At 46.3% G+C, this 71,927-nt stretch overlaps 4 protein-coding genes across 7 annotated transcripts in view; 3 read left to right on the top strand and 1 right to left on the bottom strand.

The window, feature by feature from the left end:
- Positions 1-22,576: 22,576 nt before the first annotated feature.
- On the top strand, positions 22,577-24,619 carry LOC133893526 (probable receptor-like protein kinase At1g49730). 4 transcript variants are annotated; one of them, XM_062334558.1, is made up of 7 exons: positions 22,577-22,773; positions 23,091-23,355; positions 23,448-23,524; positions 23,593-23,660; positions 23,789-23,878; positions 23,959-24,031; positions 24,145-24,619. In XM_062334558.1, the coding sequence occupies exons 1-7, from the start codon at positions 22,728-22,730 to the stop codon at positions 24,459-24,461; spliced, it is 936 nt and encodes a 311-aa protein (XP_062190542.1). In that variant the 5' UTR covers positions 22,577-22,727; the 3' UTR covers positions 24,462-24,619. The 4 variants fall into 4 exon arrangements, with proteins under 4 accessions (XP_062190542.1, XP_062190544.1, XP_062190541.1 ...); XM_062334560.1 differs by having other exon boundaries at positions 23,448-23,500; XM_062334557.1 differs by having other exon boundaries at positions 22,607-23,355.
- Positions 24,620-25,122: 503 nt separating this feature from the next.
- LOC133893527 (RING-H2 finger protein ATL70-like) lies at positions 25,123-26,135 on the bottom strand. The gene has a single exon (XM_062334561.1). The coding sequence runs from the start codon at positions 25,930-25,932 to the stop codon at positions 25,417-25,419; it is 516 nt and encodes a 171-aa protein (XP_062190545.1). The 5' UTR covers positions 25,933-26,135; the 3' UTR covers positions 25,123-25,416.
- A 24,796-nt stretch (positions 26,136-50,931) lies between these two features.
- LOC133893397 (glycosyltransferase BC10-like) lies at positions 50,932-53,336 on the top strand. Its single transcript, XM_062334406.1, has 2 exons — positions 50,932-52,322; positions 52,954-53,336. The coding sequence occupies exon 1, from the start codon at positions 51,187-51,189 to the stop codon at positions 52,279-52,281; it is 1,095 nt and encodes a 364-aa protein (XP_062190390.1). The 5' UTR covers positions 50,932-51,186; the 3' UTR covers positions 52,282-52,322; positions 52,954-53,336.
- Positions 53,337-66,788: 13,452 nt separating this feature from the next.
- LOC133892268 (nuclear transcription factor Y subunit A-10-like) overlaps positions 66,789-71,927 on the top strand; it is a 6,489-nt gene continuing 1,350 nt past the window's right edge. Inside the window, exons 1-2 of the mRNA XM_062332955.1 lie at positions 66,789-66,866; positions 67,203-67,290. Coding sequence (XP_062188939.1) covers positions 66,858-66,866; positions 67,203-67,290 — 97 coding nt within the window. The 5' untranslated portion in view covers positions 66,789-66,857. The remainder of the gene's footprint in view (positions 66,867-67,202; positions 67,291-71,927) is intronic.

Raw genomic sequence — 71,927 nt, forward strand, 5'->3', positions numbered from 1 at the left:
CAAAAAGGGCTTTGAAATAGGCAAAGCCGACTCTACTCTCTTTACTAAGAATGTTGATAATGATTTATTTGTTTGCCAAATATATGTCGATGACATTATATTTGGTTCTACTAATCAACAATTTTGTGAAGATTTTAGTAGGATCATGACAAGGAGGTTTGAGATGTCCATGATGGGAGAATTGAAGTTCTTTCTCGGATTTTAAATCAAGCAACTCAAGGAAGGAACATTCATTTGTCAAACCAAGTACATCAAAGATATGCTCAAGAAATTTGACATGGAGAATGCCAAACCAATCAAAACGCCCATGCAAGCTAATGGACATCTTGATCTCAATGGAGAAGGCAAAAGTGTGGATCAAAAGGTATATCGTTCCATGATTGGATCTTTGCTTTACTTATGTGCATCTAGGCCCGATATCATGCTTAGTGTGTGCATGTGTGCAAGATTTCAAGCCGCTCCCAAAGAGTGCCATTTAATGGCCGTTAAGAGAAATCTTCGATATTTAGTTCATACTCCATACCTTGGGCTTTGGTATCCAAAAGGGTCATCCTTCGACCTTATCGGCTATTCGGACTCCGATTATGCCGGTTGTAAGGTGGATAGAAAAAGCACTTCAGGAACTTGCCAATTCTTGGGTAGGTCCTTAGTGTCATGGTCATCCAAGAAACAAAACTCCGTAGCTCTATCCACTGCCGAAGCTGAATATGTTGCCGCGGGAGCATGTTGTGCTCAACTCCTATGGATGAAGCAAACTCTAAGACACTATGGCCACAAAACTCCCAAAATTCCACTTTTATGTGATAATGAGAGTGCCATCAAAATAGCCAACAATCCCGTACAACACTCAAGAACCAAGCACATAGATATTAGACACCATTTCTTGAGAGATCATGCAACAAAAGGGGATATTGACATTCGCCATGTGAGAACCGAAAAACAATTAGCCGATATCCTCACTAAACCACTAGATGAGCAAAGGTTTTGCGAGTTGAGAAGTGAATTAAATATCCTAGATTCTCGGAACGTGGCTTGAACTGTTGCATACACTTGATTGTTGTAGATTTATAGCTTTTCTAGTTAAGAGTTTGCGAAAACTGCATTTTGAGTGTTTTTCTCAAAATTATTTGGATTTTTTGATCTCTCGATCATAATTTGTAACTTGTGATCATAGTTATGTAATGATGCTTGATTGGCTGATCACATTTGACAAATTAATCCTCTTGTCCAACATCTTCCTTCCAGAAAATCTTTTTCCCAATTCTTCAGCTCTAAATCTTGCTGTGACAGTTCCAGGTCCCGGAATGTCTGGTGTTCACCGGAGTATCTGGACCTGACACTGTTCACAGCCTCAGCTGTATTCCGTTCTGTTTCCAGTTACCGGATAGTCCGGTATTCACCGGAGTCTCCGGTACAAGTGTCAGGACCGGAGTCTCCGGTCTCCATCGGAGTATCCGGTAAAAGTGTCAGGACCGGACTCTCCGGTCTACACCGGAGTTTCCGGTGTCTCCAGAATTCTATATATTCCCCCAGCCCGAACAGTTATCTTCTCCCATCTATACTCTTGTCCTCTCTCCAAACAACCTTCTCTCCGGCGATTTTGAGAGGAACCCAAGAATCTTCAAGTCTTGCTACATTTCTCTCTTGGATTAAAGGTCGGAATCTCCGGAGATCCCTATTCTCAAAAATCCCCGGAGGATTTGAGCTCAAAGGTACCGTTTTCAACAATCTTCCCGATCTCTCAATGCTCTCGTCTAGAGTTGTTTTCCTTTGGTAGAATAGTTCCTAGTACCCTCTAGAACCCATTCCCAAACTTGTTTCATCTCTAGTTGGCCATATCTTCCAAACCCTAGATGGTTAGGTTTTCTGTCGGGGCCGACTGGAGTATCCGGTGTACACCGGATACTCCGGTATCAGCCTGAAATTTCAGCTTTTCCTGTCCAATCCTTTTTTCCTCAAAATTCTTTGTTCATTCCATTTCTTCTAGGTGTTCTTGCAATGGCTGAAGACCGTTTTGAGAAGGGTCGCACTTTCGAGAGGAAGAAGAAACAAAGAAGTGACCCCCGTGCTCAAGAATCAAGTGCTCCTACCCAATCAGAAGATAGTGGAAGCGGCCATGCTAGCGGTGAAAGAGTCCGCAAAATAGCCGCAAGTGGTGGTATTCACATTGAGGAAGGCAGAGTTGCTGGAAGTTGTGACAGGGACCTTGTGACCATCTGCCGAACCAAATCTCAAGCTATGCGAGGTCGAGAGTCTGCAAGGGGAAAGGGGCCAGCCAAAGTAACTGCAGGAAGAGGTCGAGGAAGAATGCCCTCTACTGAAGAAAGAGGCAAAGGTGTTGCACAAGATAACTCATCTGAATTCGAGGATAATGAAGAAGAACAAGCCGATGAAGTCATTGGACCCTTAAAGCTTCACAGACCCCGGAGAAAGATATTATGGCTTTCAGATATGATTGGTGCGAGGAGGTTATTGCACAATTCTATGCCACAGTGTGGTTTGAGGGATGTGAAAATCCCATTATGCACTGGATGACAGAGGGAGTCAAATACAGGATCAGTTTCAGAGGCTTCGCTCACTACTTCCATCTAGATGCCAGAGATACTTCCAAGGATCAAATTCACAATGAGAATCAACTGACATTGGAAGAAATTGGGTTCATGTATCTAAATCATGGACGAGTTGAGTTCGGAAAACTCATAGGGATGAGGCCTTTCTATCGATGTTTGAACTCCCTATTCCGGCTCACCTTGGCGCCCAAGAGTGGAGATGCAACAGCAGTTCAAAGTATCTCCAGAAATCTCCTTGCAGCCATGTCAAATGATCATGCTCCTTTCAGCGTGGCTCACTTTCTTTGGGAGGAAATTGTTTTTACATCCAAGTCGCCCATAAAAAGTTATGGATATGCCCCTTATCTCATGTTTATCATTGAAAGGATATCCAAGAAGACTTTTGTAAAGGAGATTAAGCATGAACCATACAGAATGAGGCCTTTGAACATTCGAGCTCCCTCCCCATCTCCATCACCTCCTCGTGCTCCTCCTAGCTCAAGACCATTTGCCTCGAGACGCGCTCCTCCTCGAGGGTCTTCTTTCATCAAGAGTGCTCTCAAAGCAATTTTCAAGATTTGCACCCACAATGCCACTCAAATCAAGGATCAAGGTGCTCGCTTAAAAAAAATGGAGAATCGTCAGAAACAAATGTACACATGCATGAATCTCCAACCTCCTTGCTCTCCTATTGAGTCAGATGAAGCGGAGAGTGCACCTTTTGAGGTTGAGAACCCTTGGGCATGGTATGATGAAGCTCAAGCAGCAGCCGAGAGTTCTCAACAACAAGCTCAAGACGATTCCTCTGACGGCAACGAAGGAAGTGAAGACGAGGAAGAAGATGATGAGGAAGATGGTAGCAGCGAGTAGGCTCTCTTTTTTTGGTGCTTGATGCCAAAGGGGGAGAGATAGTTATCCTTTCTCTTAGTTTCCTTAGTTTTGGTCTCCTTTAATCTCTTTCGCCGTTGGACAATTGGATTCTTGTTTGTGATGAACCTTGTGTTATTTAAATTCATAAGACCTTTTATGTTAGTATGATGATTGTTGTACTTTCATTAGTTTTGTGTGCTCTATGTCTTATCATAAATTTTTGCATCCAACGGATTCTAGGATATAGGGGGAGCTCTGGTGGATTCAAATTCCTAAATAAATGCATTGTTGTTTAACTTCGCTTAAAACAATGCACACATTTAGGGGGAGCTTACCATATCTTCTAGAATTCAAAACCTTTTTCATATATCCTTGTGTATCCTTTAATCGGGTTGTCATCAATCACCAAAAAGGGGGAGATTGAAAGTGCATCTAGGCCCCCTAAGTGGGTTTTGGCTTATTGATGACAAAACGATTAAAGAACTAACATGCTTTGTGAGTATTGAACAGGTATGAGCATTAGTTGTGAAGGTAAATGACGTTTGACGCCCGTCGAAACAATTGAAGAATCAACGAAGGATACAAGATAGGGCTTAAATTCTTTTTACTTTTGAAATTGAGTCTAGGATAGATTTTTTCTTAGATGGATGAATTCATTTGCTTGATTAGTGTCTCAATGCTCAAGAGATCCTTTAGAATCACCCAATTGAGAGACACATTCACTCACGGACACGAAACTCTTTCTGAAAAATCTTCAGAGTCCGGAGTCTCCGGTGTTCACCGGATACTCTGGTACTCAGCGTTCAGCCGGTGTCTCCGAGCTAGCCTCCGGCAGAGAGTCTCGGTTACGGTTTAATCTTTTCAAGAAAAATACCGGAGTCTCCGCTGTTCACCGGATACTCCGGTAAAATGTTTTGTGTGCAGTCGGAGTCTCCGAGGTAGACTCCGGCAGAGGCTCTCGGTTAGCTTTTAATCTTTTTGATAAAAAGTAGTAAAGACCGGAGTCTCCGGTGTTCACCGGATACTCCGGTACCTGGAGATGCCGGAGGATCCGGCTAGTCTCCGGACTTAGTCTGTTTTGGAAAATCTGTCAGGACCGGAGACTCCGGTGTTCACCGGAGACTCCGGTAATTAAACAGAACTGTAACGGCTAGTTCTGACACGTTCGTGACCGTTCTGACGCCGTTTTTGGAAATAGGACCAGAGACTCCGGTGTACACCGGATACTCCGGTAAGCTCTGACAAAAACAGTAACGGCTAGTCTGTGAGAGAGGGCTATAAATGCCCCATCTCTCCATAGCATTTAGAGCTTGCTGTGGCTGGTTTCCTTGAGACCTCTTGAGCACTTTAAGAGCATTCAAAGCCTCTCCAATCATCCCTAGAGCCAAATTTGCACAAATTTGAGAGTGTGTGTTTGGAGAGGGTTCAAGCCACTTGAGCATTGATTTCTTCATCGAGCATTCACTGCGATCATCTCCTTTGAAGCTTTGGGTTTCTAGAAGGAAAGGAGTCGCCCGAAGAGCAACCAAAACTTGTGGTGTGCCTCGGAAAGTTTGTAAGCATCTTCATATTGAGTAAGAATTTCTAGCTTGATCTTTGTGGTCGCTAGAAGAGGATAGGGTTGGAGAAGACCCGGCTCTTTGTGAGCTCCTCAACAGAGACGTAGGCACTTCTTTGTGAGGTGGCCGAACTCCGGGATATATTCTCGTGTTCTTACTTATGAAACTTACTTGATCGTGTGCATTTGGTAATTTATCATTTAAATTGCTATAGTATCAATCTTGCTAGTTTTAATTGTTATTCTAGCTTAGTAATATCTACTTGACCTAGTGCAACTCTTAGAATCTAACTGTGGCCTTTAGTTCAAATTTATTCTGAAATTTCCTGTCAGGCCGGAGACTCCGGACTAGACCGAATACTCCGGACCATACCGGAGTATCCGGACTTCACCGGAGTATCCGAGAGTTTAATCCGCTGTTTTTAGTTTTAATTTTCAGAAAAGCATATTCACCCCCCCTCTAGGCACTTTCAATGAGATTAGGGACTCCCCTCCCTTGGGGACAATGGCGCTGGGCCCAGCAGGGCCGCCGCCGATGTCGCAAGCGGGCCGCCTAACCCTCAGCAAGCGGCAGACGCCCCTGTCACGAGGTCTACATCCGGACAGCGCCGGGCACCGTTACGACGCAGGCTCGCCTTCGGTGACGCCAGCACTGGGAGTGCGTTGCTTGCGGCACAAGCACTCCTCAGGCACCCGCCTATTCAGGCAGCGGGGGAAACCCCAGAAGGCCGTTGGCTGCAGGAGGTGGCCGCCCTGGTGGGCACAGCTCACCGGCAGGTGCTGGTCGAAAGCTCTCGTGCCACCTCCCACCACGGCGCAACCAAGGCCGGTCCATCCTCGGGTAGTGGCAGAACCGGCCGAGGGGCCTCCAGGCGGAGTGCCACCCCCTGGCCACAACAGGAGCTCAGGACCTTGGCTTACACCTCAATGAGCGGAGGGCCGTTGAGGATGCGCACGTCACCCTTGAGCGCCACCGGGAGTCCCGGCACGAGGCCAAGGCAGAGGACCAGGCTTCCTCTATGCCGGCCCGTGACCGCCGGGGTTCCCCGGTGTGCTGGCATTCGCCCCCTAAGGGCGCTGCTCGCGCCACGGGATACGGCACCGGCTGCCGCGTATTCACCAGCGAGCTCCGTCGGGTCAACTGGCCCACGAAGTTCCGGCCAGAGCTACCGGAGAAGTATGACGGGTCTATCGACCCCGTCGAGTTCCTCCAGATCAACACCACTGTCGTCCAAGCGGCGGGCGGCAGTGAAAAGGTTATCGCCAATTATTTTCATGTAGCCTTGAGGGGCTCTGCCCGCTCCTGGCTTATGAACTTACCCCCAGGATCCATCGGCTCCTGAGATGATCTATGCCACTAGTTTGTGGCCAATTTTTAGGGCACCTTCACGCGCCCCGGCCTGGAGTGCGACCTCCATGCCATGAAGCAGCAAGAGGGGGAGAAGCTAAGGCGCTTCATACAACATTTCAGTCAGGTCCGCAACACCATCCCGCGGATCACCCCCACGCCATTATAGTCGCATTCCGGCAGGGCGTCCACGACGAGCGGATGCTCGAAGAGCTAGGTACGCATGAGGTCGAGACCACCGTGGAGCTTTTCGCGTTGGCCGACAAGTGCTCGAAGGCGGCGGAGGCTCGGGCGTGGCATGTCCCACGCCCTGAGCAACCCGCTGCTGACAAGGCAGGTCCTTCCCGCTCTGACAGGTGGGAAAAGAAAAAGAGATGGAGGCACGACACTGCCCCTGTCGTGCTGGCGGAGGGCCTTGCCCGGGTGCCAGCACGCCGGGCCGCTGTCGACAGGAGGCCCGCTCCCACGAGGGCGCCTGCTCCCGCAAGGTCCGAACCAGGAAAGTGGTGCGAGATCCACCAAACTGACTTGCACGACCTCACAGAGTGCCGGTCGGTCAAAGGCCTCATCGAGCGGCGCTAGAAGGAGCGCGAGGAGCGCCGCAGGGGTGGCAACGACAGAGCCACCCCCGAGAACCAAGAGCTCGGGTTCCAAGAGCCCGAGCACACCGTCGCCTTCATCGATGGAGGCGCGTGCATGCCCTCCTCTCGTCGCTGCGTCAAAACCATGCGGCACGAGGTGTGCTCGGCGACCCCGGGCTCTGTGGCCGCAAGACCCCTGAAGTGGTCGGACACCCTGATCACCTTCAGTCTGGTAGACCACCCCACGAGTACTGCAGGGGTGGGGCGACTACCTCTCGTGGTGTCCCCCACCATCTACAATGTGAAGGTCAGTCGAGTGCTGATCGACGAGGGTGCAGGCCTAAACCTCCTATCCGAGGAGGCCTTCGAGAAGCTGCAGGTGCCATCAAGGCGCCTAAAGCCGTTCCTCCCCTTCTACAGGGTGACGCCGGGACACACTCTCCCCCTCGGATAGGTCGAGCTGCCCGTCACCTTTGGGAGTCGTAATAACTTCCGGACGGAGAACGTCATCTTCGATGTCGTGGAAGTCCCTCTCCCCTACAACGCCACCCTCGGGCGCCCGGCGGTCGCCCGGTTCATGGTGGTCACACACTACGCCTACCTCACGGTTAAGATGCCGGGCCCTGCAGGCCCCATCTCCGTACCCGCAGAGACCGGTAGTGCCGTCTCCTACGCCAAGCAGCTCTACTCGGCCTTGGTCTCTGCTCGGGCTGAGGTCGAAGGACACCCAGGGGGCCCGGGACCCTCTTCATCCAAACCCCGACTCGCCGCCGACGCCTCCATCCCTACGAAGGAGGCTGTAGTGGGCGAAGACTCATCCCAGGTCGTCCGGATCGGCGGTGACCTGAGCGACAAATAGGAAAGCGTGCTCGTCACCTTCCTCCGGGCTAACGTCGACGTGTTTATATGGCAGCCATCCGATATGCCTGGGATCCCTAGGGAGGTGATCGAGCACCACCTTGCTGTGCGGCCCGACGCACTGCCAGTGAGGCAGAAGGTTCGGCGGCAGGCGCCCGAGCGCCAGGACTTCATCCGGGAGCAAGTCAGCAAGCTCCTCGATGCCAACTTCATCCGAGAGGTCCTCCACCCAGAGTGGCTAGCAAACCCATTCATCATCCCGAAGGTCAACGGCAAGCTGCGGATGTGCATCGACTACACCGACCTAAACAAGGCTTGTCCAAAAGATCATTTTCCTTTACCCTGCATAGATCAAATTGTAGATTCCACTGCGGGATGCTATCTTTTTTGTTTTTTAGATGCAAATTCGGGTTATCATCAAATCTGCATGGCCAAACAGGACGAGGAAAAAACATCTTTTACTACCCCTGTGGGGACCTATTGCTATGTCTCGATGCCTTTTGGTTTGCATAACGCTGGATCGTCATTCCAGCGGGCCGTTCGCATGACCCTTGATTCGCAGGTTGGCCGCAACGTCGAAGCTTACGTCGACGATCTCGTGGTCAAGTCCCGAGACCGTGCCACCCTACTGGAAGACTTAGCCGTGACTTTCAATAATCTCCGCACTACCCGCCTGAAGCTCAACCCCGAGAAGTGTGTCTTCGGGGTACCCGCTGGCAAGCTCCTTAGTTTCTTGGTTTCCAGCCGAGGAATCGAGGCCAATCCGGAGAAGATCTGGGCCATCGAGCTGATGCATCCCCCGAATCGACTCAAGGAAGTCCAGCGTCTCGCTGGTTGCATGGTGGCCCAGGGGCGCTTCATCTCCAAGCTCGGGGAGCGAGGGCTCCTACTCTTCAAACTCCTGAAGAAGACCGGTCACTTTGACTGGACACCAGAGGCCGATCAGGCCTTCCAAGACTTGAAGAAGTATCTCACCTCACCACCCATACTGGTGGCCCCCTCCGAGGGCGAGCCTTTATTGCTCTACGTCTCAGCCACTCCTCAGGTCGTGAGCATGGTACTGGTGGTGGAGCGTGATGAGTGCTCGGGGCAAGGTGCTGGGTCCAAGCTCCCAGCCCCCCGAGCAGCCTACCGGTCTCAGGGCTCCTCCTGACCAGGGAGTCAAGCTCGAGAACTCGGCCGGCCTCGACCACTGCGCTGAGCTCGGGGGCTGTGACAAGCCCTCGGGCGAGACCACCGTCCGGGCCCGCCGTATGCAGCGACCGGTGTACTTCGTCAGTGAAGTCCTCCGAGACGTCAAGACAAGATACCCCCAAACCCAGAAGATGCTCTATGCAGTACTTGTCGCTTGCAGGAAGCTGCGCCACTACTTACATGCACATAAGGTCTCGGTGGTCACCACATACCCACTGGGGCCGATCCTTCGGAACCGAGAAGGCACTGGGCGTATCGTCAAGTAGGCGGTCGAGCTCGCAGAATTTGATCTGCACTTTGTCAGCCGCCAGACAATCAAAAGCCAGGCTCTATCTAACTTCGTGGCAGAGTGGATGTCGGTCCCCGAGATCGACAATGAAGAGATTTCCGCGTACCCCGGGCAAGATGGGCCTGGGTATTGGGTCATGCAGTTTGACAGCTCCCTCACGTTGAAAGGCGTGGGGGCTGGAGTGGTGCTCACCTCCCCAACGGGTGAAGTACTCCAGTACGTCGTGCAACTTCATTTTCGAGCAACCAACAACATGGAGGAATATGAGGGCCTCATCGCCGGCCTCCGAGCCGCGGTGGGTCTCGGGATCCGGCGCCTGCTGGTGAAGGGAGACTCCCAACTGGTGATCAACCAAGTATCCAAAGAATACCAGTGCGCGGATCCTCAGATGGCAGCGTACATGGCGAAAGTCAGGAGGCTGGAGAGGGATTTTGATGGCCTGGAGCTGCGGCACATACCTCGCTGCGACAACGCTCTGGCCGATGACCTCTCCCGCTTGGCCTCTGCCCGGGCGCTCGTCCTAGCCGGAGCCTTTGAAGAAAGGCTCACACGGCCATCCATCCTGCCTGCAGACTAGGATGAAGGGGAACCCTCAAGCCTAGTTGAGGGAACCCAGGCAGCACCCTCTGTGGGAGGTCCCGTCAGGGTGCCGCCGCCCGGTGAGTGTGCTGCGCTTGCCGGTGGTTCTCAAGATGCCTCATGGATCGACGAGATCCGAGGGTACTTGAAAGAAAATATCCTTCCCGGGGATGATGCCTCTGCGGAGAGGATTGCACGGCAGTCCAAACGCTATGCCATAGTAGATGGGGATCTCTACCGGCGCGGCACGGACGGTGTCCTCCTGAAATGCACCACCTGGGAAGAAGGCAGTGAGCTCCTCACTGAGATCCACGAGGGCGAGTGCGGTGGCTATGCATCGTTCCGCACGCTGGTCGGGAAGGCCTTTCGGCAAGGCTTCTACTGGCCTATAGCCCTCCAGGACGCTTCCGAGTTGGTTCGACGCTGCAGGGCGTGCCAGTTCCATGCAAAGTAGATTCACCAGCCAGCTCAGGCTCTTCATACCATCCCCCTGTCATGGCCCTTCGCGGTCTGGGGGCTGGATATCCTATGTCTGTTCCCCCGAGCAATCAGGGCTATGAGTACCTCTACGTCGCCATCGACAAGTTCACCAAGTGGCCAGAGGCGGTCCTAGCTGTCAAGGTTACCAAGAACACGGTAATCCAATTCATCCGCAGTATCACAAGTCGCTTCGGCATCCCGAATAGGATCATCACCGACAATGACACCCAGTTCACAAGTGCTCTGTTCGGGGACTACTACGAGGACCTCGGCATCAAGCTTTGCTTCGCCTTTGTCGCTCATCCTCGAAGCAATGGGCAGGCCGAGTGTGCAAATGCTGAGATACTGAAGGGTCTCAAAACCTGGACCTACGACGTGCTCGCAAAGCACGGGAAAGGGTGGATCAATGAGCTGCTTGCTGTGTTATGGGCCAACAGGACCACGCCAAGCCACGTCACTGGGGAGACTCCTTTCTTCCTCGTGTATAGCACCGAGGCGGTCCTCCCCTCCGAGCTCACTCTCGGCTCCCCTCGGGTGAATGCCTACTCCAAAGGCGAACAGGAACAGTGAAGACACGATGACGTCAAGTACTTGGAGGAGCGTCGGCGACGAGCCGCCGTCCGAGCAGCCAGATACCAGCAGAGCCTACGGCGCTATCATCAGCGCCACATCCGAGCCCGGTCACTCGAGGTTGGGGACCTAGTTCTCCGACACGCCCAAATGCGCGAAGGAAAGAATAAACTCTCCCCCGTGCGGGAGGGCCCCTTCGTCGTGACCAGCGCTCCGCGATAAGGCTCGTTTCGGCTGGCCACGGAGGACGGTCAGCCGCTCCCATACGCGTGGAACATTGAGCATCTGCGCAAATTTTATCCATAGGATGACATATTTGTGCTCGGGCCAACCAGGCCAGGTGCCTCCCCCCTGCCCAAGTTGGCCGGGGGCTGCCACCACACATGTAAGTTACCACTTCTGTACAAATTGTCAATATACACTCTTATTTCGAGTTTTCCCTCTAGAATCCATATGTTTAATCTGTTTGGTGAGATGCTCGATTTGTGCGAGAAAAACACTCTCTCATTTTTCCCGTTGATAAAAACAGATCTCGGTCGGTATGCACGCAGGCAGTAGCTGCTGACTTAAGTCTGTTGTGGTAGGCTGTGGTGTTCGGCTGCATGGTAGTACCCCGAGCACTACCGAGTCCCTGGGGTTCTCGGGTAATCCTACTGCTTGAGCAAAGAGTAGTCGGGACTGCCTAGACCCCAGGGGAGGGCTGTCGGTGCTCGGTCTGGTCAGTCCTACCTCGGGCGCCACCGAACTATTGGACCTCTGGGTTATGCCTATGTCTGTACACTTCGCCGATCCGGGTATTCGAGAGGTCTCGGGTCAAAAACGAGAGCAGTCTATAATGAGTACTGCACTAACAGAGTGCACCAAGCAAAGAACCTTTTCCTATTTCCTATGCTTACAGATCAATGATCAAGAACCAAGCAGCCCGACCGCAGGGCCTCAGTGCCCAGGGCGCTGCTCGAACTTATGGGGTCCTCGGGTAATCCTACTGCTCGAACATGAGTGGTCGGTACCGCCTAGCCCCTGGTTCTCTCACCGGTTTTCCAGTGCTCGGGTGTTCAAAGGATGTCCTGGGAGCTTAGGCGCTCTGTACGAGGGAACCCATGTTCCCGGGCACCCCGAGCTCGGGGCATCTACCCCTCCTGGATCGGTCGGCCGGAAGGTTGACAGCTGTCCGGTGAGTAACTAAAGTTATATGAATTTCCTTTCATACATACGCAATAAACTTTTGTTTCCGAGTTATCCTCGGGACCCTCGCATTCTAATCTATTCGGTGAGACGGTCTCTTCGTGCGCAAAACCCTGCCCACGTGTTCGCTTTTCCAGAACGACAAAAATAGACAGTAGTCTATGTACTGTACAGGCGGCGATGGCTGACCTAGATCCTTGATGGTGGCCGTGGTGCCCGGCCGGCTTGGCAGTACCCCGAGCACTACCGGGTCCCTGGGGTTCTCGGGTAATCCTACTGCTTGAGCAAAAAGTAGTCGGGACCGCCTAGACCCCAGGGGCGGGCTGTCGGTGCTCGGTCTGGTCAGTCCTACCCCGGACACCACCAAACCGTGGGGACTCTTGGTCACGTTTCTGCCCCCACGTGTCTCTGGTCTGCTTGTTTGGGAGGTCGCGGGGTGGAAAGTGTTCACTGGTCGTGGCGTGCACCGTGCCGGATAGACTTATCTGCCGAGCAGGGAAGTTCGTGTCTATGTCTCTTTGACTTAGCAGCTGCGGACTCGCGAGGGCTCAGGGGCTGGACGCTCGGGTGGTGCCACTACTCGTACGATGAGTGGCCAAGGCAACCTAACTTCTGAGGGGAAGAGGGTCGGGCTTGGGCTCGGTCCGGCCAGTGCCTCTCGGGACATCAAGCAAAAAGCAAGCAATATAAAGACAAACACAGTGGAGTTTCGATCCCAAAGAGAGTCTTCTATTATATTTAAAAGGAACTGTTATGGAGGGGATCACTCCCCTATTTACAACATTCCAAAAACAAAAAATCTAACTATCTACAGGCTCGGGCGGAGGCGAAGACACGTCGCCGCTCGGTTCCGGCTTCGGCTCGTGCACAAAACATGCCGCCACCTCGGCGGCGACGTCGCGGACGGCTTCTCGGGCGGCAGCTTCCTCTACCTCAACCACACCCTGCCGGACTGGCTCCAACAGGAAAGCAGGGTCTTGGCTGCGATAGTAGGAGAGAATGTGCTCGGCCACTCCTTGGGCCAGAGCACGCCCCTCCCGAGTCGCCAGCTCCTGCACGGCGTTTGGAAGGGCCTCGAGGTGCTAGGCGATCTCCTCGAACCCGAGGGCTATGTGGCCTGTTGTCTCCTTGTCCAGCGACTGCTCGCCCACGTGCACGCGTTCGTTCCCGGCCGCCTCCTTGGAGTTCCGTGCCTGCTGAAGGATGTCCCGCATCATCATCTTCACGTTATTCTGCTCGGCGATGACGGTCTCGAGCTCATCCTCTGCGTTCTTCAAACGGACCTCGAGGCTTGTGCCGTCGGCGGCGCTGGTAGGGACGCCCCTTGCGGTCTGGATCTCCCAGCGTTGGGCAGCCGCCTCAGTCTGAGCTCGCTGCAGCTGCTTTGCTCGGGCCTCGACGGCCTGCTCTCGGGCAGCCAGGTCGGCCTCCCGCTTGGCGACCAGCTCCTCCCGGGTGAGGAGAGCCGACGATGCCGAGGCAGCATCCGCCTCACGATCTGCTCCTCCCGGGCATCAAGGGCCACCGCCATTATTTCGACGTCGGTCTCGCGTACCGCGACCTCCTCCTTTCGGTGGAGGACTTCAGCGCGGCCACGCTCGAGCTCATCGTTCTGGCAGGCCAAGTCTGCCTGAGCAGACCGCACGACCTCCTCCCTTCTACCGGCCACCTCCTCTCGAGACACCAGCTGCCGCTCCAGAGCAAGTAGCTCTGCGGCACGCCTACGGGATGCCTGGTCGCGCTCGGTCGCGAGTCGCTCCATGCGGCTGGCCTTCTCCTGTGCGGTGACTGCCTCGTCACGTGCCTCCTCCAGTGCTTCCCGCTCCTCAGCCACCTCGCGCATGGATTTCTCGTAAGACGCACGGGCTGAGGCGATACAGGTCTCCAAAAGTTTCTGGGCCTCCTCCAGCCAGCCCCTCTCATCAACCAGGGCGACACGCTCCTTTTTGAGTTCCGCCCGCTCTGCCTCCACGGCCACTTTGAGCCACCCGATGACCTCCTGGACGCTTCCCAGCACCTCCGGGAGGGGTTCCGGGGCCTGGCCAGAAGGTGGCTGGGGGCTGGGTCCCCTGCGAGCCCTCTCTGCAGAGGCGCTCGAGGTCCCCAACGGCTGCCACACCGGCAACGCCCTCGTCGTGACCACCTCCCCTACGGCCACTCGCTCCTTCCTCAGAGGGCTCGGGGCAGGTTCGGTCGGCGCTTGCTGCTCGGGACCGGCTGGGGCCCTCGGCTCAGGGCTGGCCAGTGCCCTCAGCTCCGGGTCCGCTGGCGCGCTTGGCTCTGGAACAGGCGCACTCGACCCAGGAACAGGGGCTGGCCTCGGCTCCTCTGGTTGGCTCTGGCCTCCTGCGGGGTCCTTGGGCGGCCTGAAAACAAAAAAGGTTAGTAGCAAGCCAAAATCCGGGCAGATATGCTCGAGACAGAAAGGGAGCTTACGTGGTTTTCGGCCCGCGGTACCACCACTGAGACTCCGAAATCTGGGAATTAGGGCTCTGCGGCTTCGGTCCGGGCTCTGCCTTCCTCCTCTTCAAGCCATTGTGGGCCGGCCCCAGCGGCCGCCCCGGAGCCTGTCTCCGGCGGCTGGTCGGTCCGACCGCCAGCTGGGCCCTGGCCCTCAGGCTGCTGCGCCCTAGATTTGGCCTTCGTCCCGAACTCCGCTCCCGAGGATTGGCCGCCTCGGCCACCCTCCGTCGCGCCGCCCGCCGCCGGCCGTTGTCGCAGAGCTGACGGTGACGATGATGAAGATGGCTGAGGGACGTATGCCCGGGGACGCTTCCCCTTGTCTCCTCGGGTCGTCGGCCTGCTGCCCTCAGCAGCGGCGCCCCGCCCTCTGTCGTCATCCACCCCGGGGATTTGTATGGCCAGCGCCTCCTTGTCGAGGTCTCTGTCAGGGACGATGTGGGTCCTCGTCAGGTTGCCCGAGCCGGTGTATATCTAGGCAAAACAGGCTCGCTCTCGCAAAGGGGCCAGATGGCAACGCAGGTAGTCGGCGACAACCATCAGCGAAGTCAGCCCCGCCCGGCGCAGGTCATCGATGCGATTCAGCACCTGGCGCAGGCGCTCATCCTCCGCGGGGGCCGCCTCCCAGATCGGCCTGTGGGGTTCTGTCAGCGTTTGGGGCAGCCTGAGGTGGTCATAGGGGCTGACGTCGACGTAGACCCAGTCCTGGCACCAGTCCTCCCATTTGCCGCGCAGCACTTGCGAGATGTAGAGTTTGCCGAGCCCCTCCCACAGGCGGAAGTTGGAGCAGCCGACCACCTCCATCTCAGCGGACCCCTTCTTCTTCCCGGCCGCTCGAAGGACAAAGAAGTGCCAGAAGAGCACGACCAACGGTGGCACTCCCATGAACATCTCGCAGAAGTGCCCGAAGATCACCAGAATCACCACCGAGTTTGGACTCAGGTGGGCCAGCTGGATGCCGAATGTGCCCAGCACTTGGAGGAAGAACGTCGAAAATGGCGGCACCAGTCCAGCGACGACGAAGGACACGAAGATCACGATCCGCTCCGGCCGACGCGTGGAGGGCGGAAAGTTCACCGGCGTCACCACCGACGCCTCCCGTTGGCCGGCGGGCACCATCAGCTTACGGACCTTCTCTGCCCCCTCCTCGTTCATGATACGGGACTTCGGTAGGACGCTGTCGTAGCTCGACACGTCCCGGCGACTGCTTCCTGCCCTCAGCATTTTTTGGGGGTGAGGAGTGTGCTGGAAGAGTTGAGAAGAAGGGTGCGCTGTGGGCTGAAGGGCGAGAGCTCCGGGTGTGCAAGGAAGAAGAAGACAGGAGGTAGCAATCGCAAGAGTGGCGTGGGGGCAACGGTTCATTCCCCCTCTCCTTTTTATATCCTGGGGATTTCAAACGGCACTTTTCGCATTCCCCTCGATCCGTGTGGTTGCCAGGCGCACTACCCTTGATCCGCGCGGTTGCCACGCGTGCCTCCCGCCTCGTTATCACTCTCCTCGAAAGTCGGAAGGACACGCGTCCTTTCGGTTTCCCGCCTGGGCCGTACCAAAAGCCTGGGCCAGAAAGACTGCAAAGACAGCGAGATTCTAGCGCCTGAGAACAAGCCACGTGGCATCGATGCTGGGATCGGCCTCGAAAAAATAAGGGCCCCATCCGCAGTCTCTGGGCCATCGCCTGCCAATGGACCCAGGGGCTGCTGTCTGTGACATGGGAACCAGGGGTCCCCGATTCCCGAGGCCAGGACAACAGAATGCCACGTGGCACCTTCCCTCGGGGACTATTCCCCCGAGGTCCGAGAAGACCAAGTTCCGGGAGAGGGCGCTCGGGGCCATGAACTGTGGTCCCCGAGTACCCAAGTTCGTTAAGGGCTTGAGAAGTACACAGTTCCAGGAGAGGGTGCTCGGGGCCATGAATAGTGGTCCCCGAGTACCCGAGTTCCTCGAGGACCCGAGAAGTACACAGTTCCGGGAGAGGGCGCTCGGGGCCATAAACAGTGGTCCTCGAGTACCCGAGTTCCTCGAGGACCCGAGCAGACACAGTTCCAGGAGAGGGCGCTCGGGGCCATGAACACTGGCCCCCGAGTACTCGAGTTCCTCGAGGACCTGAGCAGACACAGTTCCTGGAGAGAGCACTAGGGGCTATGAACAGTAGTCCCCCGAGCACCCAGAGTTCCCCGAGGACCTGAGAAGCCCCTTGCCGGTGGACCCCACAAGGGCTCAACGGTGAGGTGTCAATTGGTGAGAGGCCTGATGCTGCATTTAAGAGGGCGCATGGCCTGTCACTTCCAACCACTCCCCCACGCCTGCTGTCAGTCCCTGCCATTGCCTGGCAGGGTGGCGTGGGGACATTTAATGCGATGGGTCCCATCGCGCGTCATCCGTCGTGCCTCGGGATGTCGTCGCAGGGTTCAAGGCATATCGCCTGCCGCCCTACTGTGTCAGGGTCGCTCTGACCGTGCGGGCACGCAGGGTTGCTCGGTGGCTGCCCGATGGGGCCCCTTGCTGCACCCGCTAAAAAGCGACATGATGACGACAGGACCGGACAGGGGCACATTTTCAACCCCCCCGTAACATCAAGCTACAACCCATGATGGTTGCTTTCCATTCATGGCGTCTTAGGACTCGCGCCCTCCTTTCTGGGCACGCCAAGCCTCCTCGATGGTATAAAAGGAGGGGATGCACCCCAACGATGAAAAAGAAGTTCTGGAGGACCAAGTCTTACAGACGAAGACAAGTTCAAGAAGCTCAACAGACGCAACAAGCTAACGAAGACAGTCCTCCTGGAGTTTTAGACTTAGACAAAAATCCTTGTAACAGAAGAGATTCACATAGAGGCATTCTCAGAGTATTTATAGCATACACACAGGAGTAAGGTATTACGCTCTGTGCGGCCTGAACCTGTCTAAAATCCCCTGAGCATTTATTTCCACTAGCATCCGACCATCCATCCCAACTGCATCCAACTCTCATTAATTCACGTATGAGGTAGATTCAGAATGATCCCCCCGACCGAATCTCAAAGGGGGTCCCTCCGGATCCCCGCTTGTGGAGTTCATCCTCCGACACCCTACATTACAATCAATGTGTTAAATGATTGCAGGGTAAGATCACATGGCTATTTTGGTAGATTAACTGGCTCCCTGAAGGATCGGTATTTAAACATAAGGTCACTCTAGGGATTTTGTGTTATACGCATATAAAGGTCGTGTCACAAAGCAAGTAAGCAAGTACACGCACACGCACGCTCCACCGAACACCATCACAAAATGTTGGCACCCGAAGCACCACTGAGGGAGCAGTACGAGCTGACAGAGAAACCTGGGCACCCGTGTCCTTCTCCTTCCACGAGGTGACCATGGCAGAGGCATCCTCCTTCTCCTCCTTGCAGCTATCATGGTGTTGGATCTCCTTGGCCCCAACCTTGAAGCCACAAAGGATGCGCTTGCTTCTCCAACGGACGCCACTTTGGCTAGAGATGGAAGTAGCAGAGGACCATCACTGAGGGGGACCTTCTGTGCTGCATACACCTTGGTCTACAACTCCAAGCACCCCTCGTGCCACTCGCCCGCTGCGCCATCAAGGATCTAGGGAGCCATCGGGTAGCCCTTGCAAGATTCCAAGCAGGAGCGTATTAGGGCGATGGAGAGAGAGAGAGAGAGAGAGAGAGAGAGAGAGAGAGAGAGAGAGAGAGAGAGAGAGAGAGAGAGGATAAGGACCAAACAAGGATAAGAACGCACCATGCAGGTCCTGCCTTGGGATTAGATTTTAGTTTCAACCCAGTCGGTGGTTGAAACCGACTGCATAATTCATTTTCCAATTGGGTGGCCATGTCAACCGACTAGAAAATACGCGTATTCGAGTAGGTTTGTAACACAAAACGATTGGAGTAGTGCGATTTCTCAATCGGTTTGTTTCTTCAACAGACTGGGAAAGTGAGTTCAAACATTAGCTAATAAAAAATGATGAAACAATTTTATTAATTATAATATAATTGCTAAAATAGATATAATTTGCAAAAAGTGGATAATCAATTGCACTGTAGATATTACAACTGGAGTGTAAAAACTACAATGTAGCATATATGTCAACATAGTGTAAAATAGGCATCTGTGCTTGCAATTTTTCAAATAGAGGTACTATTTCTGCAGTTATCCATTAAAATAATATTATTTCAAAAATATCCTTCTTTTATATTTGACGTGTTAGCACATATTTTGCACTTTCATCTCCAAAATTTTAGAGGCAGTGTTAAGATCCTTTATGTAACACATAGTCTCCAAAATTTGCTTACAACATAGCCCACCTATTGGGTGGGCCTGTATACATATAGCACATCTCTTGCACTTTCGTTCTCATTTCATATAAAAAGATTAACTCGGATGTGTTATGTTTAGAACACGAAGTCTTATAAGCTTGCTCTAACCTATTTAAAATACTAAGATGGTACTAAACTCGGCACAGCGGAACACTTGAGCTACACAAGCCAAAACCAGAAGCATTAATGAGACGGGGTATTACATTCTTCCCCCTTTAGGGCTAACACCCTCGGCAGCTTACCACATACACGACAGACAAATGCATGATCTCTCCTCGGTGCCACGACCATACCATGTCCCCTCAACGGGCCAACATGCATACACTCGTGCAGTGAGAGTTAGCTCTGATACCATATGTAAAACCCCTCCTCCAAAATTTTCTTACAGCCCAGCCCACCTGTGGGGCAGACCCGTATATGCATAGCACCTCTCTTACACTTTTATCCTCACTTCGTGTAAAAGAGTTAACTCTGAGGTGATATGTTTGGAACACAAAAGCTTATAGGCTGATCCCAACCTATTTAACTACTAAGATAATATTAAAGTCACCATACAAAACACTTGAGCTACACCGGTCAAAATCAAAAACACTAATAGGTAGGGGTATACACTTTATCAATTTAATTAATTATACTCTAATTGCTATAATTATTTAAATTTGGAAAAAGTAGCTAATTTTACAAAATGTATATAATTATTAATTATAACATGAACCTTAGAGGGAGTAACATGGAATTTTTCCTATACTAGCATATGCCTCTTTGTTGCCGAGCCACCGAGGGTGACAGCTTGACTAATGACAATGATGTCGGTGGCATCATTGTCATCTTCATCACCAGAGTCATCGGAGTTTGCACCGACCCCCTCCTCGTCTTTGTCCATAGCTGCAACCTCCTCCTCATCTTCATCCTCCTCATCCTCCCCCTCCTCCTCATCCACAAGGAGCATGTGCGATTGCCTCATCATTGGCAACCTTTTTTCGGCTATGAGTTCCTCATACAGTGCATGCGCAATAGCCTCGTCATTGATGGTGGCTGCGGACTCACCGTCGTCATTCTTGAAGAGGGCTACGAACTTGCCATCGTCGATGGAGGTCGAGGAGAAGGGGGAGTTTGGTGGGCTTGGCGGCGGTGGTTGCGGTGTTGGTGCGGCCATTATTTCATGGAAGGGGGCTGGCGGCGGTGGCTACGGTCTGGCGATGATGAAGGTGAAGAGATTTTTTTTTAATTTGGTTTGCTTTGTGTGAAGCAGTAAAATGATGTGGTGTGCGATTTTATATGGTGCGCAGGCAGAAGGCGAGGAATTCTGGCATGTGAGAAGAAGGGTCATGAGGCTTCAGTTGCTCTAAACCGCCACAAAGTGGGAAATGTTGGAGCAACGCAAAGTGGAACTGTGCGGAGGGTGACCTAACACAGTCGGTTCTAGAGACAAACCGATGGCAATAAACAATATATTATCGTCGGTTTTTGGAATCTAAGGCAATAAATGATACATCACAATCGATTCCATTCACAAACTGACTACGGTAAGATCCAACTATGTTGTGAAAACTAACTAGGACATTGTGGTGAGGCTGTGGATCAAAACGCCGATTATGATGAACCTTAACATAGTCGGTTTTTCAATATTGACTGCGTTCACTCTTTTTGAACTGCTGCACTCGACGTTTTTGCACTAGTGATGAGCAGTAGAAAAAATGATAACCAACTAACCTTAGCTAAAGTCTTGTTTGTGCAATGCAAAGGTATCAGGGGCTGGGATTTATTTCTTTGATTTTAGCGACATGAAAACCAAGAAAAAAGCTTTAAAAATATGACCACTCTGCCTCCTACGAGTAAAACTAGCTGCTACTTCACCGGCTAGGTTCTCCATGTTCTTCGCTTCTGTCCCTTCACCCAAATCTACTAATCCCTAGACCAACCAAGTTAACTTGGCTTAGCTATGGTCGTGAGGAGTTAAATCATCATGATCACAGGCACAACGAAATAGTATATCGCAAATATGTCTCTTTGCCTCACCTGATCTAATGTATATCTTATATTCTCTACTGTACATTTTTCGTAACATGAGATCTAATATATAATACATGACGAATAGACGATGACATGAAAAATATCTTTCAAGAGAAAAAAAAAAGGCCACCAACTGTTACTACCCTCGAGTTGCCTATCCACCGCGACCTTCCTTCTAGTTCGTCACACTCCGGTGACCCTCACCCCAAATCTTAATCCCTCGCCAAAGAAGCTTTGCTTGAGTTGAGGAAGAAGAAAGGAGCGACCGGAACACAAATTGCAAAAGCAAATTGGACCCCTCAAAAATGGGGTGTTGGTAGCTCAAGAAACACCGGACATAGTATAGACTTTCCGGTAAAAAAAGAAGATCAGTTTCCTTAGTAGTTAGGTATCCACCTCAACGAGTCTACTGAGACTTTAGACTTTTTCACCACGGTGGTAAAAGAAAAAGAACATTGGTACAACCCTCCTCACCATTACCATCGCATTAGCAGATGGGCTAGGTGGTATCCTGAAATTCAATCACAGCAGTATTGATCATCGCTACGTGCTAGGTCCGTGCCAGCATGTGATTATCTCATGTGACGACAGTACCTACTCCTGTCACATTACCTGTACATGAGACGTTTGAACGCACACACCGACGTCGGATTGCGTCGCGATCTCGTGGCACGTACGCGACACCCTATCTCACGCGCCAAGGACACGACGACGGGCAGCTGCCCTTCCCTAGCCTCTTCGAATCTTTTTGGTTTTTGATATGGTTTCGTATAATTAGATGGACTTGTAGTTTAGTGGCAAGACTCTATTGATGAAGGAAGGTAGTGGGAGTTTGATCATTCAGCACTTAAAATAGTCTTTAAAGTAGATCGCGCAGTGGAAAGACGTCTGTAAAAAAAAAAAAGGTTTCGTACAATTATATCGTATAAACGAATTAAAGAGAAATAGAGTTGGTATTTGTCAGATCAGATTACGGAGTTTGTATTTGTCGGATCAAACTGAGAAGTAAAGTTCACAAGCTAAGATGAACTGTATATTTATATCCGTCAAACTAAGTTATCATAGTAGATACAGATAAACAAACGATTTTTTTTTAATTTTACATATCCACTAAACTAAAATAGAAGATTCGAGGAACTAAACACGCCATCCGTCTCTTTTAATGAGCCGGCAAGGTATATGTGCCCAGAGTAAGCATAGAGCAACACTTTCTTTTCTTTTCTTTTTTTTATAAAAGGGGCAAAAGTCAAAAGAACAGCATTAGAAGGATCGGGCAGATCAGAGCCAGTAGACACCGTTCATTTTAAAAGGTTTAAAGTTACTTAAGCAACACAATGCATACATTTGCTAATCAATAGTACTACTAGTAATCCGATAAAACATCCTCCAAGTTTGGTTTGGAATCTAATTTCCGGTCTCCTCTCTGTGTCCATGATCAAGTGGCATCAGACAGTGCATGATTGTCGGAATCCCGTGTTAAATCGTGCAATTCTACAACTTTACCATCTAAATCGACTGGACTGATTTCACGGTTTTAGGATCTACGATTTTACGGGTCTAGTAGTTAAGATCCTAACTACAGGGATCTTAGGGCGCAGGACTTGGGATCCGATTCAGAACATGTTATTTTAGATTAAGATGAAGTGATTTAAGTTTTTATTTTTATATTAAAATAGAAATAAAATGGTTTCCTCAAACACACGCAATATAGTTTGCTCCATAAACAAGAGCAAAGAAGCAACCACAGTCCCAATCCACCATCCATTCATCAGTCAGTCCTCCAATCCTGTCGCCGTCGCATCTGCTGCCTGCCACTGCTCTGCAAGAAAACCCAGAGGCTATAGCTTCTGTCTCCTCCAATCCCGGCCGCCTCGGAGGATGGGCTGCCTCCGCCGGCGGCTCTGCCTCGGCGGCGCCGGCACGCGTATGCCATTCTCATCGCTCCACCTAGCTCACCTGCGCTCCGTTCCAGCTGACACTAGCTGTAGCAGTGTAGCTGTTGGTTCTTGGCTCGCTTCATAGCTGAATTAGCCTCGCGCTTCTGAGTTCAGATGGCTGGATTAGTTAGTGTGGCCTGCTTAATTTTCTTGGGGTTTTGGCGTCTATTCTGCCAACCAGTTGTTAGGAACTAAAGCACCGTTTGTTTCATCGAGCAGGCTGAATTTGGGTTGCAAACTCGCAGTTCATTTATGTCTCATGCACATGAGCGAAGTTTGCCGAAATTGTGGCCTTCCTTTTTAGGTACTCTGCCATTCTTGAGGAGATTCAAGCCCAAGGAGATCGAGGCTGCCACCAACGGGTTCACCACGGTCCTCGAGACCGGCCCCCGCGGCACGGCGTACAGGGCCCGCTTCGCCGGCGGCCTCGTCGCCACGGTCAGACGCGCCGGCTCCCGGGATGACCGGGAGGAGGAGGGCGCCTTCTACCGGGAGCTGCAGCAGCTGGGCCGCCTCAACCACCGGCACATCGTCAGGCTCCACGGCTTCTGCGAAGGCCACCGCAGCAGGTTCAGTTCTGACGCTCTGACTGCAGTGCTGAGTGCTACTATCCGTTTTGAATTGTGATGAGCTGAGTGCAGTTTGATCTTGGAAGTTTCAGGTTTCTGGTCTTTGATCACATGGAGAACCAGAGCTTGAAAGAATGCCTTCACGGTAGAAATGCACACTTCAGATTCAGTAAAATTCTTCAGAAATCTGCTTGTTTCGCTGGCAAAGTCGGTGTTTGCCCTGATGTTTCTTGGCAGATCCTCTCAGGACGCCGTTGGACTGGAGGACCAGATTGCAGGTTGCTATAGATGTTGCAGCTGCACTGGTAAAAGCTACACCACATCACACTTCAGAATTCAAATTGAGCTGCCTGGAAGGGAGAAGAGCTCGTCATACATCTAGTCATACTCCTGATAATAACTGATTCAGTTTCTGAACCTGAAATGACTTCAGGAATATCTCTACTACTTCTGCGATCCCCCGGTGTTCCATGTGTCTGTCAGCTCGAGCAACGTGTTAATGGACGCCAACTTCGTCGCGAAGGTGAGACAGACTACCACTGCACGATGCTACACATCTCAGCCACAATGGCAATGCACAATCTGACTCTGCACCCCTTCCAGTTATCAGATATCAGTGTGATCATCCACGATATGAAGCGCGCAACAACCGAACCTAATACCGCATCATTCCAAGGTTATCGCCGTGCAAACTACCAAACACCGAGCAGTCCCAATTCCCAGCTTGCATCCACCATCTTGTGTTGTCTGATCACTGAGACGCCATTGTCATATATGCGTGCTGTTCAGACCAGGTTGAGCAGAGGAGGACGGACCTGGTGTTCCAGTACGGCGTGCTGGTGCTGGAGCTGGTGACCGGGCAGTCGTCGGGCGGCGACGGCGAGCTCGTGCGGTGGGTGCAGGAGCCCGGGTTCGCCGGCTCCATGCACAGGATGGTGGACGCGGATCTTGGCAGCGCCTACGATGCCAGGGAGCTCCGGGACCTTGTGATCGTCGCGAGGCTCTGCACCAGGCACGGAAATGACGCCGTGGTCTCTATACCGCAGATTGTGAGGTACTTGCAGGGGAAGGTAGAACGGCTTGGATGTGAAATCAGGTGTGGATAATTTGTGTAGGTTGTTGAGTATTGCATCTCTCTGCATCATCCTTGTTCTTCTTTTTCCATTGCTTGTAGAAGGATATTTGAATTTCTTCTTCTTCTTCAGGAATATATTCAGATATTGTTCATGTCAATAGAGGAACTGAGGTGATAAATTTCAGTGAATGTTGAACTGAAAAGAGCATGTAGCTTCTGTTCTGAACTCAGTGGATAACACATTTCCAGATTTTGGCAATAGTTTATGTACCCTTTAGGGCATGAACAATGCTAGTTGCTTATAGCTAGATGTTTAAAGAAAGAGTGTTAAACACCTACATAAAAAATATAATTTCTAATGTTAACAAAGACTAAATATTCTTAAATATAATTAATTATCTTATTAACACTAATATAAATAGTGGTGCTTAAATAAGCACTTCACCTTCTGTCTAAGCACATGTGCTCTGCAATTGAGAAAAAAAACCTCTATAAACATCTCCTCTAAACACCCTATTATACATGCTCTTATATCCAATGCTAAGAGTTGCATGACAGAACTGAAATTTATATGACCTACAGGGCCTCAAGAACTCACGAAAATAAATCGTTTTGGTGCAATAAATTATACGGCAGAACGAAAAAGAATCTAATTTTCAGTAGTGAGCACCGATCAAACTTATCTGCACACTCACTCTTGTAATCTGAGATTAAAAAAAATCGTGTTTTGAGCAAATTTTACGCAAATTCATCAAACAATTTGTACAGAGAGGTGTAAAATGATCGAATTGCAAATTATTCAGAAACAAAACCTCTCGATTGACCTAAAATATACCCAAATTTTACACCCGGATAAAACAAATTTCCTAACTCCTAATTAAACTGATCGCTCCCTAATTACACCGTGTCATCTACAAAAGAAATGGATCACCGGAACATCACAAGAAACGAAGCAGAGAGCACCGAAGGCACGAGTGCAAGAACCCTCACGATGGCCTTGCGGACGCCAGCGGCGTGACATCGGCGAGCGGCGTCGGCACGGGGCTCGGCAGCGGCGACGTCCGGCAGACGGGGCACGTCGGGCGCTGCCGGAGCCACGGGTCGACGCACTCCCGGTGGAACGGGTGGCCGCAGTCCGGCAGCACCCGGAGCACATCGCTGTCCGCGTAATTCTCGAGGCAGACGGGGCAGCACGCCTGCGCCGCCTCCCGGCCCCTCGCAGCCTTCCTCGCCTCCGCGTACGCCACAGCCGGGAACGCCTCCAGCGTCGCCTCGTCGATGCCTTGCTCGACGTCGCGGCCGGGAAGCGGCGGCGCCGGTGCGGTGGCGGCGGCGGGCACGGGCATGAACGTGCGGGTGCAGAAGTAGACGGCGAGCGCGATGGTGGATACGATGAGGAGGACGCCGATGGAGACGCCGACGCCGTAGCCGAACCCGTTGATGCCGCTCGGCCCGAAGATACCGTACTGGCTGCCGCCGCCGTTCGCCGGTGGCGAGCTCATTGCTTTCTTGGCTCGATCAAGCTGCTGCTGCTGCTGCTGCCGCCGTCAACGCGAGCTCTGCATGCTCAGCTCAGGGAGGGGCCGCATGTGGCGATCAAATTACATGGCATGTTTAGGGAGAGGGAGAAAAAAAATCATGGCGTGTTTAGTTGGTCAATGCGTTAGTTCAGTTGTTTATATGTGTTTGATTGGTGTGGATTTGTTTGTATCTGCGAAGGTATCCAGGTGTACTTATGTTGCTGCTTAGCTCTAAATACCGAAAAGTAAATGTTTTTATGGTCATAATAGTAGAAAACCATTAATATACTCCCTCTAGTCATGATGTTTTGAATAACACACTGTCTTCGCTATATAGTTTTGATCAGTTTTATTAGAATATATTTATAAAATCTAATAAATTTGTGATATTGTGAAAATATTTTTCAAGATAAATCTACACATCTAGTTTTAATGTCAAAAAAATAAATATTTTGAAAGATATTGTTGATCAAAGTATTTAAAGTTTGATCGAATCTTGTCCAAAACATTATATTTTTATAGTCAAAGGGAGTTTTTTTAAGATGAACCAGTAGTATATTGTAGCATGGGATTTATAACTAAATTTATCTCTCCTATTCAAAAAGTATGTATGAGTTTCGCGCCCACTCTGAATCTCACGTCCATCCCCTGAATCCCTCACTCCCGACATGTGAATCGCCTTCTCTCTGTGTCCATCCAACAATTTTTGTCTACCCACGCCCTTTGTCTGCCTGACTTATTTTTCCCCTCCCATACCTGCGAAGTGCGAACCCCCTCCCTCCCCGCTCTGGGCCGTGGCTCCTGCAACCGCGTTGTCCCACGCATCGATTTGCCTCCGTCCTCCCCCACCCGCTGCTGCACTCTTGCATCCTCATCTGCTCTAAGCATAGTCGCCACCACAGCTGCCGCTCCTTCCTCTGATCGCCACCATCAAATCTTAGAATTCTGTGAGTCGTAGGTGGTCTTCCATGTCTACGGTAACCACGACGCCACCGTGTGCCAGATCGCACGTGAGATCGCGATCCTCCAGTCCCCATGATCCCATTTGTCTCCTTCAGTCCCCATGATCCCATTTGTCTCCTTCAGTCCTCTCGATCCCATTCGTCACCCTCTTCATGACTGCATCCAGATTAGTTCCTTCACCATCAGATCCATCCCACGAAACGACAGACGACATCGAGGAAGCCAGCATGGACGACCGTGCAGCCGAGGCCGACAACCGTAGAGCCTCTTTGAACTGTGAGGGGGTGACGGGCCTTGCAGCAGTTGTGATACATTTCAATATGTAGTTTGGATCCACTTTATCCTCCAACAGCCCTGATACCTGAGTTGTGCCGTGGTCTCTATAGAGCTAACTAGGAGCGAACTCTATGATGCTCTGTAATTAGTTGTTGGTCCTCACCGCTCGATCCTCTTTGGTGCAGCATCATCATCAGGAACTTTCGCCTTTTGATTATGGTTTCACGCTCACCGGATATTGGGTTCCTTCTCAATCCTCATGTCTCGTATTCCCTGTTGTTTTTGTTTGAAATAATAGCACTTTCAAATTTAGTTTAATTTAATTCAATTACTGATATAACATGAACATGAATAGATGCAGGTAACCAATTATCGATTAGCTCAGACGAGCCCCAATAAGATTCGAGTAGAATGGACTAGAATTCGACCAACCCCAATCAACCTCGACCACATACTTGAGAAGGATCTTGACTAGCTCACTCGAGAAATGTATTGACTAAAACACTCGAGTAGTATATCGACTAGTTCACTCGATTAAACACTCAAGTAGGATTGCAGTGTACGTACTCGATGGCGATGTGAGATGCAAAAGCCCCTGTGATGTCAATGCAGCAGGCGATGACGAGATGAAGTAGTCGAAGTTGATCTCGATGTAGCAGACAGCAACGACGGTGGAAATGTAGAAGAAGTAGCATGCGTTGATGTAGAGAAAGCAGGTCATGAGCAGTCGCGATGAGCGCTTTCCAAAAACCTTATGCACCATCTCCCGGTGTAGGATCCCGAGAGTGACGGGTTCCGAAGACCTGCTCTCCCATTCATCATTGCACGTCGGCATAGTGGGTTGGAGTAGTCGATGTGCGACGGCATAACAGAGAGAAATTGGCAAAACCCTAATTGAGAATATGCAACCCACGTCTCACTTTTGTGTGACGGCTAGCAGATATATATGGAGGGAGAGTTGTATGATTAAGACGCACCACGATCAAAATCGGTTATGCCACCACGATCAGAGTCTTGACCCACACGGTTTCCATATATTTATCTATTTGCCCACAAAGTAAACAAATAAAATCGTAAAAGGAGGCTGCATCTGCGCAAGGAACTGGACCCAATTTCGATGGACCATTCACGCAAGTGCCGCGTGCCCGCGCCCCCTGCCCCCACCCCGACGCGGCGCGACAAGCGAGCGTGCGCCTGTGTTCTTCTAGTACTCTCATCCACACATGCTAAGTTAGTGGAGGAGATAAACCATTTTAAGTTGGTTTCCATCCATATCCACTAGCAAAGTGGGACTAAAGATACACACCTCCCTCACATGATAGGACTTTTAAGATTTATTTGGAATTATACAAATACAATGGGCTAAGCCCATATATTCTAATAGTTTTGGCCCTTGCATCAGATGGAGTTAGGATCCTACCATGTGTTGTAAGCTAACCAAGATGGAAGCGCTTATTGCCTAGCACAACCTGAGGTTGATGTACATGCTCTTTTCAATCTAGCAGATGAAGATCTTTTTGTTTTCAATCGATCAATATCCTTCTTTTACCTGCTAAAAGATTAATATACGTTGCTATGCAGTTCATACTGTGAGACAAAGTTGAGTAGTGATAAATTATATACTCACAATATTGATGGTTTTACCCTGCAACTCTATTCCAACACACCTTCAGATTTTGATTTCAAACATGAAAGGGAACCTCTTGCTACACTCTCGGTTATGAGCATGCTCCTATCCATTTGCATCAGTCGTAGAGTCACAAATGTGGGATGGTTGGTATGATTTTGTTGGGCATGATTATCGATGGTCGTTGATTACATAAGATGGTTCCATTTACATTTGTGTTCATGTTGTTTGCAGGTTTTAAAATATTTGTTTGGTTAAGTATAGGTGCTCACACATATGTCTCTAGGTTGCTTATGCATATGAATTTACATAACTTTGTGACCTTCTCCTTGCTAATGGCTCAATGTATAATCCTTGGAGTTGGGTTATCTATATGTACCCTATATGGATTAAGTCTTATGAGTACCTTCGTACTCACGCTGCTCTTTCAGGTACGTCTGGTGAGGATGATCTTGTTTTTGGCTACTTCACGCCCATCGATATTGGTGGTGGGTATGAGTAGACAACTACTCTTGAGTGGCGAAGCTTTTAGGGTGGAGCTTAAGGGCATGTGGCTTCACTCTTTTTTTGCTGTCTATAGTTTTATTTTCGCTGTGTAGTTAATCTAATCTTTTGTATAAATTATTGTAAATGTTGGAACGCTTAAGAACTTGTAATATAATTTAATTACTCACTCATTCTTATGCTTTGATGTGATGCTATATATTGAAAATGCATGTGTTCCGATGTTAGGTACAAAACACGTGCCAGGACTACCTGGATGGTATTCCAGCTAATCATCGTGTTCGTGATTAAGTAAATGATCGTCCTGATGATTAATTGGAATACTATTTGGATGGTTCCTCACAGTAGTATATCGACTAGTTCACTCGATTAAACTCTTGAGCAGGATTGTAGTGTACGTACCTGATGGCGACATGAGATGCAGAAGCCCCGTGATGTCGATGCAATAGGTGATGACGAAGATAAAGTAATCAAAGTTGATCTTGATGTTGCAGACGGCGACGACGGTGGTAATGTAGATGAAGTAGCACACAATGATGTAGAGGAAGTAGATCGTGAGCAGTCGCGATGAGCGCTTCCCAAAAATCTTTATTCTCCCTCTCCCGGTGCAGGATCCCAAGAGCGATGGGTTCTAGAGACCTTCTCTCCCGTTCGTCGGTGCACGCCAGCGTATCGGGATGGAGTAGTCTACGTGCATTGGCGTAGTAGAGAGAAATTGGCAAAACCCTAATTGCGAATTTGCATCTCGTGTCTCACCTTTGTGCGGTGGCTAGCAAATATATAGAGAGGGAGAGTCGCGCGGTTGAAACGCATAACGCTCAGAATCAGTTACGCCGCCACGATCGGAGTTTTGACCAACACAATTTTCATATATTTGTCTATTTGTCCATGTAGCAAAAAGAATGAAACCGCAAATGGAGGCCGCATCTGTGCAAGGAATTGGATCCAATTTTGATGGACCATTCACGCAGGTGACGCGTGCCATGCACCCTCCGTCTCGGCCACGGCGTGGCATGGCGTGGCGTGGCAAACGAGCGCACGCATATGTTCTTTTAGTCCTCTCATCCACATATGCTAAGTGGGTGGAGAAGAGAAGCCTTTTTAAGTTGGTCTCTATCCACATCCACTAGCAAGGTGAGACTAAAGATACACACCTCCCTAACATGGTTAGATCTTTGAGATTTATTTAGAATTATACAAATATAATGGGCTAAGCCCATATATTCTAACAGTTTTGGCCCTTGCATCAGATGGAGTCAGGATCCTGCCATGTGTTGTAAGTTAACCAAGATGGAAGCGCTTATTGCCTAGCACAACCTGAGGTTAATGTACATGTTCTTTCAATCAGTAAATTAGTAGATGAAGATCTTTTTGTTTTCAATTGATCATCATCCTTCTTTTACCTGCTAAAAGATTAATATATGTTGCTATACATTCATACCGCGATACAAAGCTGAGCAGTGATACATTATATACTCACAATATTGATGGTTTTACCCCAAAGCTCTATTCCAACACACCTTCAGATTTTGATTTCAAACATGAATGGTAACCTCTTGCTAGGATCGTTTCTCTTAGTAATTTTTTTCATTTGAAAATGTTCAATTTTAAGTTTTAGTTCTGCAGTCTTGCCTAAGAATTTCACTCACTATCTAACTTCACAGAGCATCTTGCTGCAACTATTGATATTGTCTTCCCAGTGACCCATAAGAAATTTGGTGAAGATGGTGGCATTCAGGTTAGTATTTGTGAGTGAAAAATGCTTTACAAGAAAAAGAATGATTCATGCTTGTGGATTCTTAGTGTGACTCGGCATTGCAATAGCATTTAGTGTCGAGTGACTTTTAGTTGCCTTATAAGATTCCAAATTGTTGTTGATTTCTATTGACGATAAGACCATATTAAATATGTTGATACTTGCAGTGTAGAAGTTAAATCTCAGATCACCAATGTTTGCATACATGACTGCCAATTTAGTAAATATGACATCCATATGTTTGCAATCTCTTTAAAATATACATGAACTTTTAGAGAAAGAGTGTTCCATTTGTTGGGACGCCCTCTGAGGAATTTTGTCGTGCATTTGACAAGATATGAAATATGCTTCTTTCAAGATTTTTGTTGGCCTCATCCTTATATTTAGGAACTTATTAGGATAAAATTGTTCAGAGCTGGATCAAGCTGCATATCTGCCTACTTCACAATACACATTCTACATAACTACCTATTTTAAGCACAACAGTGAGGACGACGTGCCTCCCCCTTCTCCGCTCTCCTCTCCCACTTCGACGCCCTTGAGCCGTGTCCACCAGTGTCGCCTCCCCAAAGGTTTGTCTTACCCATTGGCCATTATCGCTCCTTTGCTCATACCCCTTTGCCCTAAGATCTGGTTGCTTACAAGATGTTCCATGAAATGTGCATCACTAATCAACAATTGGAAAAGCTGCACTCCAGGTCCAGCAGCAGTCACCATGATCCCAATATGCTCAAGAGCCTCAGCCATGTGGAGCTCTGCAAGTCGGTGAGTTATTGTGCTAATTGAGAGGAGGCCACCGAGCCATCACACATGGACGTAGCCGAGGCTGCCGCCGAGGTGGCCACCCTTGCTCGTGGATGCTGCCATCACTACTCTAGACATCCCCTCAACAGCCGGCCTATCGCGATCTCATTCCTTGCCTGTGATCTGCTCAATACAGTACGTGAATGCCATCAATGCCATGGGGGTATTTTGGTATGTAAGTGCGATCATGTAAAAATTTCCTGAAAAAAATTCCCTCATGATATTTGAGATTACATTTGAACACCTGCTGGCTTGTTTGCTTTTAGCGAGATAACCCTAATGTCACTATTTCTGCCATGACCTCATGGTTGTTGCTTGCTACGTGGGGGAAGATAACTTGCTACTAGAAATCAATCTGTTGTTTTTTATTAGCTGTAGCTATCGTGCTAGGTTTCCCTACAACATTAAGCTCTGAATTTACAGACAATTCCTATTAGGTTGTTGAAAAATCGAGATCCAACTCACCGTGCCTGCCGAAGGGATGTAGGGTTTGACCAGCAGCATGTACTCATTCAGTATAGGGTTGTGCCCATAAAGAGTATATGATAGTTTTGGGAAGGTCACCGGGAGAGACATTTGGGTTAACACATTTATTTATTTGGCTTTGTTACAACGCATAATCCCCTTTGGTGCAATGCACAAACCTAATTGGTTAATATGACATACAAACCTAATAAAGGGCCTTTTGGCAAAGTGCAAACACTGGTCAACTCACTTAGACGTAGGCAACGTTTAGCTCATCGCAGAGTCCGAGGCAGCACATACGTTGGCATCCTGGTTATGTTGATCTGTAAAAATGTGAATACTTTTTGTTTTTAAGCATACACCCTTTCGGATGGAGTTGAATTTGTTATTGATTTGTTGTTTCATGTTATTTTGTATTAGCTTCACTCAACACTCCTTTATCTCATAATATTTTTTTTGGCTCTGTTGCACCTAGGAACATTATCATCTCATCATGACATAGTACTATAAGGACTTGATAGATTTAACGAAAATGCCCTGTTGAAAATAACATACTTTGCCCGAGTGCCCGTGCGCCATTTATGCTTTATAGAACATGAATATTTTATTGTTTAAGATAGCCTTTCGTTGCATCTCGTCATGTGGCACTCAGTCAATACGTTATTGAAATTTTCAATTTCTGTTGCAACGCACAAGCATTTAGCTAGTAGTTCTACTATTTCACAAAACCTCACTTTTTTCAGAAAAAAACTACCCCTCTGACACATTGGCCCTCGCAGACACAGGAAAGGTGTGCCTTTGGACAATCAATGTGGCATTGTAGGTTTGGTCATCTTGTCTAGGGATGGCAACAGGTGGGTCAGGTGCGGGGAGGAAGAACCATACCCGACCTGAGACCCGATTCGGGCTACCCGACCCGCGCCCGCAAAGGGTGACAAACATAATATTATGCCCGTACTTGTGCCCGTTGGGTACCCAAAAATCCATGGGTTGCCCGTGGGTATTTACAGCAGGGACTAGGCTCAACGGGTTGGCTGTGGATGGCACCCAGGGTAGCGGTTGGCGCTCGGTGTGTAGGTTGGGGGTGATGGATGGTAGGGCCGAGGGTGGCACACGATGATGAAGCCTGACTAGGGACGACACTCGACTGGGAGATGGTGCGGAATGACGCTCTGTGATGGGGATGGCCAGGGGCGGTGGTTGGGGACGGCGGCAACTGGGGGTGGCCGGTGGTGGCGGTCGGGGACGACCGAAGGTGAGGTGTGGTTGAGCACAGCGCTACCGGCTGGAGGCATGCTGCAACGGTTGGTGAGGCGTGGGGCACTGCAGCTGGAGGCGTGGCACGGTTGTGCTACGACGGTGGCCATCCAGGGGTAGGACCGCAGGGCGTGGCCAGCTGGAGGCAGGGAGCGGCTGGCTCTGGTTTCTCCTGAGCAGCTATGCATATCTAAGCGAAGTGAAAAATGGTGGGGAGAGAGAGAGGGAGGGAGGGAAACGGACGATGGGAGAAGAAGATAAGGTTGGACTCGTACCATCGTACGTGGGGCAGAATCGAAAGATTTTGATGTGTAGGCGGGCGAATATAAGATTTTTAGTGGAATGAGGTATTTCGGGTCTGCACGTGGGTACTCGTGCCTGACCTACTCTCTTGTGAGTAATCGACCCGATATGCCTGTGGGCGAAAAACAATACACATACCCGTGCCCGTCGGACGTGGTACCCGTGGGTACCTGAACCCAAGGATAGAATTGACATCCCTAATCTTGTCAGTTAAGGTGAGAGATTTCCAAAAATTTAAGAAAAATGCAAATTAGTATGATATATAAGCAAACCTAGGTTATTACCACAAGGCCTGAAGGCCATAAAATGAGCAAAATCACTTGTCGTCGTTGAGGGAAGTAAGGACCCTAGGAGGTAGGGTGTCTTGGGTTTATAGTTATGATGTGGTAATTTACATTGGAAGGGGAGGACTATCGGATGTGGATCTTATAGTTTATTGAAATCCTATTTATTAATTTCTGGTCGACGGATTAATGAACAATTTTTCTTTTTCCATTCTCTTTTTAACAGGGCATATTATATTTTATGTAAGGATAGTGATTGCAACTATGGTTTTACCGAAAGAACCTGGAGAATAACGAAAACATACAAAATACATGCACCAATTCCCATCTCCAAGGTCGACACCAATTCTCGTCTCCGAGTTCGACCACTTCAGTGAACCGTCGAACTATACCTATGGTATCAATAAATAATTTAAAACATTCGGCTATTCTGTAGAACCGGCCCCTGAATTATCGGACGCAAGCATGAGTTCTGAATTTAATTGAGTGTGTTTTGTCGCTTGGTACACTAGCTTAAGGCTTGGAAGCGTTGCTTAATTATGGGAGGGCACCAAGTAAGTACGCACATAGCAGGCAAAGCAATGTTAACCTAACCGGAAGGTATTGCAATACATGTAGTTGTCGTTGCCTTCAAGTCACTAGAAATATGACACTCTGGACAGCTTTAGCCTCCTCAAACCCTCTTCATGTTGCACGAGTGAAGAAGAGAGAGGTAAGGTGGTGTAAGAGAAAAGATCAATGCTCCCTTTGTGATTTTATTATATCCGCCACTGGTTCTGGAGAACGCTCAATTATCCAAAGATGTCGTACTCAGAAACAAAAATATCTGAATATGTGAGGATATTTTTTCTTATGCGTTCGTAGCTAGACTGATCGTCCACAAGTCAACGTCGGCTCTGTCTCATACGTGACAGTAAGTTACGTGTATTCACAGCATATGCTGCGGTAAGTTGTAGTAGCTGAGTGCTAACCAATTAAAGGATTCCACATAACCAGCTATTCTTCAGAGTTTGCTCCACGGAGAAGAACACCGTCCATCCGTCATCCGTGTAAAAGTGAGCCAGTCCGGCGAAGATCAGGTCACTACTACAAAATCTATTTTTCAATACACTAAATTTCATTTTTACATACGAACCACCTGAAAAAGTGGCTGCGATCCCGTGCGACTGAGAACCGCCTGTGAAAAGTAATTTTCACAGACGATTCCTTATGTAAACCGCATGTGAAAATAGGTATATTTCCACAGACGGTCCACATTAGAAACCACCTGTGTAAATTAGTTTCCACAGGCGGTTTCTTATGTCGACCGCCTGTGCAAATAGTCCATAAATACTCCTTCATCTCGGCCAGCTCCATTCAGACAGACTTACTGTTCGAAACAGTAAGTATTTACTGTGGCGGCCGATTTAGAAAATAGGTGCGAAAGATTTTGTTTTTGATTTCCTTGGAGGAGCCAAATAAGGTATGTATATCTCATCCCTAACTTGTATTTTTTTAAGTTTAGATTTAGATTTAAGGCTAAATTAGAGTTTCAATGTGATCTAGAGATGCTCATGGTTCTTGCCATTTAGATCATCAAATTAGCTCAAATTTATTGCAATATTGATTTAATTATGTAGATTCACATGATTCTAGTATTATATTTTAAAAATATAGCTAGAATGTGATGTTTTTTAGCCTTAGGAGGTTTCATAATGAATGAAGATTTTTTTCTCTAGATCTAGATCTAGATCTAGGGAGAGGGAGAGGGAGAGGGAGTAATGAATTCACATTATTTTGAGTCATAAATTTACGTTAATGTAGATTCAATCGCATAGACATATTATAATCATAACAAGCCCATATTTTCCTTTTTAATCCGTACACACTTTCCGGTAATAACACACTTCTAATTCTTGTATCCCACTATTAATGACGAAGAGTTTTATTGAACTAACGAATACGTTGCGTTTTTATTTGTAGTGCCACAAGCAAGGTTTCAATAGCGTTCTTTATGGATACTATGTTTGCCAATTTCTTAGGATAAACGAGAGGTACACAACGAACCCTGAGGACGTAAGTCATCATTGCGCCTGCACATTCTTATTTGGTTATGTTTCCATTGTCAATAGTGTTTTAACTCTTTTAGTTGTGTTTTCAATCCAAGTAAGGATGGTCCAATGTGCCAACCAAGCTCTCACCGATAAAGAAATCCAAAACGTCCAACGTGATATGTGCCGGTTTATTATGCACGAAGTCATCCACAAGAACGGCAGATTCTTTGATCGCGGAGGCGAATTAGCTAGCCATCCGAGACTTTGTGTGTGGGAGAGTGACTCTTAGCTATATAGGCTTGTGATGTTGTGAATATTATTGTACTTGTGTTAAATATTGAACTCTGTGATGCTATTCATATTGTTATTGAAACTGTGTAAAATCTAGATAGAATAAAATATATTCTAATTATTTATTTTTGAAAGAAATACATACCACATGCGGTTCTCTTACGGAACCGCCTGTGGAAATCTTTATATCTAAGGCGACAGCTAATGTAGACCGCCTGTGAAAATCGATTTTCACAGGTGATTGTATTTCCACAGGCGGTTGACATTAGGAACCGCCTGTGGAAATAGATTTCCACAGGCGGTTCTTTATGCGGACCGTCTGTGGAAATCGATTTCCATAGACGATCACTTTTGCGCCGTTGATTTTTACAGGCCTTCGATCGCAGACGGGTGCACTAAACATCTGTGCGTCTGTATAGTATCGTTTTGTAGTAGTGGGTCTTGCACGACTCGTGTTGTAGAAGTCCTGAACCTTTCATCGTCCTAGATACTGTACCTATTTCTCCTGAGTATTCTAGAGGAGAAGAAGACAACGACCGCCTTGTCGCTGACGTTGGAGCTGTCGACTTTCGCTGCTTAATTTGAAGAGAGTGACGGTAAGCATGGTCTGGACGGAGACCTGACAAGCAATTTAACATGGTACCGTGTCAAGGTCAGGACACGGGCACGGAAACAGGACCGCAGAAGATTCTCCAGCAGTCGCACGCAATATCTTTCGAAGCAATTTGAACAATGACGGTGTCGCCATGGTGGACACCGGTGAGGTGCGGCAGGGAGGCTCAAGGACGGAAAAAAATTAGTTAAAATATAAAAACTGTATGCGCATATTTTAGTCTTGCGATATGTGCGCATATTTTGCTTCTAAAAATATACAAAATTGTTTGCAAGTTTGAATTAATTTGTTTTTTCTAAAATTTGCTTGCAGCAAAACTGTTGACAGATTTTTCTCTATTTTATTTAAAATTTGTAGTAGCTAGATCTAATATTACATTTGAATGGTTCTAATTTATTCACAAAATTTATTGGACATCCGATCTGAATTAGTTTAACTTGTTTCTTAAATTGCGCATGGATCCATTCTAATTTGCTTACGACTTCTTTACATAATTACTTACATAACTGAATTTAAGAGGTAGACAAATAGATGTATTTTTTTATCAAATATTTTCTCTATTTTTTTGCCACGTATTAAAGTTGGTCACATATAAGTGTTACAAGTCTATATATATATATATTTTTAAAATAGAATAAATTACCCATGTTCAGATATTTTTTATTAAAATAGGTGTGCACGCCATAAGTCTAAAGCATGCATGTGCAATTTTTAGATATGTCCAAAAAATTATATAGGGCGGTGCTACGTACGTTTCCTCCTGCAACAACGTCTGGATGGTCATCACCTATTCTCAACGTGAATCTCAAAACATCCCAATAGAAAATTATCAAGCACGCTTATTACCTAACCTATATGATTGACGTTGAGTGAATCACATCTACTACTTTTATCACATCTAGTTTTAACGGACAAAATCAAATACGATTTATGTATGCTCAGAATGTTTAACACACATAAGGACATCATAGGTGAAATAACAGTAGCAATACTTTAAAGAAATGAACGTTTAACTCTTACAACAATCGACATATATTGTCTTCTATGATGATATATGCAACGGAATAGAAACACTGATGCTCAACAACACTGTAGGCAACCGATCGGGAGGCAACGCCTAGAATGTCACATCCTCGTTTTAATAGTCTTCAATATCTCCACTCACTGAGCACCACACATGTCGCATGACATATGAAAAATAGCAAGGTGAGCACATGCTGCGCTCCGTAAGTGTACAGGAGAATAATAATATGCAGCCATATAATAAGAATAGGTTGACACAAGGATTTATTTGCATTAATGTCATCTATGCTAACGTAAGAGTTATAAAAGTATCCTATTTAGCTATGTGATTCATTATGTTACTACCAACTTCTAGAAACATCTTCACATATTTTCAATTATCTAAAATCCAGATCAGGTTACCAAACCAACCAACTTGATACCCATCACAGGTAACCAACCATCCAATTGCTCTCCATCACAGGTAACAATCCACCAACCAAACCAAAATAATCATGTGAAGAGACCACACCACTCTTAACCACGAGCACGACTGATATATCAGTTTACACTATGCAAATATCATCTAATTTTACCCACGAGTCGTGATTCCTGTATGAACACTTACACACTTCCGAGGCATGTGTCTAGATTTCACTTCAAGGCCATTACAAAGTATCCTCCCAATGAGAATAAGTCTGCTAAGGTTTCACCGTCATCAAAGTGGCATCGCACCACCCAGAAGCCCCATATTACGCCTTGTAGCTCCAAAAAGAATCACTATTTCCTTCATACACCATCATTAGCTTATACTATGTTGAGGATCTGCTAATTAATTGACCAGACCGTATCCATATAAGCCTCATAGTTAAACTATTAATCGGGGTTACCCGTTCCATGAACCGGTCCTTAGAATACCGAGCAGACACTACTAACAAAAATAGTGCCTCCCGCACCATCATAAACCAATCCTTCTGCTCGACATCCCTATATTCTATGTTACTACAACAAGTATCAGAATTCACAATTTATAGTTGCATAGACTATTAGTCATGTTTAACCAATAACCCAACCATACCCTTGTATGAAGCTAAGCATAAACTATCTAACATAACCACTACTAACAAATAGGGTAACAAGGGATATATGAAACATGGTACTATAAGCAAATGGAATTAAGAATTAACAGCATGCATATTTGAAATAAAAAAACACATTTGAAAAACTAGGATCAGAATGTTTAAAGACACTTGCCTTTTATCCAATGTTGCTAAGTGTTTGTCAAAAACTTGGTCTTGAAGTCTCTTAGACTGTTCTGGAATGTTATCGACTAATTGGGGGCTACCGACAAATAACACAAAGAAACACTAAGAACAGTACCAAACATCATCAAAATACTTTAAAAACACTATAGTTGGATAAATTATGATTTTAGAAAATTTAGACTCAAGAATTGCCTAAATCAGAGTCAGGATGAATGAGAATGGATTTCGGGGGATGGATTAGGCTGAAAAGAAAAAAAATAATTTACCAGAATTATCTTCGTGCGGGAAATGTTTTATTGCACAATCATTGCGTCATGCTTGACAACATCATTGCGTAAGGTTAAAGAAATATAGGGCTAGCTAGACTAGGCTAAGAAGGATAATATGGCACTGACTTGCATGCCATGCAAGCGCAGCCTTGGATTAAAGAAGGGGCACGCTGAGGTCTAATCTTGACCGTCTATAATAGATCAAATGGTCGGAGGTTGTGCTGCTAGGTTAAGGATATTGCTGAGGACTCTGCGTAGCGGCGGCAGTGACTTGGGTTTCGACGGAGACGGTGATTGAGCGCGTGGCCACTGACACCGCCGCTCGACTTCGGTGGCATTTCATTAAAACGAGGGAAGAATAGTATAGAACGTGGAAGTCTAAGTGTGTATTTGGATGGCTAGAAAGAGTCATCCGGGAGATGGCCATCCACTTTTCCTAGTATTTGGTTGCCTGGACGGGGTGGATGAGGCGGCTAGGATGAGAGCATATTTGCTGAGATGCTGGACGGAGCTATCCACTGAAATCGGCCGAACCGAGCCATCCAAGTTCGCCTCGTCTGTGTGTATGCGTTAGTGATTTTTTATTTATCTCTCAATTTTATTTGAGAGTACAAGAGTTGTCCAAAATTTCTAAATATTTTCATGAGTAAACTCGAGCTCACTAGCAACCTATTTTAATTAGTTTGATCCAAAAAGTATGAGCCAATATTTAATTAAAATTCTTCACAAAGCATACTTTTATAAATTCTAGCAAATTTTAATGCCTCAAATAAATTCTCAAAAATTTGGAAAAAATCACTAATATTCTTTTCATGTGATGTACTAATTTATAAAAATGTTTGCAATCTTAGGTTATTTGGTGAAAAGTGAGTTTCTTTGTAATGCTCTATTTATATGTATTTTTATCATTTCATGTGATATTATCTTTTTAATTCAATTTAAATTTAAACAAATTCAAACAAGTACAAATTCATCCAAATACTTATCAAATGCATATAAATATGAATAGATCATCATATCCACCCTAATTCTACCAACCAAACATAAAACCGGCTCATCCTATGCACTCTAATCCCACCAACTAAACAGAAAACTAGCTCATCACTTTCATCCCAACAAAACAAAAAATTAAATAATTCCATTCAGAAAAACATGTATGGACCTATCCAATCCAACCTCGCCCTCTGACCAAACGCACTCTAACTCAGTGCTATGGTCGGTTTTGGAAGGGGTCCTCCGAGGTAGCAGCAAAACAACAACGACTGCTCTCAGGTTAAATTGTGGTCGCATCCAGATGCACACGTTCTCAGAGATTGGCTTTGAAATTTGAGAAACAGTTTGAACATAAACATTCATATTTCCCGAGAACACAATGCTATGGCACGGGTGTGGGCAGATCATCCCGTGAGAGGAAGATCGATCAGCAGAGATGAGATGGGTGATAGCTATGGCATGCTGCTGTTGGCAACCACATTTCGGTCATGTCGCTGCATAACCAGCGCAGAGATCCTAGGTTCATGTATAAGACTCAATGGAACAAGTCGTGACATAGTTGACGCATCCATAAAGCCTCTGTATTGATGGGGAATGCGAATGCAAACCCAGTGCGCACGCTGAACACAACAAGACAACGGATAACGAGCATTGAGAAAACGATCCCGATGTCATAGGTGCTCTAATGGCCGAATTATGTGGGGGGTGGTTAAGGGCTATAAGGGGCACATGCTGGTGAAAGGGCATGGCGACCGGTACGATAGTCGGGTGGGAACGCCGATACCAATCGGTGGCTGTGTGGCTGTCCATGACGGCGATGGTCATGGCAGCGCAGCGAGAGCTCTGAGGGGACTAGGGCATGGCTATGGACTTAGTATGATGGTTAAATAGGGTTAAGAGAGGAGAAAGAGGAGGATGGACTGGTCTTTACCTTGATTCGATGGTCGGGGAGGAAGTCATCGAGATGGTGGTGGTATTGGAGTTTGGGCTTACATTTCCATTGCGTTGCTGTAGATTTGAGTGATTTTTCTGGTGGACGTGTAGAAGACTCTATGGAACACACAGTGACATGATCGTAGCATCAAAATAGCTTCTGGATAGACGGGAACACGAATGTCACCTCCAGTGAGTGTACTAGACGCACCCAGGCATGGGGTAGCGCCATAGGAACATATATGCCAGTGGCGTCGATGCTCCTTTGGACAATCTGATTGGTGGGATTGTGGAGGATAACCAGGGGCATGTTTTGGTAAAAGGTCTCAATGATCGGAGCTCTAGTTCACCAGGAACGACAATGCCAATCCGTGGCCAAGCGACTGGCCGCGAGAACGACGGCTACGGTGGCACGATGTTTGCAAAGGGGAGGCATGGCTGGGGTGTAAACAGGGATGAAGGTACCTAGAGGCTTGTATATATAGGGAGGGAGGCGTGAGGAAGAGATAAGAGCGGACAGAGTCCATATACGACACGACATAGAGTTCGAGATGGATTTTGAGTCGGTTATGATTGCTTCTCACAACCCTATATTCAAAGGACACAATCTCCACCATCCGAACTCCAAATTAGACGTTTTTGAACTCTATCTTATAGTAAATGAAAATATCTACAACTTTAGTATTCATTGGAGCTTCCAAAAACACTATCTTAATTTTCAAAAATGTGTCATAAGATAAACTATTTCAACTTAAACTTATCTGTGCATCACTGATTTCGGGGGCCATAACTCTCAGCTTCATTATCCAAAATGGAACTTCCATAGGTTCAAATTGAAGCTCTACAACTTTGGTATTGTGAAGATTTGTATTTGACGCCGACTTGAACTCCGAAACTACATGGAAAGATGAGACTATACAGGACTCCGCAGATATTTACAGATTCTGTAGATATTTTTGTTGGACATTCGAAAAGACTTGTTTGCTGGTCAAGAGCTTAGTCTTGGGCAAGATTGGGCCCAAGGGAACTTTAGGCATATCTAGGGTTTTAAAATAGAAATTTTTGTAGAGAAATTTGAATAGGGTTTGAATTTTAATTTGGGTTTGGATAGGATTTGAAGAAAAGAAAAGATTAACTTTAAATAAGGATTTAGATAAGATCTAAATTGAACCAGTGAAGGATTAGGTATGATGAAGGATTGAATAAAAGATGAATTCAAGAATTTTGAATTCTAACCATTAAGATCCTTAACTTATTTACTATTGAGTTATGTAAAAATATTTTCAAAACCTTTTCACTCAAAACACCAAAGAGAGAGAAAACAAAAAGAACTTTAATGTATTTACTTAGCTCCTAGTAAAACTCAGAATGCAATACGCACAAAATAATAACCTATATTAATTAATTGTTTATAAAAATAAGTTTTAAACCTATTCTACTGGTGAATCTATTCAGTAATCTTAGATAATTTTAGAAAGTTGCAAATTCTAAAAACAAGTTGTTACAACCTTGAGATCTACGTTGACGACAGGAAGCGACCACATTGTTTGGGCCGTACTATGGATGTTGGACCGGGTAGCATATTTTGGGCTTAGTGGAAGAAAGGAAGCTGAGAAGTGAGCTTAGTGGAATTTCATAGAGCTATTTTTTATTTTTTACATTTTCTAACATTAGTATTTAAATAAATAGACTCATGATGGAAAGATTTGCACAAATAGACGCCTACCACCCTCTAAAAGGGCTGCAGCTTTTTTAGCCCTTTCAGATGGCGGTTAGCATGCCATGGTTGCACAAATACCTCTTATCACCCTCTCAAAGCACGGTTAGGCCCCATACTCCCCTTGCCGCCCTCTGAGAAGACGGTTAGCGCCCGTGCCAGCCCCCTCGAGCGCCCCCCTATCACCCTCTGAGAGGGCGATTAGGGCCCTTGCCGCCCTCTCATGGGGCGGTTAGCCCAGTTTTATTATAAAAATAAAAAAAATCCTAGAAGTTATTAAAGTGAAGATAGAATAAATACATGTAAGTGAAATGAAAAAATCACACTGAATATTAAATATAATGTGTACATGAGATGAGTACATGAAATTTGAACATTACTAGTAGCATGTAGGCTACATCTAATATACATACACAACTTAGGTAATATATTAAGAATGATATAAACACCTTGAATTCAACAAGTATAACATTTAGTAGCATAAAAATTATAGACGAAATGACCCTTAAAGCTGTCTGTGCCTTATCTCTCGTTTCATCCAATGGTAATCGTATTTTGGGGATTTTGGTCTACATGGTGCCGGTATATACGAAAAATGATCAAAGTTAGGATCCCAATCATCTGCCCTATCGTCAAAGAATTCGCAACAACGTGGAGTTCTCTGAGGAGTGAGAAAAAAATCATCATCGTCGAAACCAACCCCTTCGATTGTGGTGGAAGTGGTAGAAGCACGTCCTCTTGTGGTTGTTGTCGAACGACCACCTCTTTCACGGCGGCTCCAACCACCACCTCTTTCACAACGGTGTGAAGGTCCCGAATGACCACCTCTACGTCTCCAGTTATGTCTGGGTAGGCAACCCTCACTGAATAGTAGATGCAGCCAAAAAAAGTTCTCGATGGGTTGATTCAGCAACTCTTCATCATGAGGGAATACCAAGTATAAAAAAGAGAATACAAAAATATAAACGTGTCTTAGAAGTGCAACATAAAAATTAACTGGGACATGTAATAACAATGAATATACCTTAATGTGCTCCTCGTACTGCTAAGGGTGCATAAATATCATTTGTGCTCGCTTGGTAAAACACTTTGCTATGTCAGCTAGTTTGCACACCCTGATGTATCTCTGATGACATTCTAACAAGTGCGTCTTTAGGTCCATGGAGGTCATAGAGCTTACCATTTGCCGCTATTCCTCTGTGGTGAAATAGGGACAACGGGTCATGCTCTGCCATTTCGACAACACTTTGTTCAAGTTCTCCTTCTTAAACACATCGTCACCTTTTGCCTAGGTCTCGCTTATAGTCTATAGGGCTATCATTGACAATTTGGAGGTCCACGAGAAATGTCTGCTTGAGGAGGCAACCATGGTTTGGTATTAGATATCAGATGGTAGTGGTGTTTCGAAAAACTATGATGTCCTGACCTTCTCGTTGCATCGGCCTCACCTTTTATAAGTAGAGATCGATGGTTTATGCACAAAGTGTAGGTATGTAATTTAGAGACAGTGCATGCTTTGAATACCTTCTTCGCAGTGAGCGGTCACTGGACTATGAGTAGTCGGTAGCGTGCGGTCACATCGATCTAAAAAGGTGGCTGTGAGCGATTTCATCAGTCTAAAAAGTTAACAGTGAGGGGTCGCATCTCCTTGAAAAGGTGGTAGTGAGAGGTGAGAAGCTAGTAGAGTGATGTCACATAGGATTAAGAAATGCATTAATGACATGGTAAGTAGTAATATCTGAACTTGTAATACATATAACGCATATGTGCGGTCATATCACTCATAAAAAGTGGCAGTGTGCGGTCACATCGCTCATAAAAGGCGGTTTTGTTAATCTAAAAAGGCACTAGCGTGCGGTCACATGTAGTACATAGAAATAAGACACATCTAAATATATAAGACTAGTTTGCGAATCGAACATACATCATGAAACAAACATCCAAGTTATGAAAGCAAAGATAAAATCCTACTACTACCTCCCCCGCTATCGTCGGCTGTTCCCACCATCATAGTCCCATCGTCGTTGTCGTTGGCTCACCCTCACGTGGCCCCTAGAGTAGGTCAGATTGTCCGATGGAACAACCTGCCTGGTAGGCCTCATAGCGATCAAGGGAGTCGAGGCCTCCTCATGGGTCTGCTGCGTCGGTAGTGGAGCAGTGGGTAACTGGGACTGTGTGATGACATCATAGTCGGGTGTGCCCCGAAGAAGTCCCTCACGAGGTCGAACAAGGTGTCCGACCCAGGCTCATCCTCCTAACTCGGGTAAGACGCCTGCGATGGTGCCACTGTTATCCATGCATAATCACTAGAGCGGCCTAATAAGCTCATACGTTGTGGGCCTGCTCATACGCCCAGTGCGACTATGGAGAAAAATAGTAAGAAACCAGACTTAAAACATGTGGCAAGTAAAGCAGAGCTATGTTTCTTACGTACCCGACATCGACACCACAACAAGCCTATTGTGGGCCCGTCCTCCTCGGGTTCCCCGTACCATTCCTCGGGGGTCGGTGGGTGCGCCATATCTGCATTGAAATCAAATTTAAATAGTCTGTATCATTCATATACACACAGTTATGTGAACAACATATAACATACAGGTACACACAATTTTATGAACAGATTACAACATATATATACATAATCCAATAGAAATGTAAGGTCTAAATACAACGTACATAGGTAAGGCAATCAGCTTACAAATACAAAATCGAGATACGTTGAACACATTCATACTTGATCGTCGTCATGACCCCATCTACATAGCAGGTGCATTTTTTGAACAGTTTTTGTATGTGTGACAATTTTCATCACACTTTCTGCATCGCTTCACCCTTGGACCTTCCTCAGATTCATCCATATCATTCCGAATCCGCCGAGTTTGTCGACGTCCCGGTGTGTACTTCATCTTCTCTTTGTCTATCATGTACATTCGCGCGGGACCTGGATCACTTGTAAACGTGTCAATAATGTCGTAGCCATAAAGCTCATGATTACATATCTTCAGTATCTTATCCTTCATAAAACATATTATCGGGGCAGCATATTGGACTCCCCACATGCAGCTATGGCGCATGTACATGACCTGTATACCAATTGTGGCTTTTGGCACATACAAATGCATGCTCCATAAGCACGCACTCTTGCATGGTGCTCACGTCTGTCACCCCTACGACCCTTATCACGGCACAAGATACTGAACTTGTGCTCTGCAGTTCCCTCCTGATTTGCACGGTGCATATGTGCCTTCTTTGTGGCCTTCTTCATGTAGTCACATAACATTGATCCATACAGCATACGATTATCTACCATTGCCTTTGAAGCAGCTGCGCAATGATTAATGAAATTTTTGCAAGTTTGCACCCATATGCCTCATGCACTACCTACTCTTCAAGTCGAGCCACTTTTCTCTTACACACCGTCGAACACTGCTGTATTACATATCCAGCAAAGCCTGCAACAACCCTACATTTCTATCATGAATCAAATATAAATCAGGTCGTTCCAGAACAATAGTATGCTTGACCCGCTCAAGGAACCAATACCAACTGTCCCTATTCTCGCTCTCCACGAAGGCAAACCCCAGTGGAATGGTTTGGTTGTTCCTGTTTACCCCAATTGTAGACAGTATATGTCCTTTATACTTCCTAGTGAGGAACGTCCCGTCCAAGAAAATGATAGGTTGATAGTATCTAAATACCTTGATGGTTGCCACAAATGCAAAGAAAGTACGCTGCAATACTCGCTTTCCAGGCTTCTTATTCGAGGGGTAATGTTTGATGTCAAAGTAACTTTCAGGGTTTCTCGCACATATTATGACTAGTTGATGTGGTAAGTTGTCATATGAATCTTCGTATATCCCAAACATCATCTCAATAGCCTTCTGTTTCGCCCGTCATGTCTTGGCGTAGTTTACTGTGTACTGGAACCTTTCCTCAATAATACGGATTATTGAACGTGGCTCATTCTTTAGGTTGTCCACAATCTCTTCGTACATAACATTAGCAACAAAAGCAGATGACACGTTCCTGTGGGACAACTCTATTTTCTCAATGTGACAGTTATGCTCCCTAACTATTGAGCACTCCCATTGGTAAACCCACTTCCCCTGAATGCGTGCACCACGGACAATCAGACATCAAACACTTAATGTCGTGGTCCCTTTTGCTTAATTTCACAACCTTGAACTGTCCCTAAAGAGACAACGACCAGAATTTTACTGTATCAATAAAAATCTCCTTAGTAGGGTACATAGCACCCTGGGATACCTCATTCTCATAATATTCCCATAGTGTCCGATGACCCTCACTGACCACTAGCTTCAAAAATTTCTGATTCCTCCACTATGCAGAAGCAGGAGTATTTTTCTCTTTGTTGGATGAATCCCCATCAGCAATGGCTTTCTCAAGCTCTTGATCCTCCCTCTCCATCTCTTCAATTATGCTAGAGATGTGCTCCCCTTATCGGCTACACCATTCGGTTGTATCTCATGCACATCCCCAACGTCTTGCTCGTCCCCCACAGTTGTCGGGTGTGCTTTATCCTCCACTGCCTGACTTGTTCCTGGTACTACTTCCCCAACATTTTTCTCTATTGGATTCTTCTAGTACGCCTCAGCTAGCAGCACAAGAAAGAGACCACGTTCACATACTATATCTAAGTAGATATCGCATTAATTAGAACGAGCTCCCCGAAGCACCCATGAGTAGCACGGCTTAGCATAGCTCTCAACTTAAGGTCATGTTGAAAATGGCATATTAATCACTTGCACATGTCCACTATGATCCTCTCATTGGCTCTACTAAGCCCCTTGACGACATGATAAAATCCAGAGAGATCTATATTGTTAGGACCATAACTAATATGACATTCACCATAATATATATGAAAATATAGCTTATCAGACATCCCTAAAAATATTCAAAAATATGTCTAACATTAATACCCAAAAACTATACTTTTGATTATCCAAAATCTGACAAAATCACCAGAACCGATGATCACCTAACAATACGTTTAGTTCGCTAAAATCAATATTGCTCCTAAGCAAACTAACCGATTTAAACTAATTAAATCCCCATCTACTTAATATAGTTTCTAATTATCTATAATTATTATCTACATCACTATTTTGTAAAATCTAGATAATCAAAACTACCGTACTCTAAATACAACTATACATCTAATGACTATCCTACCATATTGAAATAGATCTTTATAATATACTACAAAAGACAGAAAAACGTCATTTTCTAATTACCTTGCTAAACCCTAGGTCTCATATAATGTACTACTATTATGTCGCTAAACCCTGGATCTAGTGTTATTTTAATTACTAATGAAAACATAAGTCTAGAAAAAATATCAGAATCCGAGATCCTCAATCCACGTATCAAAAACAGTAGAGCTTCATCACGCTGCCCCCCTCTCCTCTCATCCCCTCTCTTTCTTTTTTTAAGATTTAAATGCCTATTTTAGCTGATTTTTAATCTATTTGTAGTGTTTGGGTGGGAGAGGGGCGCGCAGTGGGGGGCTAACAGTTCTTTGAGAAGGCGGCAAAGGCTCTAACCGCTCTCTCAGACAGCGGTAAGGGGAAACGCTCGAGGGGTTTGGCACAGGTGTTAACCGCACTCTTAAAAAGTGGTAAGGGTAGTGTGAGATCTAACCGTCATTTGAGAATGCTGTAGAGGTAACCGTATACCGTGGATGTTAACCGCTCTTCGAAAGGGTCGTAGCTCTTTCAAAGAGCAGTAGATGCTTATTTATACATATCTTTCCATTAAAGATCTATTTATTTAAATATTAATATTAGAAAATATTAAAAAAAAAACTCAGTTTCGTAGGCGAGATTCGATGGGAAAGGCATTCCGAGTCAAGGGGGAATGTGATTCTAGCACTACCGATTTGAAAACAGCGTGCTGGAAGCATAATGTTGCTGTAGTCTCTGTAGAGGACAGTCATCTTTACATTTTCACATGTGGTCAGGTCAAACTGTTCAATAGAAGAAGACTCTTGCCGGTAGCATTTTTCCAAATCAGCCGTGAGGGCGACATAATGTACATAGAGCGCCGATACAATCAAGGCGATACGGATATTTGACTCAAGGTCGCAAACGAGCTCGAGTACAAGTCTGAACGTTCTGCACCATGCTGTAGAACCTAGTTTGATAATTGGTAGGGAAATCTTTAGTGAAACCTGTAAAATTTTCTGCTAAGGACTCTTAGAAAGACCTTCCCAACTAAAGGCCAGTATACCACACAGTCTAGATAAAAATAAGTGATCTGAAAAGCCATCATAATGCTAAGCGAAAGTTGAAACAGGAGGTGTTACTGTTTCTCCAAGCTCGTAGCTGATTTTCTCAAACAAGAAGAAAAAAAAAACCTGAAAAAAGGACGGCCCCGGCTCCGATTCGGATTCCCCTGAGACTCGGACCAGTTTTCTCACCCCGGCCCAGTTTTCTCACCCCGGCCCAATTAACAAACCGCACTACGAGACAAGCATCTCACCGTCTTATAGCGTGAGAATAGGCTTTCATCTTCGGGTTAGGATACCACTCGATGCAGTATAGGTACAGTTATCTTTTAGCAACTGTCTCCAGGCTGAGGCTGAGGCGAAATACTTTCTCGTCGCCGATTTGACCGGCCCTGTCACCTTCGACGCCCTCTCAGCGTCGGAGTAGGAGGGTTTTTTGCCCCCACGGTTGGTCCTCGGTTGAGGTTTATCTTCCTCGTTCTCTTCGGTGATGATGTTGCTTTTATATTTTATCGATGAGTTTTAAGTTTGCTACAACCCGATGAGGATGGATTGGGTATTCATCCTCTTTTTGTTATTTTGGTTATCTTATCTGTGGACTTCGTTTCGTTGGCAAAAGAAGTGACTTTTGGGTCATCGGCAACAGAATTCATGCTCGAGGTTCCAGATCATGTCTTCCCCAGTGGAGATTTAGTCGACGACCGTTCATCATTGCCTATACGTTCAGCGATTCGAAGGTTCGTCGATGAGTTCGACGTACTATCTCATGTGGCGTTTAAAAAACTTGATACGCCTCTATCAGTTTGGGATTCGGTTTCTGGCTACGTTCTAGACGCTTCTCTCTGTCAAACTCCGGTGCGGTGGTTTGAGGAGGGTCGAAGTTGTTCGATGGCCTCGAAGTCACTCAGGAGAATGATGCTACGGAGAACCTGTCGAGAGCTTCAATATAATTTTCTTTTTTTATTAGGTCCTCTTGCAAAGAGTGAAATATAACTTTTAGTTATCAATAAAGTCCAGCCTGTTCTAAAAAATAATGGTTAGGGATTTGCCGGGTCTCTGACCTTTTTTTGTCTTTTCGGACGTTTACAATTATTTGTGTGTTGTGTATCGATTTTCTTCTCATTAATATAACGAGCAGTTATTCTGACAAAAAAAAGACAAGCATCTCACCACGTGTCCCCGCACGTACCCTCATCCGACGGCCTAGGTTCATCCATAGCCTCAACACTCCATCCTGGCCCGTCCACTCCACCTCGCCCCGTCAGTCACCAGAGCCCCACCCAGAACCCCCACTGCAACTGGTCCACGCGGACACCGGGCCCACATGTCACCGGGAGCAAAGCCTCGCGCGGATTCCGTTTCCTGTCTTGGCGAGGTGGAAGGGAAGCGAGAAAGCGAGAGGAGAGGCGGAGGCGAAAGAAGACGCACGGAGCACTCACTCCCCTCCCTCCGCTTCGCCTTCTTGGCTTCTTGCTCCCTCCATTTCCCGATCGATACCTCCGGTTCCGATCGCTAAGATGCGGTATTGACGCCGGATTCGAGCGATTCGATCCGCTCCGACCAAGCTCCGTGTTTCTTTCCCCTGAATTGAGTTCTTCCCGGAGGAATTCGCCCCACCGGGCTGCCGCGCCATGATGTCCTCGCCGATGGTGCTGTCGCTCCTCCTCTTCGCGTCGCTCACGGCGCTGCTGCTCCTGGCGCCGAGGCTCTCGCCGCCGCCTCCCCCGGTGGCTGCGGGGGATCAGGAGGAGCCGCCCGCCGCGGGGGTGGGTGTTGGCGGCGCGGGGAGCGGAGGGGTTTCGGGAGTGGGTGTCCGGGAGGAGGCTGACGACCTCGCGCTGTTCCGCCGCGCGACGCTGGACGCTGGGGCTGGGGCGGCGCCGCCCAAGGTGGCGTTCCTGTTCCTGACCAACTCCGACCTCACCTTCGCGCCGCTGTGGGAGCGCTTCTTCGCCGGGCACGAGGGGCGGTTCAGCGTCTACGTTCACGCCGACCCCACCGCACGGCTGCGGCTGCCGACCACGCCGTCGTTCAGGGGCCGGTTCGTGACGGCCAAGCCCACGCGGCGGGCGGACGCGAGCCTCATCGCAGCCGCGCGGCGGCTGCTGGCGGCGGCCCTGCTCGACGACGCGGCCAACGCCTACTTCGCGCTGCTGTCGCAGCACTGCGTCCCGCTCCACTCCTTCCCGCGCCTCTACGGCGCGCTCTTCCCTCCGCGCTCCGCGCACCACCACCGTCTGCCCAGCTACATCGAGGTGCTCACCGGCGAGCCGCAGATGCCCTCGCGCTACGTGGCCCGCGGCGAGGACGCCATGCTCCCCGAGGTCCCCTACGACCGGTTCCGCATCGGCTCCCAATTCTTCACGCTCGCCCGCCGCCACGCCGCGCTCGTGGTCCGCGAGCGCCGCCTGTGGCGCAAGTTCCGCGTGCCCTGCCTGCCGGAGATGCAGCAGGACTCGTGCTACCCGGAGGAGCACTACTTCCCGACGCTGCTCGACATGGCCGACCCCTCCGGCGTCGCGCGGTACACGCTCACCCGCGTCAACTGGACCGGCAGCGTCGCGGGCCACCCGCACACGTACACTGCGCCGGAGGTGACACCGCGGCTCATCGCCGAGCTCCGCACCTCCAACAACACCCACCCGTACATGTTTGCGCGCAAGTTCGCGCCCGACTGCCTCGGCCCGCTCCTGGCCATCGCCGACACCGCCATCTTCAAAGACTGACGGATGCGCTGCCCTGCTCCGCCTCATGGCTGCACGACGAGGTATGATCTGAGCTTCCCACCCTGTCTGAGCTCCAAGCTTCAGAACTAAAAAAATTGGTGCTTCTTGATCATGCTCATGAGCCTTGCATGCCATCTCAACTGCAAATTTGCAATTGCAAGATGATGACACTGCTAGAAAATAACTTATTTAGTGTAGTTTCCGCATTCCATTCCGCAACTCGAATTGAGGTGAGGTTAATCGTGATGGTTGAAAAAGACTTGGTTTGTGTCTGCAAAGTAATCCAGTTCTGTTGCTCTTCAGTTCACACCATAAATCTTTGCTATCAGGCCAATTTAATAATCTCATATCAATGTTGCTTTGCTTCATGTGATTGCAAAGAAAATGACGTCTCCATAAATCTTATGCTGCATTTGGCCAAGATCTGTATAGGCCTTTGCTTAATGAGATCATACATGGATGTGTCATAGATTTGACAATGATATCCAAACCTCCCAAGCGAAGTCTTCATCTAGTGTTGCACACAGGACGCATTGTCGTCTCCATTGACTAGCTGAATTAATCTTTCCGTCCAGATTAGGTTCGAGTGGTTGGTTGCATATTTGCCTTTGCTCAGTCAAACTACTAGTAGTCTACAAACACTTAACAACTCCATTTGGATTATCCTTGCAGGTATCAAATTGGGGCCAGCAACAACGAAAGCAGTGGTTCACAGTTCAGACTTAAGTTTTCCCTTCCTCCCCTGTACTAGCGCATCTGTACTTTCTATAGATTAGAAAGCAACGACCTAATGCGAAGCGGCAGGTGTTGCATGGATCATCAATGATCATCCATCCATCCGATGTATTTACCTAGAGCAGCCTAAGGCTGCTTGAATATACATAAAAGTGATGGATTTGTTGCCTTAGATAAAGCATCTTGTACAGTTACAAATCACTTGTGTGTATGTACATAACATAAAGCAAGGTTTCCTTAGCTTGCCACTTCAACCGTTTTGGGGCAAGACCTGAAAAACTTTGCTTCCAATCTCTGAAGTTCTGTGCAAGTCGCATCAATCTCTGAATTTTGTGCCAGGCATCAGATCAGATTATACTGTTTACCTGTGGTCATCGATGCCGAGGCATGTGGCGGCAACCGAAGGAAATACGCAGAGCATGAACAATTTCGCGCGTAAACCGATTCTCCCCAAAAGATGAAAGTAAAAATAAAAATTGTGTGAAGCGCCGATCGACCTGAGTTTCCGAGCCAATGTGTTGACCCGTCACTTGCGGATCGAGGAGCAGAGCGTCACCGGGACAGGAGACGACCTCACCTCAGGCACCGGAGAAGCGATGCATGTGCTCGACGCTTGCCGTTGTTCCTACAAGGAAGGCGAAAAGTGTGGCTCGATGGACTGCTAATGCATAGTACTCCATCCTAAAATATATGGTGTATTAGTATTCGAAAAAGTTTTTGAAAATATATTTTAACTATTAATTTATTTTGCAATATATTATCAATTGCTACAAAATCAATATCATATTAAAACATTTATAAAATATGAATTTATTGGTATAACTTTTGTACATTAAAACATATGTATAATTTAACTAATTGTTGATTAAAATTTACGAAGTTTGATTTTTTTCAAATCCTAATACACTATGTATTTTGAGACAGATGGAGTATCAAATTGCTATATCCAACACTGCCACGTTACATGAAGAGCATTAAATTGATGGGTTGAAATAACTTCTACAATGTATAGCATTGTATTGTAGTTTCTTAGGTCTCCAAATCAATTAATTGTTGTGTGTTTCGTGAACAAATAATTATTCATACGATACAATACAATGCAAACTACACGGTTTTCTTGTCTTGTAATTCGTTGCCATAAAAAATCCAAATAAATGTGCATGATATAGCACAGGAGTAGTCTGTTAATATAGACAAGATACTGAACGGTAGGCGTGGCCTGTCGGTCGGTCCCCGTCGAGCAGGTGGCACACATGCAGAGCCGCGGCGCGCCGGCGTATGGGGACGGCGTGACTCACCTGCTCGGAGCTCCCTCGTGCGCGACATGCACGCAGCGATCGCTGGCTCCTCTGCGTGCGCGGAGGTTGGTGCCGAGCTAGCTGTCGCGCGCGCTGATGCAGGTCCGACGCAGTGCCACGCCCCATGCGTTGGGCACACACATGAGCTCGTGGCTGTACCCGGCGTTTGACCTCCATGCATGCGTGCTTGCTCCATCCTCCATGCATGTGCAGGTGCGCTGCTGAACGATTCCTGGGTCCTGGCCATGGCGCCATGATATGCTGCAGGCCAGGCATGCACGTCCACGTCTTGCAAAGACTAGTCGTAACGCCTAATAACCAGCAGTAACTATGTGCCACAGTGCACGTAAATTATGGCAGTTGAGATCGATACATCAGCTTTTCAAGTTTTCTAACATACTCTCGTCATCTTAAAAAAAAGGTACATATATAGTTCTCTCAATGCTTCAGCCGATGTCTCGTACGATAATGCAGCATCAACCACCCTAACCGCCTCCTGGTGGCCTTCTTCGTCTTTCCCTGGCGAAGAGGACAATGATGATGAACAAGACCCTGAGGGAGACGACAATCAATGCTGATGTGCCATGAAAGGGCAAAGTTGTTAGTTGATCTATGAACTTTTACGAAGCTTTGTCGTTAGCTTTCCCGGGCGAAGTTGTTAGTTGATCTATGAACTTCTACGAAGCTTGGTCGTTAGCTTTCCCGGGCGAAGTTGTTAGTTGATCTATGAACTTCTACGAAGCTTTGTCGTTAGCTTTCCCGTACTCGGTTATCTTGTCTGATAGATGGTACGGCTATCGTCTATTGCTTGGTTCTTGTCGTCCTCGTACTTTGTTTCTGAACTGGTTATACTCCCTCTGTCTTGCTTCTGGTGATGTAAAAACTAAGCACGGTCTGGTGATGCAAAAACTAAATACGGATAGTTCTCACTATATATGTACTGTCCTTTATTCTCACGCTGGCAAGATCACAACTCACATGCATGGCACAATTAAGAACTATGTGATATTGTCAACGGGGTGCGTGCTGAGCCTGTACGTGAAACGGTGAAAGCGAAACTCGAAAGCCTTACACGCCATTACTGACCATGAGTTGCAACACTGTCCTCTCTCAAAAAAAGAGTCGCGTCACAATGCTGTCATCAGAATCGAGGCCGGAATCAAGGATACTGCACGCTACGGCCCGACTTGCGAGCTTGGTGCAGAAAACGGGAAACGGAACGAACTTTCGTGCATGGCATAAGGCCGGGAGCTAGGTAGGCCTACATTCGGCCTGTGACGCGGCGTATGGCCTAGCACAATAGCACAACGAAGCCCACTTAGCTAGTCTACCTGACTCCAACCTATGGACTTGTTGCTTGGGACTAGAGATGTCAATGGGTCGGGTTTGCGATGGGTTTAGCGAAAACCTGCCCGCGATGAAACCCGAGACACAAAGCCAAACCCGCCCCCTGAAATGCTTGGTGGGCGGAAAACTTCACCCGCACTCACGCTCGATAGGCACCCGAGACCCGACGAGCGCCCACCGGGGCTAACCACTGCTGCCTACAAGAGACGGGACGCTGCAAATCCTACTTCTATGGTAGTCGCTAGTTCTTGGTGGGTGGCTAGGCACGACGATGGCGTGGGCTGGAGCCTGGAGAGGTGGAGATGTTTAGATGGGGTGGGGCACAGGAGATGGGGTGCTGGAGCCTGGAGGCCACCTAGTGGCTGGTGTGGTCACGTGGATCCGGTGGATGGGGAGTTGGCCAGCTATTACATGGGACAAGGGGTGACGAGATGAGGAGGCATTGGAGAGATGGTGATTCAGTGTGGCGTGGATGCCGTCAACGAGACCAACGAGACAACGACTCGCAAGGGGATCATGAGGGAGAGAGAACGGGAGGAAAGAGACTGGAACGAACGGGAGGATAGAGACTGGAGCGAACGGGAATGAGAAGAGAGAGGCAAGAGCAGAAGGGGATCGGCTCAATTGCCTTTTTCCCCCCTTTTTTTTCGATGTGGGAACGATCCAAGGGAGGGGAGTGGGCTATTGGGTTGAAATTTGCAAGATGGGCTAGGAGAGTTTGCTCTGTTTCGGGGCCCCGATGAGCACTGATGGGCGAAATCAAGAACCCACCCCAACTCACACCCTTCTTGAGCCCTCGCCTAGCTAGACCCAGGGTGCGATTTTGGACTTGTACCCACTAGGCACAGAACCACCCACCAGGGACCAGGACCTATTGGGCGCACTGCCATCCTTACTTGGGACAGTCTATACACAAGTGTTCGACTAATTTTTCTGTACATACCAGTCAGATTTCTAGCTATTGGATCAAATACCATAACGTTGAGATATTTACATGTTTTAGAGTAAAAAATAACCTAAAATGGCCTTAACGGCCCCACAGATCATTAACAGGCTTGTTTTGGGCCTTGTCTGGATGGCCATTCAGTTGTGCTTCAGGAAGCCTATTATTTTGTTCTGAATGCGAGTCAAGCCCAAGCTATTTCCCCTCAGTGGGGCAATGGGAGATGGATGGAGCCAAAGAGGCTATGGAAACGGTATGCATATTGTAACAGACCAAATTCTTAAAACCAAGAAAATCAAAACAATCAAAAGAAATTAAAAAGAGCTTTGCAAAATTAAATAAATTCCTAGGTGTGTAAGTGTGCTTTATAGATATATACATATATGTGAGTATGTGTGTTATATGTATAAATACATATATGCAATGAGGGATTTTTCCTATAAAAGAATGTCTATATATGTATATATGTGTATATATTTGAGTGCTTGTTTTATTGCTTGTTTATTTGAGCTAATATAAGTATATAGGTGGTATATACGCTGTATTTACAAATAGACATGTGTATATATATGAGAGAGTAGAAAAGATAAAATGAGAAGGAATAAAAAAGCTTTTAGAATGAAAAAGGCTGAAGCCCTTCACCTCACCTCACCTCTCTACTCTCTGATCCAGCCCAAGCCAGCTCAGCCCGCTCTTTCTCTTCTCTCCCTCTCTACGCAGCACAGCAGCAAGCAGCCGGTCACCACCGCATGCGCTGTCATCGCCGTGTCCGAACCGGAGGTCGACCACCTAACCGCCAAACGGACTCGCCAAGACATCTAGAAGCTCAAGCATGCGCCAATTTTGCTAAAGCCCGAGCCAATCATGTGATGTGCGCTTGAGTTCATCCGTCGGCCGCCCAAAATCCAAACAAAATCCACAGGATAGAGATAGAGGCAAGCAATGGATCAAAAGGAGGAAGAATCCTAGAGCTATGCGAAAGCTTTTTCCCAAAAGATAGAGACCCGAGCGCGTTTGAGACCTCATAATCGAGTTTGGATCGCTGCTGCCACCCTTTTCAAATCTGAGTCGAATTACATATTAAGAGAGCTACCCGCCTATAAATATGCGACCCTAGAGCCTCCCTAGATCATCCAAAAGCTTTTGCCCAACTCGCCGAGAAGAAATCGTCGCCCGGAGTTCTTTGCCGATGAGCTCTGAAGCTTCAAGTCACTGTGCGTCATCGCCAGCCTCTCCGACATCGACGTGTGCCCTATGTGAGTTCCCCGAGCCTCCACGATTCTTTTCCGCCGCTCGCCGGAGTAGCTAGATCACCGTATCATCGTTCCAACGTGATTCTGGCGATGCGCCACCGCGAAAGCCGTCACCGCCACCTCTATTCCGCCGGAGCTGAGAGCCAACATGTGTGAGCTGTCCAATTTAAAACCGAGGGTCAATATTAGAAGCATGCGTACCCTTTCGTGATCCAATCCGAGAGCGCCACATGGCATACATAAACCCAATCAGTCGGTCCGCAACCTCACTTGCCAAGTCAGATGCCACATTAGCGATATTGTCTGAAGTATCGTGCCATGTCAGCATGCAGTGCCTAGTCGGCTTTTCTTTTCTTTTTAATTATTTTGATGATGTCATAAATAGTAAATATCATATAATAAATAGGTTTCTAGTATAAAAATAATTAGTAAATTAACTTATGTTAATGTTTTATAAAGTTTTATAGGTATATTTAATTCTTTAATAGTTTTAAATAGTTTTATAATTCAAATAAATGCTAGAAAAATCCAGAAATATCCTAGAAAATCATAGATGGATTTGGAAGAATTCTAGAAAATTCCTAGCAACATAATTTAATCTTTATATAATCTTTTTAGTCCTATTTTAATCTTTAGAAAATCATAACTTGTCAACCATAGTTTCATTCTGACCCGTTCTTTCGCCAAATTATCCGGAATAGTGTAATCTTGTGAGTAATGATATTTGTTGTGTGATGTTTGGTTCTTTTTGGATCTTGGTGTTTATGTGTTGTTATTTTTCGTGTATGTTGCAAGTAAACGCCAACGTTCAGAGGAGCTAGAAGGTCTGCAGGATCAGGATTTTGAAAACGCAACTGAATTCAGTGAAGACAAGTTGTGTTCTTGACCATTTTTATCCTAGTTTTTAAATATTTTGTTTTACAAACATCCATGCTAATAATTTTGTTGGGAATCCCAAGAGTTAGGTTTTACCTTAGTTTTTCCCTTATCATCCTTGTCACCATAGTATGGTTTTAGGTTATGAATGGGAACATGATGCTTAGCCTTGCTTTGGGATGGTAATCATGATAATTGTTTCACGAACTTGATAATGGTCATATGCAACAATGATAAAATATGATGAAATAATTTTTTATAGCAATATGGTATAGGGATTTGAGCAGGTGGTATGATGAGATGTATGGTTAGGAAAGTAGTAGTTTTGCTCAAATCTAAGGGCTAGTTCATAGGATGATCTTTCTGTGTTTATAGTACAACCACAAGTCTGGTATGAGACAAGCCTAACCAAGTAATTGCTTACTCTTAGCATAGTGTAGATCAGACAGAAGAGCAGTGAATAGATGATGTCTTGGGATCTGAAAGGCGCAAGAGGAGGCTTTCATTGTTGAGGTGGAATCATGCGGCAGTGAAACCTTAGCGGGTAGATATGTGCTGAGATGGGGCATTGTAAAGGCTTTGTAGTGGATTTCAAGCGCACACCTTAGTAGTGTGTAAGAGTTCTCCGTCAGCCAACAGATGCTTAGCAAAACAGGATAAAATATCTTGTGGATAAAGTACAACCTCTGCAGAGTTAAAACTAAATATTCAACTATGCTCATGGTCATGAGCGGCACTGAAAATCTACCATGATTATAACTTGATGTTTTGGTTAGTTGAATCAACTATGATGGTGAGAATCATAGTTGAGGATGGTCAATCATAGTGGTGGGTACTATGATTGAGGATTCAACCTTAGTGGATGTAACTTTGGGTTGAGATGTTGGTTAGTTGGTTAAGTTAAGATAGAAGGAATGTTAAGGTGATTTGTTATTCACTTAATTATTATTACTTTTCAAATATTTTTACTTAAATGCTGATTATACAACAGAGCCATATTAGCCTTATTCTTGTCAAGCCTTCATATACATACGGTTTCCTTCACAATTTGCTGAGTACGACAAATGCTCACTCTTGCTATCATCAAACACTCAGTTGGAGAAGGTATCGAGGAGTACGCTGAAGGTGAATCGTTCTAAGATGCTTTCTACGTTGATGATGCCTATGGAAGAGTCGTAAAGGATTAGAGTCTTCGTTTTTCGTTTAGTTTCGTTGCAGAGTTTAATTGGTTCTTCGACCCTTGAAAGTCACTTTTGAAAGACGATTTATTTGATTAAGTTTGGATATTGTAATGATTATCATCAATGAAGTCACTATGTGTTGGGATTTATTCCTGGGCTTAGCACATAAATGAGATTGGTTTATTTCTTGAACCGGTCTCGATAGAGGTGGTATCAGAATTATATCAACCTAGAATGCAGCCTTAGATAGCTGGTCAACCCTAAAAAGAGGAACTTTGGAAAGAATAAAAGATATGCTTAAAAATCCCTTACCCTCCTCTCATCTACTAAGGTTTACTTACCCTCCTCTTGTGCTCAAACCTACAGATGGAGTCAAATCTCAACGAAGTTCGCCATTCCAACAGATTGCGCCAAAGGATCTTGACAAGGATGCTATGGACCTTACTTACCGACATGGGACACCAAAAGAAGCCGATGCACGAAGGAACAAGGCAAGCCAACCACACGAAATGGACAGTCACTATCTTCGTCTATGGACGCTGCGCACAAAAGTGAGAGTTCAGAGTTGCATGCGTCTACACCACGAAGACAAGGATATCCAGCTTCGAAGAAGGCATACGAGACGCCGCCCATCAAGTCCTCTACCGCTTCAGAGTTTAATTGGTTTACTCAAAAGCCCCAATCTTAGAGACAATGGATTTCTTTTGACCATCGAATGTCACTTTTATAAGACGATTTATTCGATTAAATTTCATTGTAGAGTTCTTTTCACATGATGAGATGAGTTTGTTTTTTGAACCGGTCTCGACACATATCAGCTAGCATGGAGATGACTGTCCATTTCCTCATCTCTTCCCCCTCCAATCTGGTTCTCTTCTCATCGTTGAGGGCCCGTTCGGTGTGTCCAATATATACGAGGAGGGCAAATAGCCTAGCTCGGCCGCCCGCCCGATCGACACGCTTGGTTGGCAAAAAGGCCACCGACGCCACACAACTATCTAGTCGTTCACACATAGACAGATGGATATCAGTCTGTTTGTGCTATCCGAGATGAAATTGTGCAGTGGTAGCGACAGCAGTGGTACTTTCATTAGGCCACATCGATCCTTTTTTCCTTCACTTTGCACTCACTTTCACTAGACATGTTAGCTTTGCGATTAGAAAATGATGCCATTGTTGCATGTTCGTATTAAAATATAAATGGTCTCTACAATTGTAATGCTCTAGGGTCTCTACAGCTGTATCCCGGCCAGCAAGGGCATTTGAGTATACATTTAACTGTTTCTTTTATTGCATAGGCAATTAGTAGTACTAGTTTAATCATTAGCTTATTTGATTTCGTGTATGCAGGCGCACTTTGGTTTGTTATTATCCTACATCTGATTATCGAAGCTGATTATTCTTCGGTGTCTGGAATTTAGAATGCCAACAAACTAGGTCGGTGTCTGTTAAATGTTGAATTTAGAATGCCAACAGCCGGGTACTCCTGTTGGATTGGATACTATATTAACACACTCACTCGTGGTTCTATTTATTATACACATATACAATATTAACAAACTCACTTGTGATTCTGTTTATTATACACACATACACATGCAACACACCACGGCACCAGCAGGGTTAACAAATTCGTCAATTCCCGTTCGAAATTCGTGGTAACCGACCTTACCACTCTGCTCTGATAATATAAATCGATCGGTTACCGAATTTGAATTTAAAAAATTCAAAAAAATAAAAAAACAACAAGAAAAATCCTAAAAAAACTAGAGCCAATTCTAAAAACTTCTGTGAATTTTTTTTTCAAAAATAATATCATTTGCATCATATTCTATAGGAAGAAAGTTTGAAAAAAAGAAAAAACTTGAAGCACGCAGCTCATTTATTAACTCAAATTAAGGAAAAGCTTAACATGCAAACACATATTTTTCTTATGTAAGGCATATCTTAAAAGGATCTTTAAAATTTATTTCACTTCATTTAGAGTTTTATTAATTTCTCCATGATTTTTACAAAGTTCAGAAGCATAAAGTGAATATGTTAAGAAACAACATTGTAATTAACTTTTTCATGTCTACCATTATTTTTCATACATAAAGCATAGTATAAGTAAACTTAAAAGTGAATTCACTAATTTTAGAGGTGTGATGGGTTAGTTATGAATTAATCTAGTTGCAACACATTTACACAATCTTGTATGTTACAGTAACTATTTCATGAGTTCATATATTTTTAAAAAACATAACATCATGTAAGAAGACTACAAAAATTGGTTTATGATTTTTTGATTAGCAAAGAGTAAACTATGAATTTAAATTAGTTTATCAAATACATTTTTTCACAGAAAATATTCAACTCTTTTATAAGTATAAATACTTTCATCATGTATATCATGTTACAAGGAAACCAATAAAATTTGTTTCACTTGATTTGAAACTCAGATGAATTAGTTATTGATTTTACAAGGTTAAATCATTTGTTTTGTTATTTTGTTGAACTTAACTAAAATTAGAGAAAACCGCTTGATAAATCGATAAAACCAAACGGTTACCGACAAAATCGAATGGTTATCGACAATGCGAAAAATTCAAAAAATGCGCTCGATAAATCGGTGAAACTGCTCGGTAACCGGTACAAACCGACCGGTTACCGATATGTCGATTCGGTCTGAATTTTTGTTGAATTTCAAATTTAACTGAGTAAATTTTGAACAAATTATTACCAAAATTTGAACGATTATCACGGTTATCACGATTTTTCTATTACCGTCGAGTCTTGTTTTTCATGTCCCAGACAATAAGTTGAACCCTGGCACCAGTGGTGATGCGTGCCCATGTACTAGTTGTGTCCGTGTGTGCATCTAGCTGCTTGGTTCACCATGGGCACGACTTCAGCTAGCTGTTGAGATGATCAATCATAATTTTTATTGGAGAAAATACCCTATCCTACAAATATTAATAAAGGGTCATCATAAAAATTCATTGAGATGATCAATCATAATTTCTATTGGAGAAAATACCATAGCCTACAAATATTAATAAAGGGTCATCATCAAGAACTCATTCGGAGCCCTTGGCTCTGGATCCCTAGCCAGAGGTCTGACTTCCGAAGACCGTAAACTCCTCCGACCACTGCCTCTTGAGACAGGAAAAGTTGCTGGTCTTCGAAAGAGATTGTTGAGGCTGTCTTTAAGGACCCCAACGCCCTTAGCTCCGTCAGCCTATGCCTATGAATCTTAGTGCCCCGAAAGCCTCTCAGGTCTCCGAGCTCCAGAGCTCTCCAGAGCCCCCAACCTCCTGGAGCCCTAGTCCTCCGGAGCCTGGGCAAGCACTCCGAAGCCCGAGAAGTGGGCCATCAAGCCTTAGAGAAAAATCAATCAGAGAGGGCCTACAAGTCGTCCTCCGTCTGTAAGGAAGAGACCGGTATTTAATACCGGTGCAAGTGGTGGTCATCCTGACATTCGGGACAGTGCGACGTCGTGTCGCAATTGACGATCGGCTAAGTATCGTACTGTTAAATACACCATTGTATTTGCTATAGTAGATAATATCTTCTAATTAGGGGTAAATGTATTCTGCTTGAACCAGACCGTGTAATTCGATTTGCCCCAAATCCCTATAGTATGACGGTAACTTGCATCGTTATCTCTGTAAGGGTATATTTGTATACTTACACCCCGAATGGCACTATAAATATAAATCCATGGTCATAAGACCAGGGATCACTCTCTTAGTGATAAACACATCGATATTCCTTTCTCTTCACTTCACCTCTAAACTTGAGTCTCTTCTCTAAATAAGTTTCTCACTATATTTATTCCTAGAAGACATTTTTTTCACTAACAATTTCATTACGCCTACATGCAAGGCATGCTTGGTGTACAGAGTGCTGGTGTTGGTTAGGACACTCGGTGCCGTCTCAGCATGCTGTCTCACGATCAGGGCTGCTCCTGGGCATGGCCAAGGCCTCCAAACGATATATCCACTTATATAAACCTATGTATATAATATATTTTAGCTAAATGCTTCAGCCCAACTCGACAAGACAATGGAGTGGAGGAACTCCTTAACCCACAAATAGACCTCTTCCTCCTTACTCCCCAAACAGATACTGTTGATGCTACTTTCATGTGGTCACAACGACCCTTTTCCTTCACTTTGCATTTCCTTTTCTTTGAAACGTCTCTACTTATACTTTGTGATATACTTAGTCCAGTGACAGGTGAAAACAAGGGGGTTTGGGGCATATGCCACCCTCCCGTGCGTATTAATATATAAATGTTCTCCACAATTGTCATGCCCTAGGGTCTCCAAAATGTCAGGAACAACTCTGAATTTAACAACGGTACGTGTTGTCGTATTTGTCTGTCTTTCCTATCAGATTTTAGCAGTCATTCGTATTGCTCGGTGAGTCTGAACAAATATTGTAAAAGAAGGATTACTTTTTAAGTGAAGAAAGTAGTATTAAGAAATTAAAGATTGTATGGAGCTATAGCCGTATCCTATGATATTGCCCTTGTTTTTTCATATCTTCATGCAGCAAAATGATCCATTGGCTGTATGCTTGCTAACTTAGGTAGTAAAACAAACATGTCATGCATGCTAAGCAGCATACTCTGTTGTTAATATCAAAGTGGCCAATATATTATCTCAAATTCCTGATGCCCGCCCCACGTGTATATATTCTTGGTGCATGTATGGCACCAAGAAAATGAGTTCCTATTTATTTAAAGTTGAGGTGTTTTTGCTCACCTGTGGATTCTCAACAGATATTAGTGCAAGTGGCCTAATCATTGTTTTGTTAATTTTGGAAACTTGTTCTTTCATGAGCAAGTTGTCAGGATAAGGGACTAGTATATCACTAATATCAGTACGTAGTTCCATCAAGCACAAGACGCTTGAGATAAGCTACCTTCTATAATTAATCAATAAATTAATTATTGTGTTCCTTGAAGAGACCAAATTAGTAGCTCTATGGGATGTGCTTGAGAATCCTATGGAAGCAGCAATTGCACAAATGAAGAAAGAATATTCTCAGAACTTCTTATCTGTGTCACTGAAAATGTTAACTAGAGGTAGTAAAGCTGTGGTACACATCCCACGGGTCTGCTTGGTAGAACTTCCTCTTATATAAATTTTTTGAAGGGAGTGATTTTTTAAGAAAAATGATTTTGTAGTTAAAAGAGATTCTCTATTAATTCTCTAGAGTAAATCTTATAGAGGGAGTGATTCCGTGTAAGAAGTGGATAAGAGAACTACTTTTTCAACTTTCAACATCTAGTTTATTTCAAAGAATCGTTACCACAGATTTCACTTAGAGAGACAAAAACTGAAGAAAAAAAAATTGTTTGACAGGACCTCTTAATTCCTATGGAGGAGTTGCTGTGAGAATTCTGCTACACATACCCTATATACCTAGGAACTTGCCTAGAGGTCCTGGCTCCACCTTTTCTTGTTGAGTGTCATGTCACCATAATTCATAAACCAAACAACGGGTGTTATAAATATGGCACCGTAAATATAGATCTTTGGTTGACACTCAACGTGTGTAGTCCAAGAATTCCCATGGAAAAAAATTAAGCTAACGCAGGCTATAAAATTTGCTAAATATTTCTATACCATTATGATAGTATCTACAATTTTTTTTTTTACGTAATCTCCTCTAGTTACTCGCTGAAAGATTAATCCTCAGGTCTCAACTCGCACTTGTTAGTTGAAGTAGCTTGTTGCGAGTAATCGAGTGGACCTCGTTTTATTTCTAATTGGATTCCCCGCAAAAAAAAAAAAAATTATATTTCGAGTTTTATTCAGGTTGGTATATATATGATTAGAAACGGGATTTTGTCCAACGTAACTGAAGATTTGAATTTCCTAAGCATATATCTATCTTCTCTGGCAAAAAAGGACATAATCTCATATTCTGAACTTGTAAAGTATATACTACATTATATATCTTCAGAGAAATGGGATTGTACCTGCTGAACTAGAAATAGGGGGAGAAAGAGTGCAGTTGCAATCTTTTTTTGGCAGGCTTAACGGCTGGTCTTACAGCTCTCTACCAGGCTACCAGCCAGTGCATCAGGGCAGAGAAACATGTGAGACTAGGCAATCAGTGACATCTTTTCTGTGCACTGAGATACGCAAAGAAGTCACTGAGTCACAGGATGAAACGCTGGGAACAGCTGTGGAGGTCTGCTACACTGTTGGAACATGAAGGCTGCAGAGATCAAGGGACATTTACACTGCTACCCGTCTCCTGGCTGCAGAGAGCAAGGAACAGCTTGCTTTGCTGACCTCTGTTCCCAATGCTCGCTAGATTTCACATCTACTGCCTCTTCTGGCAAAGTGGCAATGCAGAATTTTAGATGTGGAGGAAGGAGTTCGATTCAGTAGTAGTGTTGTTCAAGTACTGCAAACAATAAAAATCCAAGGCGTAAATTCATTCTCTGTTCTAAACATATTTGGAGCTGAAATGGCATGTAAATCAGAAACTCATGAAGGAATAAGCATGGTTCGAATTTTATATGGTACAATGGAGGGCCTACTGATTGCTGAAAAGACCAGCATTTACATTCGCCGCTGACATTATTTATAAGTCTGCCGTTGTCTACGGAGCATCGACAGTGATTTGTTTAAATTTTGATGGTGCTGTGAAGCTTGCATTTCTGAAATTGGTTGCATATGTAGAATGTCTTGTCATGGAAGAACAAGGACGGACGACGGCGATTGAATGACACTAACCCCTCCTTGATATTACTGTGCATGGGAAAATTACCAACTGGCCCTCGTTGGTGCCTCTCTCTCTCTCTCTCTCTCTCTCTCTCTCTCTCTCTCTCTCTCTCTCTCTCTCTCTCTCTCTCTCCAAAGAACCTGCATATATACACACAACTAGCCGCACATATCACACCATTTCGTCCAAGGAATTGCTGTTCTTGGCATCAACCATGAGGAGTGTAAGTGCTCCTGTTTCACCGTACGTTCTGCAGTGTTTTATCGCCCTTAAGTTGCTAGCTAGTGATGAGCCTTTCTTGGTGCCTTTCATGTACTCGCTTTGTTTCCTTTCAATCTCTGCATGCATTTCTTCGTCGAAACCCATGAAGATGTAAGGAGTCTAAAATAAAAGAATATTCACCAGAGTTGCTTGCTTGCTCAAGCATTCGCGCTTGTTTTCCCTCTGATAGAGTTCTTTTTTCTATTTTTCTTTTAATTCGATCCTTCCATATGAGCTGTTCTTGGGAAGAACAGGAGCAGCCAGCAGCAATGACACGACTACCTTGTCTTCTTTGCAGGCAGCAATGGGCTTCCATGAACACGGGCTAGTCCTTGAGGTGATCACCAACAACGGCAGCGGCAATGGGCCACAGCCGCGATACCATGGTAAGCTGCTGAGGGGCGTGCGGTTAAGTTCCCAGTGTTAGAGATATAATCTGCTTCTGTTGTACAGCTAATCGGTAGATTCTTTACTTGTTATATAGGCTAACAACTCTATCTTTAAACACCGGCGTACGTTGGTTCTTGTACGTCAGCCGACCTTGCCGTGCATAAATATAGCGTCTGGCCATCCAGCCTTAGAGCATCTTCAAGAGACTCTAAAACTCACTCTCTATATCTCCGTATAGAGAGTCTTCTTAATAAATTTCACTCTCTATATTGCTATCCTCTCCAGCAGACTTTCTATACTCCAATTTCTATATTCCAACAGCTCTCTTTTCTATCTCACCAACAGGTGGACCCCGACCGTCAGCTCCATCTCTCCCGAACTGTTCATTTGCGCTCCCATTTGATTCGCCGGTCCGTCTGGGATTGCATCGAATCTTCGGCTGCGCCGCCGCTCACCGTTCACACAGCGGCTCACCTTCGCGAACACGAACGTGTTGAGCAGCCATGGCAACGCGCAGGCGATCAACCAGATGACCGACGCGAGCACCAACGCCGACAGCAGGGCGCGCACACGCAGGAGCTGCACTAGAGCTTCCCGCTCTACATCTTCCTGGGCGGCGACAGCAGCGGTACGTTCTCGCAGCGGCTAATGCGGCGCGTGGAGATCGCGTTCGACGAGGTGTGGTCCCGTGGAGGTGCCGCAACGAGCACGCTGCAAAACGAGCAGGCGGCAGCGGCAGAGGTCACGCTCCGGGACGACGCAGTGGCAGGCGCGTCGTGGCGGATGCACCAGACATACGCGTATGGCGCCAGCGATGACGACTGCTACTTAAGGAACGTGAGCAGTGTCGGTTACGACGTGCTTTTCACCAGCACACTGACGTTGACATTTTCTTGGGCGGTGACGGGAGGAGGACGACGAGGTGGGGGTGGGCCCAGGGGCGGGAGAGCGTTTTGGGAACCAGATGCGTTCCCCAAAAATAGAGAGCGAGAGAGGTGTTTTTGGGACTCCCTAAAGATAGGGAGTGAGATAGAGATACTGTTGGAGATGAATTTTGGATCAAAATCCCTATATTTAGCTATAGGGAACCATTTAAATAGTCTCTTGGAGATGCTCTTACGTAGCCACTTGCTCCAAACTCTCCCTTTTCTATTCATTAACATGGTATCAGTCTGATAACGACCCAAACACCTAAACCCATCTACGGGCTCCCGTCAATTATCCACCTCCGCTGCACCCTATCCCAGCAAGCCGCACGTCCGTCACCACGCCGTGCACACCGCTGCGCGTCTACACGTCGACCTCAGCTGATCGTGCCTCTCCTCCCATGGCGCAGAAGGATGAGGATCCCCGAACTTCACGTGGTGACTCAGTATCCCACGAGCAGTAAAACCAATACAGTGTTCCTATGAAAATCTGATGAGTATTGTGCCACCTCTCACGAAATAGTATTCCCCTTTGACTTGGATCCAGCGTAAAACAGCATGGGAGGCAACAACGCCGAAGTTGTGGCCAACGTCGCGCCGCTCGTCTTCCTCAGGCCCTATTGCACCATCGCCATCAAGACCCATGTCCTCGTTGCCCCTTGACCTAAAGAACCCGAACTTCAACAAGTGGTCCTTCAAGTCTATGTGTGGCAAGTTCGGGCTTATGGCGCACATCGACGGCTCCATCGCCCTTGACCTTAAGAACATCAATGAAGTATTTGGGTGCAGGCCAACTACTCTGTTCGCAACTGGCTGTACGACTCTATCGGTGATGAAATCCTCGACATCACCATAGAACCGGACTAAGACATTTGCGTCCTATGGGTTGCCATCGAGGCCTTGTTTCATACAACAAGGAGTCCCACAAAATCTAGTTGCCTTGGTGCCCCCTCCCCTTGTGGCTTCAATGGATGTCGCTCCTCGACGTCGAGTGCATCGCCTGGCTCCACGGGTGGTAGTGGAGGTTGCGACTGCATGACCCCCGTTGTGGCAAGACCAGTGGTGGCCAATGGTGGCCAATGGTCTTTCTCGCGTGTGCCTGCACCACCTCCGCAACCGACCGACCCATGGGTTTGCTTTAATCCTTGGGTTGCCGCTCCTAGCGTTACGAACTGACACCAACCCCCCAGTGCGAGGATCCTTGGTCCTAGTCCAGGGGCACTTCAAGAGTACCACAACACCTTTGCATCGCTACAGGTGTTCGTGTCATCTCCGAGCATCCCCGTTACACCAAAGTGGGATCAAGCTAGCCTGATCGCTGCCTTGAACGGCCTCTCCACCACCTCTCAAGCCGGCTAGGTCATGGAATCTGGTGCATCCTCCCACATGATGTCTGATGATAGTACACTACTCTTCCTCTTGCCTCTTCCCCTTCCCTTCATTGTCACAGTTGGTAATGGTTACCGTGTTCCCATTCTTTATCATGGCAACACGCTTCTTTCTACTCCTTCCAACTTTTTTTTAAAGAATGTTCTTTTAGTTCCTTATTTGATAAAAAAAATCTCATCTTTGTGCGCAAATTCATTGTGAAAAATCGTGTTCCATATAGTTTGACTCTTGTGGTTTTCTTGCCAACTTGGCAAACATGTGCGTCTACCATTCAATAGTTCTTCTTCATACACTACATCCCCTTTGAGTTAATATATTGTGACATGTGGACGTCTTCTGTTACTAGTAACTCTAGTTATCAATATTGTTTAGTTGTGTTTGATGATTTTTCTCACTACTGTTGGACCTTTCCTCTTCAACAAAAATTAGGCGTGCACTCCAAATTGGTCCACTTCAATGCATATGTTTCTACTAAATTTGGCCTTCCCATTAAAGTGATTTAAGCTGATAATGGCACAGAGTTCATCAACTCTACCACCTCCCTATTCCTCGCTACCCATGGCATCTTACTCCGCCTTTCTTTCTCATACACTTCAGCACAAAATGGCAAGTCCAAACGCGCACTACGTACACTTAACAATATTGTGCATACCTTGTTGTTCCATGCCTATGCCATCGCCATATTGGGTCGAGGTCCTTGCTGCCACGATCTATCTCTTGAATCACCAACTATCTCCGGTCATTGGCAACACCACCCCCATTCCATAAACTCCATAACAAACAGCCCTCTTACATGCATTTTCATGTTTTCGGTTATTTGTGCTATCCGAACATCTCCTCCACATCTCCATGTAAACTTGCTCCGTGATCTATTGCTTGCGTGTTTCTAGGCTATCCCTCCTCTCACAAAGGTATCATTGTCTTGATCTTGCCACACAGCAGATTATCATTTCACGTCACGTCGTATTTTATGAAACGTGGTTTCCCTTCTAATCCTAGCAGCCCATTGGCTCTTCATCCCAGTCCGGTGCTGATTTGGATTTTCTTTTAACTCATAATGATTTTGTGCAAATTTACTCTCCAACATGCAGACACATACTAGCACGTCACATGCACTTGGACCCTGTGATGTCCGCATGTACCCAGGTGGGGTTCGTGCCCTCGCACACATGCGTCCAGGAGGGGCTCGTGCACGCACCTAGAGCGCCTGCCCAGGAGGGGCCCGCAACCGCGCGCCTAGAAAGGGCTTGTCTATAACCGCACTTGGAAGCTTATCCCATGACCTCGCGATGCAAACATTATGACTAGTAAGTAGATTTTCAGCTAGGGTGCAACGTGACATCTAAGTCTATTCTTCATTCTCGTCTTCGTCTCCAGCGAAGTCAGTATCGATTTTCTCATCTGAATGATAGTAAGAGTGAGTATGAAAATTACTCAGCAAGCCCTATACTACTTCAAAGTGTTGATAGATGTATAAAGAATATTTTAAGTATAAAGCTTTACGGTTTAGTTTTAAGCGCAAAGCAGTTTATATCGGGATTCAGTTGTATACTCTACTGTTAACTTTAAAACAACTTGAAATAGTTCAAAACCAGGTATCAAGTCATATCTAGAGGTTTTTCGGTCCTGAGAGGGGCTACACCTCTTTTCGCAATCCCTATCATCACATCTGGTGTACCTCTATTCTACTGTAGCACTCAAAAAGGCAAAAATACTGTCTCCGTTAGAGATGGCTTTAACACCCAGCCATCTCAGGTACCTGAAAAGCTTGCAACTAATTCACCATCATGTAACCAACCAGCTGCTACCATGGATGGATGAAATCTTTTCTTAGCCATGGTGACCATTGGTCGATTATTGCGTTTTCGCACTGGCGTTGCTGCGCCGCTGTCCTCGACGTACGGTGTCGGTGTACCAGATGGCTGCTCTGAATGTTGGCCGCCGGCGGCAGTACATCTCGGTTAATGACTGCACTATTATTTTGCTGCTGCACTAGGTGTCTGGTCCTAGTCCTAGAATACTTAAGTCATGTGTTGGGTACTCAAGTCGTTGATTTTGGGAGCGAGGTGAGGTTGGTGACATACAGTACATCTCATGTTGTTAAATTCTGTACAGTAAAAAAGTTACTGATATTGGCCATACGCAATCCTTATAAGTTCCCCTTTAATTCGCTCTTCTGCAAGTGACAACACAGAAAACCTTTTTCACCCACCTCTGAACTGTAAACTGGACAAGTGTATACTCTATAGTATCATATCTGACATCAATCGTTTCAGGAGAGTATTTGATTCTAGAAATGTTTAATAGTCACTACTCTC

Source organism: Phragmites australis, chromosome 15 (genome assembly GCF_958298935.1).
Source record: "Phragmites australis chromosome 15, lpPhrAust1.1, whole genome shotgun sequence".
NCBI lineage: Eukaryota > Viridiplantae > Streptophyta > Magnoliopsida > Poales > Poaceae > Phragmites > Phragmites australis.

Coding starts and splice junctions, on each gene's coding strand:
- LOC133893526 (XM_062334557.1), top strand. CDS start 23,039: ATGTCTCATGCACATGAGCGAAGTTTGCCGAAATTGTGGCCTTCCTTT. Junction 23,356..23,447: donor TGCGAAGGCCACCGCAGCAG/GTTCAGTTCTGA, acceptor TGGAAGTTTCAG/GTTTCTGGTCTTTGATCACA. Junction 23,661..23,788: donor TAGATGTTGCAGCTGCACTG/GTAAAAGCTACA, acceptor AAATGACTTCAG/GAATATCTCTACTACTTCTG.
- LOC133893527 (XM_062334561.1), bottom strand. CDS start 25,932: ATGAGCTCGCCACCGGCGAACGGCGGCGGCAGCCAGTACGGTATCTTC.
- LOC133893397 (XM_062334406.1), top strand. CDS start 51,187: ATGATGTCCTCGCCGATGGTGCTGTCGCTCCTCCTCTTCGCGTCGCTC.